Source organism: Dendrobates tinctorius, unplaced genomic scaffold (assembly GCF_039654945.1).
Source record: "Dendrobates tinctorius isolate UK_male_01 unplaced genomic scaffold, ASM3965494v1 ptg000215l, whole genome shotgun sequence".
Classification (NCBI taxonomy): domain Eukaryota; kingdom Metazoa; phylum Chordata; class Amphibia; order Anura; family Dendrobatidae; genus Dendrobates; species Dendrobates tinctorius.
Window position 1 is genome coordinate 3,214,492 of NW_027361882.1, and position 72,089 is coordinate 3,286,580.

Below are 72,089 nucleotides of genomic sequence, written 5' to 3' on the forward strand. Positions count from 1 at the left end.
GCCATCCACACAGCAGGGGAGCAGCTGGCATTACTGAACCCCACAGACACAGGAGCTAGTGTTTCTCTCTGTGCGGACGGCACTTCCAAGCAACAACTGGCTGTGTTGAAGCCCAGGATCAATCATGGAGCAGGCTGAGGCCTGATGGTTTGTGAATGTGGAGGCAGCAGGAGACTTTGTCGTCCACACAGCAGGGGAACAGCTGACATTACTGAACCCCACTAACACAGGAGCTAGTGTGTTTTTCTCTGTGCGGACAGCACTTCCGAGCGACAACTGGCTGTGTTGAAGCCCAGGATCAATCATGCAGCAGGCGGAGGCCAACTTGCAGCAAGTTTTATATAGGTTGTAAACTACTACTGATTGTAACCGTGCTCCATTATGGCCTCTGGCTCCACTGTCTCTAGTATTTCCCCTGGCCTCCAACCCCACCAGTTACTGCTATGAAGTGGCATCTGCACAATCCACACTTGTTCCTGAGTTACTGGGGCTCAGTCACGCCAGTTGATCCCCTGATGTGTGTCCGGCAAGGTCTCCTGCTCTGTCCACATTCCCACTACTAGTAATGGGAATCTGCATGGAATCATCGAAGGCACGCAAAGCAAGGCAGATGTCCTTCATAGAGGCCCACTCAGTGGTGCTGAAGTGTGACCGGCGCACAGTGCAACTTGTTTGCGCCTGATGCAGCTGGTACTCCATGACTGCTGCCTGCTGCTCACACAACCTCTCCAACATATGTAACGTTGAATTCCACCTGGTGGGTAGGTCACATATGATGCAATGTTCCGGAAGGCGTAATCGGCGCTGCAGAGCAGCAAGGCGCGATCTTGCCGTGCTGGAATGCCGCAAGTGAGCGCACTCTATGCGGACCTTGTGCAGCAGTGCATCAAGATCCGGATAGTCCCTCAGAAAGCTCTGCACAACCAAGTTCAGCACATGTGCCAGACATGGGATGTGAGTGAGGTTGCCTAGGCCAAGAGCTGCCACCAGATTTCGGCCATTGTCACACACTACCAAGCCCGGCTGGAGATTCGCTGGCACAAACCACACATCACTCTCCTGCTTGATGGCATTCCAGAGCTCCTGTGCTGTGTGGCTTTGATTCCCCAAAGAAATTAATTTGAGTACAGCCTGTTGACGTTTGGCCACGGCTGTGCTCATATCGGTCGTAACAGGCTCCTGCAGCTCTGTTTCAAAGGAACTTGAGTAGGAGGAGGAGTCAATGTGTAGAGACTGGATTCCTGCAATCCGTGGAGTTGGCAGAACACGTACAGAGCCACTCTCCAGATCTGTACCCGGCTCCACATCATTGACCCAATGGGCAGTGAGGGAAAGGTATCGTCCCTGTCCATGGTTACTGGTCCACGCATCGGTGGTCAGGTGGACCTTGCTACTAACGGCATTTAGTAGCGCATGTTTTATTTTGCCCTCAACATGTTTCTGCAGGGCAGGGACGGCTTGCCTGCTGAAATAAAAGCGGCTGTGCACGGTGTATTGTGGGACTGCCAATGCCTTGAAGTTCTGGAAGGTGTCAGTCTCCACCAGCCTGAATGAGAGCATTTCAAGGGCCAGTAGTTTGGCAATGCCAGCATTCAGGGCCTGTGCTCGGGGATGGTTTGCCGAGTATGGCCGCCTTTTATCCCAGGCCTGTGCTACCGATGGCTGTAGAGTGGCCTGGGAGTGTGAGGATGACAGGGAACGTGGTGCTGTGGGTGGAATGTCACTGGGTCTCTGGACAACAGTGCCAGAGGTTCTTCCTTGGCGATCCTGTGAGGAAGCCGAACCAGCTGTGTGTGAGCTGGAGGAAGAGGCCCCAACATGACCTGAAGAGGTGGTAGGTGGTGCTGTACGTTGGCCAACGTCTTCAGTGTGTCTGTGTAACTCCACCTCATGCTTGGTCCACACATGTTTCCACATATTAGTGGTATTGAGGTTGCTGACATTTTCCCCTCTTTTAACTTTCTGATTACACAGCTTGCATTTGACAAAGCAAATGTCATTTGCAACTGTGTCAAAAAAGGACCACGCACTGCAAGTTCTGGGAGCGCCCGTTTTGGCTTTTGAAAGAGGAATGCTCCTAACGGGTGCTGAAGTGGAGGCTACAGGCAACCAAGTCTGCCTCCTCCTCTCCCTCCTGTTTTGGCCGTTCGGGGAATCTCTTCCTCAGAGCTGCTCCCACCACCTTCCTGTTCCTCACGCCATGATGGGTCAAGGACCTCACCCTCTTCAAACACCTGCTTCTCCTGGGTTGTCTTGCCAGCACCGTACGCAGCAGAAAGTGGCACCTGAGTCTCGTCATCATCTGATGCGTACTGAGGTGTGCTGACCATAGGCACTGGCCCACCCGCCTCTTCAGATTCAGAGGGACAAAGCAGTTGCGCATCACTGCATACTCCCTCTTCTTCACATTCTTGAATGCTGCTTGGCTGGCCCCCTCTTTCCAAGCCAACAGATTCAGAGAACAGAAGTAGAGACTGTGATGGCTCCTGTCCAGGGCTCTCTGACTGCCTGGGCACTTTGGCAGGTGGTGAAGAGACAGATGGTTGCTCTTCAGTGCTCTGGCCCTGAGAGGATGTGGAAGTCATTGAAGTCGATGCGTTAGCTGCCATCCATCCGACAACGGCTTCAATTTGTTCCTCCCGCAGCAGTGGGGTACGGTGAGGTCCTACAAAGCTGCGCATAAAGGACTGTTGCCTGCTAAAATTGGGGGATGCTGACTCACTGGTGCCCGCAGCAAGCACAGAATCCCCACATCCTCTCCCAGCAGAATCCCCACGTCCGCTCCCTGCAGAATCCCCACGTCCTTTCCCTGCTGAAACTCCACGCCCACGTGCCTTACTCCCTGCCTTCTTCATCTTGGTAGACTGATAAAGATAGGCAGAAAAGTACAAAGGGGGGCCTTAGTGTGCTTATTCCTGAACAGCTGGTACCAGGTATAAAAAACACTAATTTTATGAAGTGTGTGTCTGGACTACACTTTAATAGGAGCTAATGTGGCCTACACAACTGTGAAATGGAGTGTTTGGTGAACTTTATTTTGTTTTTGTTTTTTTAAAAAAAACTAAAAGGATGTGACCAAAGGTTTGAAAGCGATAGTATCACTACCTTTTTGGAGCTATTACAATGCAGGAAGCTAACCAACAATGCAAAAGATGAAGCTCCAAAAAATAGGGTAATACTAATCTGGCTGCAGCGGAAGGGCACAAGCCAGAAAAAAGGCTCCTCTATCTACTCCTATATAGTGTTTGCAACCAACCAATGTAGATGGATACGGATGGATGCACACTAATAGGAGAATAAAAAATGAGCTGCAATAAAAGAAAAATATGAGTGAGGCAGTGACGCACGCTGAGCGGCCTACAACCAGACATAGCTGCAGGACACACTACTCAGTGTGAGCTGCACTCACACACAGTGAGAGACCTCTCAGACAGCCATGAACAGTGCAGATAAGTGGGCACTAGCACTGAAATGCTGCAGAGAGGCTCCGCTGTCTTCTCCTAGAGTGTTTGCAACCACCGTATATGGATACGGATGGATGCACACTAATAGAATAAAAAATGAGCTGCAATAAAAGAAAAATATGTGTGAGGCAGTGACGCACGCTGAGCGACCTACAACCAGACGTAGCTGAAGGACACACTGCTCAGCGTGAGCTGCACTCACACACAGAGACCTCTCAGACAGCCGTGAACAGTGCAGCAAACTGGGCACTAGTACTAAAAGGCTGCAGAGAGGCTCCGCTGTCTACTCCTATAGTGTTTGCAACCAGCATATATGGATACGGAGGGATGCACAGTGCACACTAATAGGAGAATGAAAAATGAGCAGCAAAAAATGAAAAATATGTATGAGGCAGTGACACGCTGAGCGTCCTACAACCAGACGTGGCTGCAGGACACACTACTCAGCGTGAGCTGCACTCACACAGACCTTGCAGACAGCTGTGAACACTGCTGCTAGGGAAAAGAAAGCTACACTTATTGAGAATGTAGCCTGGGTAAAGCACAATGTGATTTGTAAAATCACTCTCTAACTGTTAGGAATCTGAGTTCTGCCATACATATGCAGAAACCCAGTTCCTCACATTTATCTCCAGAGGCTAAGTCCTTTGTGCCAGCTTCTGAGCATGCTCACAGGACGAGCTCCTATTGGAATTCGGGAGTCAGGTGCTCAGGTCCTGCTCTGAATCCTATTGGCTCCTATTGGAGTTCTGGAGATTTCCGGCAGGTCCCGTACGCTATAAAAAGCGCGCATGGCTATTCCGCCATGCGCTAGTATAGTCATACTTGCGGCTGTATGTTTGTTGATGGATGCATGGACTGATGAATGACTCATTTGAAACCCCCATTCCTTGGTTATTACGAATGTGTGAGAGTTTGAGTTAGAGCCAGTACTAGCGCCAGCGCGCCTTTGCTCCAGCGCCTCAGCAGCTAGGGTCAGCTCGTGCCTGCTTGACAGCGGTGTTTCTTCAGCGGCTTAGTTATCGCCGCACTGCAGTTGCAGCACGAGGTGCGTTCACACGTGCAATGCCCTATTTTCCATACGTCCATGGTAGGTCTAGACAGAGTTGGTGCCGTCAGCTAGGGCCACTCCTGTGACCAGATACCGCGTCTGTGTCGCGGAGCTCCTGTGACATTTAAACAGGCTTAGCGTTATTGCACATGTGTTTATGCTTGCAGCTCTGTGAGTGTAACAGAGCTTGTGTATGCTTGCAGCTCTGTGTGTGCAACAGAGCTTGTGTATGCTTGCAGCTCTGTGTGTGCAACAGAGCTTGTGCATGCTTGCAGCTCTGTGAGTGCAACAGAGCTTGTTCAGTGCATCTGGGTGAAGTCTGAACCCTGTGCACTCTACCGCCAGATACCTTCTGCCACCACCTAGCAGCGGTCTTACCATCTACCGCACGGTGGACCCCAAGCGGTGAACGCACTTTCTTTATAATTTTATTTAGTGCGTTCCACCACTCCTAACACTAACTGTCCCTCACAGTCTTGAACAGCAGACTGTCCCTAACTGAATTCACAGCAGAGTGAACCCTAAATGGCGGCGGCGGTTTTTATAGTGCATCATGACATCATTTCAGCAGCCAATCACAGCCATGCCAGTAGTTAACATGCCTAACAGGATGTGCCCACACTTCTGAGGATTCCTCATTGGCTGAATCAAATCAAACTGGCTCCTAGCATTATGGGAACTTCCGATTCCGGTATTCGATATGATAAAAGTATCGAAACTCAGTATCGCAATTCCGATACAGCGAATATCGGGCGATACCCAATACTTGCGGTATCGGAATGCTCAACACTAGTCCTTGGGTGTTTCAGAGACTTGTGAATCATTTGGGATGCAGGCAGGGGCTCAGGTGATTTTAGTGTTTCTTCTGGGTCTGAATTAGTTTGGGATTTGGTTTAGTAGGGTTTTAGTTTTTATTACAATCTGGTCTTGAGTCTCAATTTATTTTGGCATTTTGGGTCTCTATTATTATTATTATTATTATTATTATTATTATTAATATTATTATTATTATTATTTTGAGGCCAATTTGGGCATAAATGAACAGTAGGAATTGATCTGGGGGTTCAATTATTTTGACATTTGGTCTGAGGTCTCAGTATATTGTGGAGTCTGGTCTGGGTTCTCAGTTTATTGCGGGGTCTGGTCCATGACCTAAGTTAATTGCGGGGTCTGGTCTGGGGTCTCAGTATATTGCAGGGTCTGGTCGGGTATAATTATAGAGTCTGGTCTTGGGTCTGTGTTAATTTAGGGGTCTGGTTTGGGGTCTCAATTAATCTTGGAGCCTGGTGTGAAATTTTACTTTGGGGTTTCAAATTATATTGGGAATCTGGTGTGAGATTATATTTTGGGGTCTGGTCTGGATTTATGTTGTAGTAGGGTCTGAGGTTTTATTTGAGGGAGTCGGGTCTGGGGTCTCAATTTATTTTAATGCTTTATGTGGGGTCTCTATTTATTATGAGGTCTTGTCTCAAGTTTCCATATATTTTGAGGTTGTTGGGATTCTCCTTTCATTTTATAATCTGGTCTGGGGGGGTCACACTTAATTTTGGGGGTTTGGTCTAATGTCTCAACTTACTTGGTCTTGTCTGGGGTCCCAGTTTATTGTAACATCTAGTCTCTGATTAATCTTTCTGTGCACAGTCAGCAGCAAGATGATGCTCTGTAGAAACCTCATATCAGGTGTACTATACAGTATGGTGACTGTATGGCGGCACATTTAGTGGTGTTTTATAGTGCGCGCCTCTGTCTGTGCCTGTGTCTGTATTTGTGTCTGTGCTTGTGTCTGTATATGTACCTGTGGCTATACCTATGTCTGTGCCTGTGTCTATGCTTGTGTCTGTATATGTACCTGTGTCTGTGTCTATGCCTGTGTCTGTACCTATGTCTGTGCCTGTCTCTGTACCTGTGTCTATGCCTGTGTTTGTGCCTGTGACTATATCTGTGCCTCTGAAGGGAAGTAGACTGACCTATGGACCTGTGTGAAGAGGAACAGTGAATGTAAAGATGTGCAGTAAATATACTTGACGTGAATTTGTATATATGTGTGGGGAAACAGCTAGAATTGGGAAGAGATGGTGAAGAACCAGGTTTTGGCCACTAGGGGGAGACAAAGAACAGCAGGAAAAGGAGATGATGTAGTACTGAAGTTTGGCCACTAGAGGGAGACAAAAGAAAGCAGGGAAAGAACTTAACAGCAGCTAATGCTTAAGAAACCACATAGTCATGGTGTGCGGAGTTACGGGGATTTCCAAGGAGGGGAGATAAAAGGAGGGAGAGTCCTGCGGGCAGGGCAGACACCCAGGAGGAGACAGAAGAGAGACAAGAGCCCAGGAGAGAACGGGAAAAGGAAGAGCTCAGGAGAAACAGAAGCGAGAGATGGAGACTCGCAGGGGGGTAGCCCTGAGAAGACAGCTGCAGGTCAGGGAGGTGCTGACCAGAGAGGGCCTGGGGTACCGGATGACTGGGCACCGAAGGAGCAGTAAGTGTCGCAGCGGGCAGACTTGGTCAGGGGAAACGCTGTGGCTGTGGGCCTAACGGCAGCCACGGTGGAAGAATCCAGGGTCTTCGCCAAACAGGAGCAGGAGGAGGTGACAGGTACCCAGACCTAGGAGCAGGAGCTGTTGTGGTTGCGGTGGATGTCAAGAGCACACCCATATTTGCTGTGGATGTCAAGAGGACACCCAATAAAGTTTTGGACCTAATTGAACGGATTCCTGTGTCTGCCTCCAGTCTGTTCCGCGGCCGACACCTACGCCTGTGTCTGTACCTATGCCTGTGTCTATGCCTGTGTTTGTACTGGTGCCTGTGTCTATGCCTGTGTCTATGCCTGTGTTTGTACTGGTGCCTGTGTGTATGCCTGTGTCTATGCCTGTGTTTGTACTGGTGCCTGTGTGTATGCCTGTGTCTATGCCTGTGTTTGTACTGGTGCCTGTGTCTATGTCTGTGTCTATGCCTGTGTTTGTACTGGTGCCTGTACCTATGCCTGTGTCTATGCCTGTGTTTGTACTGGTGCCTGTGTCTGTACCTATGCCTGTGTTTGTACTGGTGCCTGTGTCTGTACCTGTGCCTGTGTCTATGCCTGTGTTTGTACTGGTGCCTGTGTCTGTACCTGTGCCTGTGTCTATGCCTGTGTTTGTACTGGTGCCTGTGTGTATGTTGAAACTTCATGTACTTTTTGTCTTGCAGGGTGTGGATTACACGCATAGTGGAGTGACATGCCTGAGTGCGCCAGAGTGCCCCTTAACATGTATCTCATCATTCAGGGACCAGAGCCCGTTTTTTGTACTTTGTCATTGACCTTGAGGGATTGTTTTACTCTTTTTCCACTCGAGACATCAGCCGTTATATGAACGATATCCTCCAGAATTGAGGGATGAGAAATGGCGGCTCCACAATTAGTTCCTGGCTCGGATCTCACAAAAACAAGGGTGTTTGAAACGCCAATGAATAAATTTACATCCCAATCAGCGACGCTGAAGGCGACACGTGGAATAATCCGCAGATACAAATCTTTATTAATCAGAAAATAATTATAAGGCGGCACGGATCCCATTAGATGGAGAATTGATTGCATGTGCTAATCTGTCAGGGAGAGATGCAGCCTGAAACACACAGAGCAGAGCCTCGTCCTCCGCGCCGGTCGCATCGTGTAAAATCCGCTGATGACAGGTGACGAGATAGATCCGCAACGAGCAGGAAATTCTCTGGCCAGGAAGAAACTTCAGAGGGCGAAAAAGTTACCGTACATCAGGAGCCGGTGCCATAAACTGAGCAGCACGAAGCTTATAACAGTGCCGGAGCATTATAGGTGGACATGAGGAGGGGCGAGCCAGCCGGCTGATAACAGAGAGCAATAGAACATGATGGCATCATATACAAGGCTCAGCAGACTGATATGCAGTATAGATGATGTAATCTCTTACTGGATTTTTTATTATTTAATGTATTTGACACTTTTCATCCTTGCCGTGTGACAGCTGTGAGTTCCGACCTCTCTCCGCTCGTTTCGATGCTGTTCCTCCTTGTGTGTTTCTTATATGGAGGACGTCAGGTCCGGAGGAGACGACATGCATCACCCATGATAAAATCACCCCCAGCCCCGCTGCAATGTGGGTAAACAGCATCAAGACGTGAAAAAATCAAGTTGTCTGAGCGGCTGGTGACGCGGAGCCGCCGACTCTGACTCCGTCCTGGGCTCCCGGATTTAAGTAATAGAAGTCAGATAAGGCCAAAGGCAAAATTGATAATCTCCATTACCCGCAACAGTGATGGTGTCCGCGTTATAAATGAGTCAATACTGAACCCGTCTGCGGGCGTAATGCGGCCCATTGCTCAGGGAGGAGAGGCTGTAATCGCAGGCTGCACCGGGCTCACCTCTCATCATCAGCCGGCTGCACGGCGCCTTCTTATACCACCCTCATTACTTCCCCTGACAATGGCCTCAAGTTAGTTCTGAAGCTTTTATTATTAGCGGCTCGTTCCCGAGAGAACGGAGGAGGGGAGAAAAATGGAAGAGATCATCGGAGAGGTCAAGGCAACGACGGAGCGATGGGACTCATCTGTGGACTGGATGAATGGACAGGCGACAGATGAACGGGCGACGGATGGATGGAAAAATGGATGAATGGATGGATGGACGAATGACGGATGGAAGAATGGATGGATGGACAAGCGACTGATGTACAGAGGAATGGATGGATGGATGGATGGATGGATGGATGGATGGATGAATGGATGGATGGACAAGCGAAGGATGGCAGAATGGATGGATGGACGGAAGGATGGATGGACGGGTGACAGATAGACGGGTGACAGATGGATGGAAGGATGTATGGACGGGTGACGGATGGACGGGCGACGGATGGATGGATGGATGAATGGATAGAAGAATGGATGGCTGGATGGACAACAGATGGATGGAAGAATGGATGGATGGAGGGATGGATGCATGATGGACGGCTGGAAAAATGGAAGGATGGATGGATGGACAGATGGATGGACGGGTGACGGATGAATGGTTGGATGGAAAAATGGATGGATGAATCACACAGCCATGTATCTAGTCCTATCCTGTGTGATACTGACTGCTGAGCTGTGTATCTAATCCTCTCCTGTGTGATACTGACTGCTGGACCATGTATCTAATCCTCTCCTGTGCGATACTGACTGCTGAGACGTGTATCTAATCCTATCATGTGTAGTACTGACTGCTGAGCTGTATATCTAATCCTCTCCTGTGTGATACTGACTGCTGAGCTGTATATCTAATCCTCTCCTGTGTGATACTGACTGCTGAGCTGTGTATCTAATCCTGTCCTGTGTGATACTGACTGCTGAGCCGTGTATCTAATCCTATCCTGTGTGATACTGACTGCTGAGCCTTGTATCTAATCCTCTCCTGTGTGATACTGACTGCTGAGCCGTGTATTTAATCCTATCCTGTGGGATACTGACTGCAGAGCCGTGTATCTAATCCTCTCCTGTGTGATACTGACTGCTGAGCCATGTATCTAATCCTATCCTGTGTGATACTGACTGCTGAGCTGTGTATCTAAGCCTATCCTGTGTGATACTGACTGCTGAGCCGTGTATCTAATCCTCTCCTGTGTGATACTGACTGCTGAGCCGTGTATCTAATCCTCTCCTGTGTGATACTGACTGCTGAGCCGTGTATCTAATCCTCTCCTGTGTGATACTGACTGCTGAGCTGTGTATCTAATCCTCTCCTGTGTCATACTGTCTGCTGAGCCATGTATCTAATCCTATCCTGTGTGATACTGTCTGCTGAGCTGTGTATCTAAGCCTATCCTGTGTGATACTGACTACTGAGCCGTGTATCAAATCCTCTCCTGTGTGATACTGACTGCTGATCCGTGTATCTAATCCTCTCCTGTGTGATACTGACTGCTGAGCTGTGTATCTAAGCCTATCCTGTGTGATACTGACTGCTGGGCCGTGTATCTAATCCTATCCTGTGTTATACTGACTGCTGAGCTGTGTATCTAATCCTCTCCTGTGTGATACTGACTGGTGAGCCGTGTATCTAATCATATCCTGTGTGATACTGACTGCTGAGCCATGTATCTAATCCTATCCTGTGTGATACTGACTGCTGAGCTGTGTATCTAATCCTCTCCTGTGTGATACTGTCTGCTGAGCCATGTATCTAACCCTATCCTGTGTGATACTGTCTGCTGAGCTGTGTATCTAAGCCTATCCTGTGTTATACTGACTGCTGAGCCGTGTATCAAATCCTCTCCTGTGTGATACTGACTGCTGAGCCATGTATCTAATCCTCTCCTGTGTGATACTGACTGCTGAGCTGTGTATCTAAGCCTATACTGTGTGATACTGACTGCTGAGCCGTGTATCTAATCCTATCCTGTGTGATACTGACTGCTGAGCCGCGTATCTAATCCTCTCCTGTGTGATACTGACTGCTGAGCTGTGTATCTAATCCTCTCCTGTGTGATACTGACTGCTGAGCCGTGTATCTAATCCTATCCTGTGTGATACTGACTGCTCAGCCGTGTATCTAATCCTATCCTGTGTGATACTGACTGCTGAGCCGTGTATCTAATCCTATCCTGTGTGATACTGACTGCTGAGCCGTGTATCTAATCCTCTCCTGTGTGATACTGACTGCTGAGCCGTGTATCTAATCCTCTCCTGTGTGATACTGACTGCTGAGCTGTGTATCTAATCCTCTCCTGTGTAATACTGATTGCTGAGCCGTGTATCTAATCCTATCCTGTGTGATACTGACTGCTGAGCTGTGTATCTAGTCCTATCCTGTGTGATACTGACTACTGACCCGTGTATCTAATCCTATCCTGTGTGATTCTGACTGCAGAGCCGTGTATCTAATCCTATCCTGTGTGATACTGAGTGCTGACCCGTGTATCTAATCCTATCCTGTGTGATTCTGACTGCTGAGCCGTGTATCTAATCCTATCCTGTGTGATACTGACTGCTTAGCCGTGTATCTAATCCTCTCCTGTGTGATACTGACTGCTGAGCCGTGTATCTAATCCTATCCTGTGTGATACTGACTGCTGAGCCGTGTATCTAATCCTATCCTGTGTGATACTGATTGCTGAGCCGTGTATCTAATCCTATCCTGTGTGATACTGACTGCTGAGCCGTGTATCTAATCCTATCCTGTGTGATACTGACTGCTGAGCTGTGTATCTAATCCTATCCTGTGTGACACTGACTGCTGAGCCGTGTATCTAATCCTATCCTGTGTGACACTGACTGCTGAGCCGTGTATCTAATCCTATCCTGTGTGATACTGACTGCTGAGCTGTGTATCTAATCCTATCCTGTGTGATACTGACTGCTGAGCCTTGTATCTAATCCTCTCCTGTGTGATACTGACTGCTGAGCCGTGTATTTAATCCTATCCTGTGGGATACTGACTGCAGAGCCGTGTATCTAATCCTCTCCTGTGTGATACTGACTGCTGAGCCATGTATCTAATCCTATCCTGTGTGATACTGACTGCTGAGCTGTGTATCTAAGCCTATCCTGTGTGATACTGACTGCTGAGCCGTGTATCTAATCCTCTCCTGTGTGATACTGACTGCTGAGCCGTGTATCTAATCCTCTCCTGTGTGATACTGACTGCTGAGCCGTGTATCTAATCCTCTCCTGTGTGATACTGACTGCTGAGCTGTGTATCTAATCCTCTCCTGTGTCATACTGTCTGCTGAGCCATGTATCTAATCCTATCCTGTGTGATACTGCCTGCTGAGCTGTGTATCTAAGCCTATCCTGTGTGATACTGACTGCTGAGCCGTGTATCAAATCCTCTCCTGTGTGATACTGACTGCTGATCCGTGTATCTAATCCTCTCCTGTGTGATACTGACTGCTGAGCTGTGTATCTAAGCCTATCCTGTGTGATACTGACTGCTGGGCCTAGTACCTAATCCTATCCTGTGTTATACTGACTGCTGAGCTGTGTATCTAATCCTCTCCTGTGTGATACTGACTGGTGAGCCGTGTATCTAATCATATCCTGTGTGATACTGACTGCTGAGCCATGTATCTAATCCTATCCTGTGTGATACTGACTGCTGAGCTGTGTATCTAATCCTCTCCTGTGTGATACTGTCTGCTGAGCCATGTATCTAATCCTATCCTGTGTGATACTGTCTGCTGAGCTGTGTATCTAAGCCTATCCTGTGTGATACTGACTGCTGAGCCGTGTATCAAATCCTCTCCTGTGTGATACTGACTGCTGAGCCATGTATCTAATCCTCTCCTGTGTGATACTGACTGCTGAGCTGTGTATCTAAGCCTACACTGTGTGATACTGACTGCTGAGCCGTGTATCTAATCCTATCCTGTGTGATACTGACTGCTGAGCCGCGTATCTAATCCTCTCCTGTGTGATACTGACTGCTGAGCTGTGTATCTAATCCTCTCCTGTGTGATACTGACTGCTGAGCCGTGTATCTAATCCTATCCTGTGTGATACTGACTGCTGAGCCGTGTATCTAATCCTATCCTGTGTGATACTGAATGCTGAGCCGTGTATCTAATCCTATCCTGTGTGATACTGACTGCTGAGCCGTGTATCTAATCCTCTCCTGTGTGATACTGACTGCTGAGCTGTGTATCTAATCCTCTCCTGTGTGATACTGATTGCTGAGCCGTGTATCTAATCCTATCCTGTGTGATACTGACTGCTGAGTCGTGTATCTAGTCCTATCCTGTGTGATACTGACTACTGACCCGTGTATCTAATCCTATCCTGTGTGATTCTGACTGCAGAGCCGTGTATCTAATCCTATCCTGTGTGATACTGACTGCTGACCCGTGTATCTAATCCTATCCTGTGTGATTCTGACTGCTGAGCCGTGTATCTAATCCTATCCTGTGTGATACTGACTGCTTAGCCGTGTATCTAATCCTCTCCTGTGTGATACTGACTGCTGAGCCGTGTATCTAATCCTATCCTGTGTGATACTGACTGCTGAGCCGTGTATCTAATCCTATCCTGTGTGATACTGATTGCTGAGCCGTGTATCTAATCCTATCCTGTGTGATACTGACTGCTGAGCCGTGTATCTAATCCTATCCTGTGTGATACTGACTGCTGAGCTGTGTATCTAATCCTATCCTGTGTGACACTGACTGCTGAGCCGTGTATCTAATCCTATCCTGTGTGACACTGACTGCTGAGCCGTGTATCTAATCCTATCCTGTGTGATACTGACTGCTGAGTTGTGTATCTAATCCTATCCTGTGTGATACTGACTGCTGAGCCGTGTATCTAATCCTATCCTGTGTGATACTGACTGCTGAGCCGTGTATCTAATCCTCTTTTGTGTGATACTGTCTGCTGAGCCGTGTATCTAATCCTCTCCTGTGTGATACTGACTGCTTAGCCGTGTATCTAATCCTCTCCTGTGTGATACTGACTGCTTAGCCGTGTATCTAATCCTATCCTGTGTGACACTGACTGCTGAGCTGTGTATCTAATCCTCTCCTGTGTGATACTGACTGCTGAGCCGTGTATCTAATCCTCTCCTGTGTGACACTGACTGCTGAGCCGTGTATCTAATCCTATCCTGTGTGATACTGACTGCTGAGCCGTGTATCTAATCCTCTCCTGTGTGATACTGACTGCTGAGCTGTGCATCTAATCCTATCCTGTGTGATACTGACTGCTGAGCTGTGTATCTAATCCTCTCCTGTGTGATACTGACTGCTGAGCCGTGTATCTAATCCTATCCTGTGTGATACTGACTGCTGAGCCGTGTATCTAAGCCTATCCTGTGTGATACTGACTGCTGAGCCGTGTATCTAATCTTATCCTGTGTGATACTGACTGCTGAGCCGCGTATCTAATCCTATCCTGTGTGATACTGACTGCTTAGCCGTGTATCTAATCCTCTCCTGTGTGATACTGACTGCTGAGCCGTGTATCTAATCCTATCCTGTGTGATACTGACTGCTGAGCCGTGTATCTAATCCTATCCTGTGTGATACTGACTGCTGAGCCGTGTATCTAATCCTATCCTGTGTGATACTGACTGCTGAGCCGTGTATCTAATCCTCTCCTGTGTGATACTGACTGCTGTGCTGTGTATCTAATCCTATCCTGTGTGATACTGTCTGCTGAGCAGTGTATCAAATCCTCTCCTGTGTGATACTGACTGCCGAGCCGTGTATCTAATCCTATCCTGTGTGATACTGACTGCCGAGCTGTGTATCTAATCCTATCCTGTGTGATACTGACTGCCGGGCCGTGTATCTAATCCTATCCTGTGTGATACTGACTGCCGAGCCGTGTATCTAATCCTATCCTGTGTGATACTGACAGCCGAGCCGTGTATCTAATCCTATCCTGTGTGATACTGACTGCCGAGCCGTGTATCTAATCCCATCCTGTGTGATACTGACTGCTGAGCCGTGTATCTAATCCTATCCTGTGTGATACTGACTGCCGAGCCGTGTATCTAATCCCATCCTGTGTGATACTGACTGCTGAGCCGTGTATCTAATCCTATCCTGTGTGATACTGTCTGCTGAGCCGTGTATCTAATCCTATCCTGTGTGATACTGACTGCTGAGCCGTGTATCTAATCCTATCCTGTGTGATACTGTCTGCTGAGCCGTGTATCTAATCCTCTCCTGTGTGATACTGACTGCTGAGCCGTGTATCTAATCCTATCCTGTGTGATACTGATTGCTGAGCTGTGTATCTAATCCTATCCTGTGTGATACTGACTGCTGAGCCGTGTATCTAATCCTATCCTGTGTGATACTGACTGCTGAGCCGTGTATCTAATCCTTTCCTGTGTGATACTGACTGCTGAGCCGTGTATCTAAGCCTATTCTGTGTGATACTGACTGCTGAGCCGTGTATCTAATCCTATCCTGTGTGATACTGACTGCTGAGCCGTGTATCTAATCCTGTACTGTGTGATACTGACTGCTGAGCCGCGTATCTAATCCTATCCTGTGTGATACTGACTGCTGAGCCATGTATCTAATCCTCTCCTGTGTGATACTGACTGCTGAGCTGTGGATCTAATCCTATCCTGTGTGATACTGTCTGTTGAGCCGTGTATCTAATCCTCTCCTGTGTGATACTGACTGCCGAGCCGTGTATCTAATCCTATCCTGTGTGATACTGACTGCTGAGCCGTGTATCTAATCCTCTCCTGTGTGATACTGACTGCTGAGCCGTGTATCTAATCCTATCCTGTGTGATACTGACTGCTGAGCCGTGTATCTAATCCTATCCTGTGTGATACTGACTGCCGAGCCGTGTATCTAATCCTATCCTGTGTGATACTGACTGCTGAGCTCCTTTAAGGCCGCAGACCTCGGCTCCATCTCTTTTTCTTGTTGCTTACAGTTCACATTCACTGATCGCTGCTCTGGAGAAACCACAAAGGTCTAATCTGCGTCCGGACGTGACTACAAGCTCAAGGGTCACTCCGACAGCGGGAAGGTGAACGCTCCTTCATCTCCCACAATGCATTGCTGCCGGATTCTATGCAAATAACATGGAAATGCTCCGCAGCAATATCCAGCGGTGGTCGGAGCCGCAGATTCAGTGCAATTATCTCCCGATATTTCTCGCGCTGATTTCATATTTCCCTCAATAGTAAAACAATCAAATATTAATAATCTCCGTAACTTTACTTCTGACTTCAGGATGGACTATAAATAGGATCGAGCGATCCCAGATCTCCTGCCCAGATGATCCTCAGTGGTCTGGGGTGCAGGCTTCAAACCTGTAGCTGTCTAGGGACAGAGTGGTTCAATTCCACCCTCTGGGCGATCACATTTTTGGGCCGAGTCTTTCTTTACCCTGAAAGCTCCGGAGCCATTTATAGGGGTCTTCTCGCTGAGAGCCTTCATTGGGGCTGAGCGCTGTTCACACTGCCGCATGTCTGCAGCCAGGAGCAGTATAAGAGGTGGATGGAGACACCAAGAGCTTTATCTGGAGCCCCCTGTAAGGAAGTTCCCACAAGAGATCCTTCTGCATGAGACAGAAAACAATGTCGGACGATCTTTATGGGATTGGGGCGTCGGACCCTCGGTAATCAGTTCTTATGTGAGGGCCGAGAATCAGGCGACTCTTCCCGATGTCAGACGGATCGGTCCGGCCGCGGACGCTTTGATGGCGACTGTTATCAGCATCTGAGTCTACAGGACACAAATGCTGCTCGCTGTGCTGGAGCGCAGAGCCACCGATACCGGGGACGGGGGGGCGTCTGGCATCACGAGACATCACTGCATCACAGCGCCGGAGCCGACAGCTTATTACACAAGCTACATGAGGAGACGGAGGCAGCAGCATCTATGGCTAGAAGAAGGAAGGTTAAATCATAGTCACAGAAAGCGATTCTCTGCTGTAAGAGAAGTGAGATTATGGATTATTTAATGTAAGGGTGGAAACATTATGGATTCTCTACTGTAAGAGCAGTAAGGTTATGGATTCTCTTTTGTAAGAGCAGTGAGATTATGGATTATCTTCTTTAGGAGCAGTGAGATTATGGATTATTTACTGTAAGAGCAGTGAGACTGGTTTCTTTATTGTAAGAGAAGTGAGATTATGGATGGTTTACTACAAGAACAGTGAGATTATGGATTCTCTACTGTAAGAATCATAGAATCATAGAATTGTAGAGTTGGAAGGGACCTCCTGGGCCATCTGGTCCAACCCCCTGCTCAAAGCAGGATTCGCTATATCATCCCAGACAGATGTCTGTCCAGCCTCTGTTTGAAGACTTCCATTGAAGGAGAACTCACCACTTCTCGTGGCAGCCTGTTCCACTCATTGATCACTCTAACTGTCAAAAAGTTTTTTCTAATATCTAATCTGTGTCTCCTCCCATTCAGTTTCATCCCATTGCTTCTAGTCTAGAGCAGTGAGATTATGGATTCTTTACTGAAAGAACATTCATATGGATTATTTACTGTATAAGCAGTGAGATCTCATAGATTCTTTACTGTAAGAGCAGTGAGACTATGGATTCTTTACTGTAAGAGCAGTGAGACTATGGATTCTTTACTGTAAGAACAGTGAGCTTATGAAGCTATGCGACATGATGTTGCAATTGTTTATTCACTAGAAAAGTACCAGGACGCCTGGATGTCTCTTGGTAAATATAATAGTACAGATTATGGGCACTAGATTTTATGATGAGAATCTTAAAGTATATCCTCTTCCTTAGTGTTTTACTGATCTGTCCCTCCTTCATGCTTTACACTGCAGCTTTGCTTTTGCAGCTCTAAATCTGATCATTATGAGATTTGTACTTTTTTAACTCCGACATTTCCTGAACGCAGTTCACAGGTCACAAAGGTCTAATCTGCGTCCGGATCTGACTACAAGCTCAAGGGTCGCTCCGACAGCGGGAAGGTGGATGCTCCGTCATCTCCCACAATGCATTGCTGCCGGCTTCTATGCAAATTACATGGAAATGCTCCGCAGCAATATCCAGCGGTGGTCGGAGCCGCAGATTCAGTGCAATTATCTCCCGATATTTCTCACACTGATTTCATATTTCCCTCAATAGTAAAACAATCAAATATTAATAATCTCCGTAACTTTACTTCTGACTTCAGGATGGACTATAAATAGGATCGAGCGATCCCAGATCTCCTGCCCAGAGGATCCTCAGTGGTCTGGGGTGCAGGCTTCAAACCTGTAGCTGTCTAGGGACAGAGTGGTTCAATTCCACCCTCTGGGCGATCACATTTTTGGGCCGAGTCTTTCTTTACCCTGGAAGCTCCGGAGCCATTTATAGGGGTCTTCTCGCTGAGAGCCTTCATTGGGGCTGAGCGCTGTTCACACTGCCGCATGTCTGCAGCCAGGAGCAGTATAAGAGGTGGACGGAGACACCAAGAGCTTTATCTGGAGCCCCCTGTAAGGAAGTTCCCACAAGAGATCCTTCTGCATTAGACAGAAAACAATGTCGGACGATCTTCAGGACACAAATACTGCTCGCTGTGCTGGAGCGCAGTTCCACCGATACCGGGGAGCGTCCGGCATCACGAGGACATCACTGCATCACAACGCCAGAGCCGACAGCTCAATGCACAAGCTACATGAGGAGACGGAGGGATCATCATCTACGGCTAGAAGAAAGAAGGTTAAATCATAGTCACAGAAAGTGACTCTGTGCTGTAAGGGCACTGAGATTATGGATTCTCCACTGTATGAACATTTAGACTATGGATTATTTACTGTAAGGGTGGAAAAATTATGGATTCTCTACTGTAAGAGCAGTAAGGTTATGGATTCTCTTCTGTAAGAACAGTGAGATTATGGATTTTCTTCTTTAAAACCAGGGGAAGAGTCTTGAGGAGATCATTTGCATATTCCCAGTGCCTTCTGGGATAAGTGAAGAGTCTCCGCGAGCTCAACGATCACTGGGTTTTGGCCGTTGCAGCTGAAAAGAGGAAATCGGAGAAACCAGGGGAAGAGTCTTGAGGAGATCATTTGCATATTCCCAGTGCCTTCTGGGATAAGTGAAGAGTCTCCGCGAGCTCAACGATCACTGGGTTTTGGCCGTTGCAGCTGAAAAGAGGAAATCGGAGAAACCAGGGGAAGAGTCTTGAGGAGATCATTTGCATATTCCCAGTGCCTTCTGGGATAAGTGAAGAGTCTCCGCGAGCTCAACGATCACTGGGTTTTGGCCGTTGCAGCTGAAAAGAGGAAATCGGAGAAACCAGGGGAAGAGTCTTGAGGAGATCATTTGCATATTCCCAGTGCCTTCTGGGATAAGTGAAGAGTCTCCGCGAGCTCAACGATCACTGGGTTTTGGCCGTTGCAGCTGAAAAGAGGAAATCGGAGAAACCAGGGGAAGAGTCTTGAGGAGATCATTTGCATATTCCCAGTGCCTTCTGGGATAAGTGAAGAGTCTCCGCGAGCTCAACGATCACTGGGTTTTGGCCGTTGCAGCTGAAAAGAGGAAATCGGAGAAACCAGGGGAAGAGTCTTGAGGAGATCATTTGCATATTCCCAGTGCCTTCTGGGATAAGTGAAGAGTCTCCGCGAGCTCAACGATCACTGGGTTTTGGCCGTTGCAGCTGAAAAGAGGAAATCGGAGAAACCAGGGGAAGAGTCTTGAGGAGATCATTTGCATATTCCCAGTGCCTTCTGGGATAAGTGAAGAGTCTCCGCGAGCTCAACGATCACTGGGTTTTGGCCGTTGCAGCTGAAAAGAGGAAATCGGAGAAACCAGGGGAAGAGTCTTGAGGAGATCATTTGCATATTCCCAGTGCCTTCTGGGATAAGTGAAGAGTCTCCGCGAGCTCAACGATCACTGGGTTTTGGCCGTTGCAGCTGAAAAGAGGAAATCGGAGAAACCAGGGGAAGAGTCTTGAGGAGATCATTTGCATATTCCCAGTGCCTTCTGGGATAAGTGAAGAGTCTCCGCGAGCTCAACGATCACTGGGTTTTGGCCGTTGCAGCTGAAAAGAGGAAATCGGAGAAACCAGGGGAAGAGTCTTGAGGAGATCATTTGCATATTCCCAGTGCCTTCTGGGATAAGTGAAGAGTCTCCGCGAGCTCAACGATCACTGGGTTTTGGCCGTTGCAGCTGAAAAGAGGAAATCGGAGAAACCAGGGGAAGAGTCTTGAGGAGATCATTTGCATATTCCCAGTGCCTTCTGGGATAAGTGAAGAGTCTCCGCGAGCTCAACGATCACTGGGTTTTGGCCGTTGCAGCTGAAAAGAGGAAATCGGAGAAACCAGGGGAAGAGTCTTGAGGAGATCATTTGCATATTCCCAGTGCCTTCTGGGATAAGTGAAGAGTCTCCGCGAGCTCAACGATCACTGGGTTTTGGCCGTTGCAGCTGAAAAGAGGAAATCGGAGAAACCAGGGGAAGAGTCTTGAGGAGATCATTTGCATATTCCCAGTGCCTTCTGGGATAAGTGAAGAGTCTCCGCGAGCTCAACGATCACTGGGTTTTGGCCGTTGCAGCTGAAAAGAGGAAATCGGAGAAACCGCGCGCCTGTCGGCGCGCGAATTTTGGCTCATCTTTCATCTTTTTAAGAAATCTCAAGATGGAAGAGGCCAGGAGCCATTTGGTGAGCTGCATTTCTTGCTACATGTTCACAGATTTACCAGTGGAAAAGCCAAACTTCACATGCCACAAATGCAAGCTTGTGTCCCTGTTGGAGGAAAAGTTGCAAAATCTCGAAGAGAGGTTAGCTACGTTGAAGATCCATTAAGGAAGGTGAAGAGTTCTTGGACAGAGCAGAATTATCTCTTCATGTTACAGAAAGAGAAGAAATTCGAAGTGCACCTGAAGAAACAGAGGAATGGAGACATGTGACCCAGAGAGGCAGGAGGATCAGGAGGCAGTCAGCACCCATACTGCTCAGGAACCAGTACCAGGCTCTCACGCAGGAAAACGATGAAGAAATACATCAGGATAAGACTTTGCCAACAAGCAGCAACCTTGTACGCCTTCAGAGTCCTCCTGGATGGAGAAAGAAAAATGTTGTGAAGAAGAAACGGAGAGTGGTGGTCATGGGGGATTCCCTGTTGAGAGGAACAGAGGCCGCTATCTGCAGACCGGATATAACTTCAAGAGAAATGTGCTGTCTTCCAGGTGCAAAAATTAAAGATGTGTCTGACAGGATATCAGGACTCTTCAGACCTACAGATGACTACCCATTCCTGCTACTACATGTGGGGACAAATGACACCGCAAGAAACGACCTGGAAACCATCTGCAGAGACTTTGAAGACTTAGGCAAGAAAGTGAAAGAACTGGGAGCGCAGGTGGTCTTCTCTTCCATCCTCCCAGTGGATGGCCATGGAACAAGGAGGTGGAATAAGATTCTGCAGGTGAACAACTGGCTACGTCGATGGTGCCGTCAGCAACGATTTGGATTTCTGGATCACGGAGTGAACTACTTATACGATGGACTACTTGCTAGAGATGGGGTGCACCTTAGAAAGACTGGAAAGCAGGTATTTGGAAGTCGCCTTGCTACACTTGTAAGGAGAGCTTTAAACTAGAACAACATGGGAAGGGAAGCAAAAGACCAGAAAAAGCCACACACCTGACAAATGCTACTGAGAACTCTGCTATTAGAAGTGGAAAGGAAGAACTAAGACGAAAGAATCTAATTAAAAAAAATATTGGAGAAAGAGAAACCAATCACAAACTAAAATGTTTCTATACTAATGCACAAAGCATGGGCAACAAACAAGGAGAATTGGAACTACTAACACAGGAAAAGAAATATGATGTCATTGGAATCACTGAAACTTGGTGGGACAATACACATGATTGGAATACAAGACTAGAAGGATACAACTTATTTGCAAGAAACAGACTTGATAAACGAGGAGGGGGTGTCACATTGTATGTTAGAAATGCGTATATCTGCACAGAGATTGAAGCTTCAGAGACTGGGAGTTCTGTGGAAACTGTTTGGGTAAGAATACAAGGACAGAACAATGGAAAGGACACCATTGTAGGCATTTACTACAGGCCGCCTGTGCAAGCTGAAGATATGGATGAACTCTTTATGCATCAAATGGCTAAGTTCTCCAAAAAATATGACATAGTTGTCATGGGAGATTTCAACTATCCAGACATTTGTTGGGAATCTCTCTCAGGCAAAACTAACAGGTCAAGGAAATTCTTATCCTCTCTTGCTGACAACTTTATCTTCCAAAAGGTAAAGGAGAAAACAAGGGGAACTGCTACCTTGGATCTAATCCTTATAAACAGGGAGGAAATGGTTGAGGAGGTAAAAGTGGCTGGGACCCTAGGAGGTAGCGACCATGCTATTTTAGAATTTTGGATAACTAGAGGCGGAAGACCTGTGAAGACTCAGACGTCAAGGTTAGATTTCAGAAAGGCAGATTTTAAGGGATTCAGAAAGAGAATTGGAGGGATCCAATGGCTGGATATCCTTAAAGACAAAAATGTCCAGGAAGGATGGGAAATCTTGAAAAATGAAATTCTCAAAGCACAGTTGTTAACAATTCCGAAAAGAGGGAAGAATAGGAAGCATTTAAGGAAACCAGGATGGATGAACACAGAACTTAAGCACATGCTAAAAAGGAAGCAAAAAATGTTTATAAAATGGAAAGAAGGAGGCATATCTAAAGAAGAATATAATGCTGTCTGCAGAACCTGCAAGGCACAAATCAGATTATCTAAAGCTGAAAATGAATTGAGGCTTGCAAGAGATGTCAAAAGCAATAATAAAGGATTTTGGGGATATGTCAAAAGTAAAAGAAAAGTCAAAGATGCTATAGGATTTTTACAGGATGAAAATGATGAAATGGTAAGACAGGATGTTGAGAAGGCTGAACTTTTAAATTCCTATTTTGCATCTGTTTTCTCTCAGAAAGGAAATGTAACATCAACTGTTATTCACTGTCCTATTAAGGGAATAGAAGAATCCAGGATATCTATAAACAGAAAGATAGTGAGGAAACACTTAGCTAACCTAAATGTATTCAAGTCTCCAGGTCCAGATGAATTACACCCCAGAGTACTGAAGGAGATAGCAGAAGAAATTTTTGAACCCCTCTCCATAATCTTTGAAAATTCTTGGAGAACAGGAGAAGTGCCAGAAGACTGGAGAAGAGCAAATGTTGTTCCAATCTTCAAAAAGGGGAAGAAGGTGGACCCAGGCAACTATAGGCCGGTGAGTCTGACTTCTATACCAGGAAAGATCTTTGAACAAATTATTAAACAACATGTATGTCAATACCTGGATAAGAATGAAGTGATTAAACAGAGTCAGCATGGGCTTGTAACTAATAAGTCATGTCAGACTAATTTAATTTCCTTCTATGATGGTATTACTGATTGGGTGGATCAAGGAAATGCTGTAGATATAGTATATCTTGACTTCAGCAAAGCATTTGACAAAGTCTCTCATACAATCCTTATTGAAAAAATGATGGAAAGTATGGAATGGACAAGGCAACTGTTAGGTGGATTCATAACTGGCTTAGTGATCGGACCCAAAGAGTGGTCGTAAATGGCTGCACATCCAGTTGGAAGAATGTCTCAAGTGGGGTACCACAGGGCTCTGTCCTGGGCCCTGTATTGTTCAACATCTTTATCAACGATTTAGATGAAGGAATTGAGGGTAAACTGATTAAATTTGCTGATGACACAAAGCTAGGAGGGATAGCTAATACTAGAGAAGAGAGAGAGAAGATTCAAAAAGATTTAAATAAACTGGAGAAGTGGGCAGCAACTAACAGAATGGTTTTTAACAGGGAGAAATGCAAAGTACTACATCTGGGCAATAAAAATGAAAAAAGCATATATAGAATGGGAGGAATAGGGCTAAGTGACAGCACATGTGAAAAAGACTTGGGTATACTAATAGATCACAGACTGAATATGAGTCAACAGTGTGATGCAGCAGCAAAAAAGGCAAATGCAATTCTAGGATGTATTAACAGAAGCATACAGTCTAGATCACGTGAAGTAATTATTTCCCTCTACTCCTCTTTGGTCAGACCTCATCTGGAATATTGTGTCCAATTTTGGGCACCACATTTTAAAAAAGACATCAACAAACTGGAGCAAGTTCAGAAAAGAGCGACCAGAATGGTGACCGGTCTGCAAACCCTGTCTTATGAGGAAAGGTTGCAGGATTTGGGAATGTTTAGTTTGCAAAAGAGAAGACTGAGAGGAGACTTAATAGCTGTCTACAAATATCTAAAGGGCTGTCACATTGTAGAAGGATCAACTTTATTCTCATTTGCACAAGGAAAGACTAGAAGCAATGGGATGAAGCTGAATGGGAGGAGACACAGATTAGATATTAGAAAAAACTTTTTGACAGTTAGAGTGATCAATGAGTGGAACAGGCTGCCACGAGAAGTGGTGAGTTCTCCTTCAATGGAAGTCTTCAAACAGAGGCTGGACAGACATCTAACTGGGATGATTTAGCGAATCCTGCTTTGAGCAGGGGGTTGGACCAGATGGCCCAGGAGGTCCCTTCCAACTCTACGATTCTATGATTAAGAGCAGTGAGATTATGGATTATTTACTGTAAGAGCAGTGAGACTGGTTTCTTTATTGTAGGAGAAGTGAGATTATGGTTGGTTTACTACAAGAACAGTGAGATTATGGATTCTCTACTGTAAGAGCAGTAAGATTATGGATTCTTTACTGAAAGAACATTCATATGGATTATTTACTGTATAAGCAGTGAGATCTCATAGATTCTTTACTGTATGAGCAGTGAGACTATGGATTCTTTACTGTAAGAGCAGTGAGACTATGGATTCTTTCCTGTAAGAACAGTGAGCTTATGAAGCTCTGCGACATGTTGTAATTGTTTATTCACTAGACAAGAACCAGGATGCCTGGATGTCTCTGGGTAAATATAATAGTACAGATTATGGGCACTAGATTCTGTGAAGAGAATCTTAAAATGTATCCTCTTCCTTAGTGTTTTACTGATCTGTCCCTCCTTCATGCTTTACACTGCAGCTTTGCTTTTGCAGCTACAAATCTGATCATTATGAGATTTGCACTTTTTTAACTCCGACATTTCCTGAACGCAGTTCACAGGTCACAAAGGTCTAATCTGCGTCGGGACGTGACTACAAGCTCAAGGGTCACTCCGACAGCGGGAAGGTGGACGCTCCTTCATCTCCCACAAAGCATTGCTGCCGGCTTCTATGCAAATAACATGGAAATGCTCCGCAGCAATATCCAGCGGTGGTCGGAGCCGCAGATTCAGTGCAATTATCTCCCGATATTTCTCGCGCTGATTTCATATTTCCCTCAATAGTAAAACAATCAAATATTAATAATCTCCGTAACTTTACTTCTGACTTCAGGATGGACTATAAATAGGATCGAGCGATCCCAGATCTCCTGCCCAGATGATCCTCAGTGGTCTGGGGTGCAGGCTTCAAACCTGTAGCTGTCTAGGGACAGAGTGGTTCAATTCCACCCTCTGGGCGATCACATTTTTGGGCCGAGTCTTTCTTTACCCTGAAAGCTCCGGAGCCATTTATAGGGGTCTTCTCGCTGAGAGCCTTCATTGGGGCTGAGCGCTGTTCACACTGCCGCATGTCTGCAGCAGCCAGGAGCAGTATAAGAGGTGGACGGAGACACCAAGAGCTTTATCTGGAGCCCCCTGTAAGGAAGTTCCCACAAGAGATCCTTCTGCATGAGACAGAAAACAATGTCGGACGATCTTTATGGGATTGGGGCGTTGGACCCTCGGTAATCAGTTCTTATGTGAGGGCCGAGAATCAGGCGACTCTTCCCGATGTCAGACGGATCGGTCCGGCCGCGGACGCATTGATGGCGACTGTTATCAGCATCTGAGTCTACAGGACACAAATACTGCTCGCTGTGCTGGAGCGCAGAGCCACCGATACCGGGGACGGGGGGGCGTCTGGCATCACGAGGACATCACTGCATCACAGCGCCGGAGCCGACAGCTTATTACACAAGCTACATGAGGAGACGGAGACAGCAGCATCTATGGCTAGAAGAAGGAAGGTTAAATCATAGTCACAGAAAGCGATTCTCTGCTGTAAGAGAAGTGAGATTATGGATTATTTAATGTAAGGGTGGAAACATTATGGATTCTCTACTGTAAGAGCAGTAAGGTTATGGATTCTCTTTTGTAAGAGCAGTGAGATTATGGATTATCTTCTTTAGGAGCAGTGAGATTATGGATTATTTACTGTAAGAGCAGTGAGACTGGTTTCTTTATTGTAAGAGAAGTGAGATTATGGATGGTTTACTACAAGAACAGTGAGATTATGGATTCTCTACTGTAAGAATCATAGAATCATAGAATTGTAGAGTTGGAAGGGACCTCCTGGGCCATCTGGTCCAACCCCCTGCTCAAAGCAGGATTCGCTAAATCATCCCAGTCAGATGTCTGTCCAGCCTCTGTTTGAAGACTTCCATTGAAGGAGAACTCAACACTTCTCGTGGCAGCCTGTTCCACTCATTGATCACTCTAACTGTCAAAAAGTTTTTTCTAATATCTAATCTGTGTCTCCTCCCATTCAGTTTCATCCCATTGCTTCTAGTCTAGAGCAGTGAGATTATGGATTCTTTACTGAAAGAACATTCATATGGATTATTTACTGTATAAGCAGTGAGATCTCATAGATTCTTTACTGTAAGAGCAGTGAGACTATGGATTCTTTACTGTAAGAGCAGTGAGACTATGGATTCTTTACTGTAAGAGCAGTGAGCTTATGAAGCTATGCGACATGATGTTGCAATTGTTTATTCACTAGAAAAGTACCAGGACGCCTGGATGTCTCTTGGTAAATATAATAGTACAGATTATGGGCACTAGATTTTATGATGAGAATCTTAAAGTATATCCTCTTCCTTAGTGTTTTACTGATCTGTCCCTCCTTCATGCTTTACACTGCAGCTTTGCTTTTGCAGCTCTAAATCTGATCATTATGAGATTTGCACTTTTTTAACTCCGACATTTCCTGAACGCAGTTCACAGGTCACAAAGGTCTAATCTGCGTCCGGACGTGACTACAAGCTCAAGGGTCACTCCGACAGCGGGAAGGTGAACGCTCCTTCATCTCCCACAATGCATTGCTGCCGGCTTCTATGCAAATAACATGGAAATGCTCCGCAGCAATATCCAGCGGTGGTCGGAGCCGCAGATTCAGTGCAATTATCTCCCGATATTTCTCGCGCTGATTTCATATTTCCCTCAATAGTAAAACAATCAAATATTAATAATCTCCGTAACTTTACTTCTGACTTCAGGATGGACTATAAATAGGATCGAGCGATCCCAGATCTCCTGCCCAGAGGATCCTCAGTGGTCTGGGGTGCAGGCTTCAAACCTGTAGCTGTCTAGGGACAGAGTGGTTCAATTCCACCCTCTGGGCGATCACATTTTTGGGCAGAGTCTTTCTTTACCCTGAAAGCTCCGGAGCCATTTATAGGGGTCTTCTCGCTGAGAGCCTTCATTGGGGCTGAGCGCTGTTCACACTGCCGCATGTCTGCATCCAGGAGCAGTATAAGAGGTGGACGGAGACACCAAGAGCTTTATCTGGAGCCCCCTGTAAGGAAGTTCCCACAAGAGAGCCTTCTGCATTAGACAGAAAACAATGTCGGACGATCTTCAGGACATAAATACTGCTCGCTGTGCTGGAGCGCAGTTCCACCGATACCGGGGAGCGTCCGGCATCACGAGGACATCACTGCATCACAACGCCGGAGCCGACAGCTCAATGCACAAGCTACATGAGGAGACGGAGGCAGCATCATCTACGGCTAGAAGAAAGAAGGTTAAATCATAGTCACAGAAAGTGACTCCCTGCTGTAAGGGCACTGAGATTATGGATTCTCCACTGTATGAACATTTAGACTATGGATTATTTACTGTAAGGGTGGAAAAATTATGGATTCTCTACTGTAAGAGCAGTAAGGTTATGGATTCTCTTCTGTAAGAACAGTGAGATTATGGATTTTCTTCTTTAAGAGCAGTGAGATTATGGATTATTTACTGTAAGAGCAGTGAGACTGGTTTCTTTATTGTAGGAGAAGTGAGATTATGGTTGGTTTACTACAAGAACAGTGAGATTATGGATTCTCTACTGTAAGAGCAGTAAGATTATGGATTCTTTACTGAAAGAACATTCATATGGATTATTTACTGTATAAGCAGTGAGATCTCATAGATTCTTTACTGTATGAGCAGTGAGACTATGGATTCTTTACTGTAAGAGCAGTGAGACTATGGATTCTTTACTGTAAGAACAGTGAGCTTATGAAGCTCTGCGACATGATGTTGTAATTGTTTATTCACTAGACAAGAACCAGGACGCCTGGATGTCTCTGGGTAAATATAATAGTACAGATTATGGGCACTAGATTCTGTGAAGAGAATCTTAAAATGTATCCTCTTCCTTAGTGTTTTACTGATCTGTCCCTCCTTCATGCTTTACACTGCAGCTTTGCTTTTGCAGCTACAAATCTGATCATTATGAGATTTGCACTTTTTTAACTCCGACATTTCCTGAACGCAGTTCACAGGTCACAAAGGTCTAATCTGCGTCCGGACGTGACTACAAGCTCAAGGGTCACTTCTCCCACAATGCATTGCTGCCGGCTTCTATGCAAATAACATGGAAATGCTCCGCAGCAATATCCAGCGGTGGTCGGAGCCGCAGATTCAGTGCAATTATCTCCCGATATTTCTCGCGCTGATTTCATATTTCCCTCAATAGTAAAACAATCAAATATTAATAATCTCCGTAACTTTACTTCTGACTTCAGGATGGACTATAAATAGGATCGAGCGATCCCAGATCTCCTGCCCAGAGGATCCTCAGTGGTCTGGGGTGCAGGCTTCAAACCTGTAGCTGTCTAGGGACAGAGTGGTTCAATTCCACCCTCTGGGCGATCACATTTTTGGGCAGAGTCTTTCTTTACCCTGGAACCTCCGGAGCCATTTATAGGGGTCTTCTCGCTGAGAGCCTTCATTGGGGCTGAGCGCTGTTCACACTGCCGCATGTCTGCAGCCAGGAGCAGTATAAGAGGTGGATGGAGACACCAAGAGCTTTATCTGGAGCCCCCTGTAAGGAAGTTCCCACAAGAGATCCTTCTGCATTAGACAGAAAACAATGTCGGACGATCTTTATGGGATTGGGGCGTCGGACCCTCGGTAATCAGTTCTTATGTGAGGGCCGAGAATCAGGCGACTCTTCCAGATGTCAGACGGATCGGTCCGGCCTCTTCTTTAGTGTTTTACTGATCTGTCCCTCCTTCATGCTTTACACTGCAGCTTTGCTTTTGCAGCTACAAATCTGATCATTATGAGATTTGTACTTTTTTAACTCCGACATTTCCTGAACGCAGTTCACAGGTCACAAAGGTCTAATCTGCGTCCGGATCTGATTATAAGCTCAAGGGTCGCTCCGACAGCATGTGGGGAGAAGGACTCCCAGACAGTGACCGGGCAGGTACCCAGGGGACCGCCATCAGGGTTCCTGAGGGAACAATACTGGGAGGACAGTAATGGAGAGACTTGACTGAAGTTGTCAGGGAAACAGGGGGCGGGGCAAGGATAAAAGGAGCAGGGGGCGCGCTGAAGTGGCAGTTGGGAGAGAGTGTGACAGGAGGCAGGAAGCCGGCAACTTGAATGGACACCGACAGGAGCCTGTGAGGAGGATACTGCGCACCCACTGACAAGGCAGACGTGAGAGACTTTTACCGGAGGACGCCTCCCACCCCCGTTCGCAGAAAGCCATGCCCGCCGCCCCCCACCTTGGTGAGACAGATCCCTTACCTCAGGTCGCGGCTGTGACGACACGTAAAGCGGCCACAGAGGCCTGGACACTGCCCCCCGGCTTTCTCCCACCGCGGCGACCCTGTCATCACCGGCCTCAGGGGACACCACCTCGTCCTACACGACATTAGAGGCCCATTTCCCGGTTGTGGAGGGACTCTTATCAGAGGACAGCTGCTGGTCATTTGGGGATCTGCGTCATTACCGCACCCCACCGTCATTGTTTCTTCAGGGCCTGTCACGCCCCACCGTCATCGTTTCTGCAGGGCCTGTTGCGCCCCACTGTCATTTTTTTTTCAAGGCCTGTTGCGCCCCACCGGCATCGTTTCTTCAGGGCCTGTTGCGCCCCACCGTCATTGTTTTTTCAAGGCCTGTTGTGCCCCACTGTCATTGTTTCTTCAGGGCCTGTTGCGCCCCACCGTCATTGTTTTTTCAAGGCCTGTTGCGCCCCACCGGCATCGTTTCTCCAGGGCCTGTTGCGCCCCACCGGCATCGTTTCTCCAGGGCCTGTTGCGCCCCACCGGCATCGTTTCTTCAGGGTCTGTTGCGCCCCACCGGCATCGTTTCTCCAGGGCCTGTTGCACCCCACCGACATCGTTTCTCCAGGGCCTGTTGCGCCCCACCGGCATCGTTTCTTCAGGGCCTGTTGCGCCCCACCGACACCGTTTCTTCAGGGCCTGTTGCGCCCCACCGGCATCGTTTCTTCAAGGGCCTGTTGAGCCCAAATCTCCCCGGGATATCGAGGCGTCAAGACAGCCGCACCAACGATCTCTATGCAGCCGCATCTGCGATCCTGAGTGACGCAAGGATGGATAAGTGGACTATATCCATAATTACCATAGTTTGGCCACGTTCCGGCTTTCTACACCCGGACTAGCTGGGGTACTCCCAGTTTCCTTAAGAAAGTATTGTTTATTTTATTGAGTCCCTGCAAGGACAAATTTGTGTTTACCCCCGTCTGCCTGTTCAGCATAGCCCTAGTGGCTCCAATTTATAAAAGTTGATTATACAAGTTATATCCCTGTCTCGTGTCTCGTCACTGCATCCTGTGAACCTGCTGAACCCTACATTTGGCATAGTCGGCAGGATGCAGTCTCCAAGCGCAGACAGTGGTGCCCCCGATCAGGGCAGAGCTGTCAACTCTACAAATAATGAGGGTCCCCGCTCCAGCATTTCATTGGGAGCCATGCTGAACAACCTGTCTAGATTTTCCGGCTCCAATACTATGTTATGGAGCTGGACAGAGCGGATGCGGTGGCTCTTTCAGATGCACCCAATGACCCCTGATCTGGAAGCCGAGGTGGCACTCATGGCACTGTACGGGGAGGTGCGGAGGTCAGTGATGTTGAAACCTCCGGGGCACCACAACACTTTTGAAATAGTGTTGCAGATAATAGAACAGACCCATGGGGACCCTACTAATGTGGGAGAGTTAAGAACCCGTTTGTTTAGTCGGATGCAGGTAGAGGGGGAGACGATCACAAGTATATGAATGTCCTCCAGGAATTGCATACGGCTATAGAAAGAAAGGACGGGGTAGGGGTAGGACCTGTTGACATTACCCTACGTGACCTACCTGGTGACTGGTTTGTGAGATCCATTAGTCAAACAGGCACTGCGGGAGCAGATCAGAATGAATCCCCGAATAGACTTTTCAGAGGTGGGAAGTCAGGCACGTGCTCGAGAGCAGGAGCAGGGGATGGCGGTCCCCATGGGGAAAGTCCGAGGTGTGGAGGCGTCCGCGAATGTAGTCAAAGAGCCTCAGTGGGTGGAGGAGATGAAGCAGGAGCTGAAGAATATTAAGGGCGAGTTGGCCGAAGTAAAGAGAAGAACCGAGACCGGGACTGGACAACCTAGCTTTAACCCCGGCTCCTGTGGATTACGCTCCCCGCGGGGTGGTCAGCCTACACAGGCCCGGTGTTTTGAGTGTGGAGAACCAGGCCACTTTGCCCGAGAGTGTCCGCGGCATGGGAGATACCCAACCCGGCGGCCATTAAACTAAAGGGCTCCGGCTGGGGGGACACTGCTCGGAGCCGAAAACCACAACTAGGGGTGGTGGAAGTCCCGAAGATTTGGTAGCAAAGTGTCCGGTGGTTTGGGCGGAAGTGGAGGGCTGGGCCGTCCGGTGTCTGGTAGACACGGGGTCACAGGTAACCACCATGCCTGCAACGTACTTTCAACAAAACTTCACAGAGGCAGCAAGACCCCAGTGGGGGCCAATGATTAAGCTAATAGCCGCCAACAAATTGCCGGTCCCGGTTGCTGGGGTAGTGTGGGTGCAGATGACGTTGTGCAGCAAATCCCTTGGTCGCAGAGGGGTGGTGCTAACTCAAGGAGATGCTGATCAACGGCACCCCGTCACCCTAGGCATGAATATTTTACGAGAGTTCGGCCACTTACTACTAAAGGATCCCACACAGAAGATCCTGAAGCAGTGGGGTTCTCGCACAGCTCAGGAACAGGTATTCCAGCAGCTGGTGCGAGGTGCGCGGGTGCATCAGGACTGCCGGGAGGGCGAGGCTCTAGGCAAGGTCATCGCGTCAGCGGCTCCCCTGCTTGTGCTACCTCATGGACAGACAGTGGTGGCCCTGCCAATTCGAGCCCCGATACCTTTGGAGGGCGTGGAGGTGCAGGTGGAGCCGTGTCACTCAGAGCGCTTACCTCCTGGCATACTGGTGGCCCGTTCCCTGGCTACGGTGCAAAAAGGAACTGTCCTGGTACGCTGTGTTAACCTTGAAGACCGAGATACCGTTCTAAAAGCACGGACTGTACTGGCCAAAGTAGTAAGGCCGTTAGAAGAAGTGCTGCCAGCTCCTGCGGTTCAATTACAAGTACATCCCGAGGATCCTTGGGAAGTAACAATACTAACCTTGCAGGCCCACGAAGTCTCGGCACAAAAGAAGCGCCAAAATATTTTGGAGCAGATGCGGGCCGAGCTTTCTGGATTAACTGCAGCTCAACTATCACAGATTAAAACATTGCTTGGACAGTACCATGAAGTATTTGCTAGTCATGAGGACGATTTTGGGTGTACCACCGCCATTACTCATGAAATCCCCACAGCAGGAGCGGCCCCTATCCGGGAACGATATCGACAGATTCCGCCACAACTCTATCAAGAGGTGAAAATTTTGCTGGTTCAAATGTTGCGAAAAGGGGTGATACGGGAAAGTCAAAGCCCCTGGGCGGCCCCAATCATCTTGGTCCGGAAGAAAGATGGTACACTACGATTCTGTGTGGATTATCGCAAACTGAATGCTTGCACTATTAAAGACTCATACCCACTGCCCCGCATAGAAGAATCCCTGTCCGCCTTGGGGAAGGCAACATATTTTTCGACCCTGGACTTGGCCAGTGGGTACTGGCAGGTGCCCATGTCAGAAGAAGATAGAGCCAAGACGGCATTCATATTGCCCATGGGACTGTTTGAGTTTAATCGGATTCCATTTGGGCTGGCCAATGCCCCCCGGGACCTTTCAGCGATTGATGGAGCGATGTCTGGGAGATCTCAATTTTGAGGCCACGTTGATCTACCTGGATGACATCATTGTCTATGCTGCCACCTTCGAGGACCACCTGAAGCGGTTGGGACAGGTACTCAGCCGGCTGCAAAAGTACGGGTTGAAGGTGAAGCCTCAGAAATGCCACCTATTCCGCTCTCAGATTGAGTATCTGGGTCATGTCGTTTCGTCAGAGGGTGTGAGGCCATCCTGGGAGAAGGTTGCTGCTATCCAGGAATGGCCTACCCCCGAGACGGTAAAAGATGTGCAGGCTTCTCTGGGGTTAGCCGGATATTACCGTCACTTCGTAAAGAATTTTGCATGTCGAGCTCGAGCCCTGCATGACCTGCTGAAGGGGGCTACCGCTGGGGCCAATGGGCGAAAGATCCAGTGGCAACACCCTCAGGAGGAGGCCTTCCGAGACCTCAAGGCTGCTCTCTCAGATGCCCCAGTGTTAGCTTATGCGGATTTCTCTCAACCGTTCATCTTGCACACTGACCGGAGTCTTCACGGGCTGGGGGCTGTGTTGTCACAAGTTCAGGATGGCCGGGAGAGGGTGATCGCATATGAAAGTCGCTCACTCCATGACTCCGAGCGTAACCCTGACAATTACAGCTCCTTTAAGCTCGAGCTCTTCGCAGTGGTGTGGGCTATGACGGAGAGATTCACAGAGTACCTAGTGGGCTCTGAGGTGGTAGTGCGAACAGAAACCCGCTGGCTTATTGGGGGCTCTGGAACAGCGATGGGTGGTCCGGATGGCAAAGTACAATTATAAGATTATCTACAAAAGAGCGTCCGAGAATGTCCATGCAGACGCCCTCTCCAGGATTCGGCATACAATTCCAGGACAGAATCGAGACGAAGAATTAGAAGGAGAGGAAATACCGTTTGCTCTCACAACTGACAATAAAAAACTCTTCCTCTGAGACCCCAAGGGGCATACTGGAACAATCCCGGATAAGTGGATACAACAGCAACAAGAAGACGAAGAGGTTGGCCTTCTCAGGACGTGGGTTGCCGCTGGGCAATTACCCACTGACTCTCAACGGCACAATTTGACTCAAGACCTGTTGCTTATGCTGCGACAATGGGAGAGGTTGGTTATCCGAAAGGGATTATTGTATCGTAAAATAACATCACAAACAACCTCGATGACGGTTTGGCAGGAGGTTAAGCCAGGAGCTCAACTTCACGTACTGGCTCGGGAGGCTCACGAGAAGGGCCCATTTTGGAACAAAAAAACTTTGCAATGGCTGCAACAGAAAGCTTACCACCCGCGCTTGCCTGCCGTTGTCGACGAAATTTGCCGGACCTGCCGCTTGTGTGAATTGGCCAAACCACCCGCTCAGCGAGCCGCAACACAGACTATTGTGACCTCAGCGCCCCTTGAGCTCCTGATGGTGGATTATCTGACCATTGGGCCCACATTTCAGGGATGCGAAAACTGTTTCGTTATGGTAGATCATTTCACCAAGTTCGCTGTGGTCACCCCCACTCGGGATCAGACCGCGGAGTCAGCTGCCTCCGCCATTTCTAGAAACTTTATATAAGTATACGGTTGCCCTCAACAAATACATTCTGATCAGGGAGCTTGTTTTTTGGGAAAAGTAATGGAAGAACTACATCACCTTTATGGAATTGACAAATCCCGGACCACACCGTATCACCCGCAAGGGAATGGGGCTTGTGAACGATTTAATCGGACATTGATTCAGATGTTGCGCACTCTGGAGAGTGATAAGAAGGCCCGTTGGCCCGAATATGTTTCTGAATTAATTTGTGTCTATAACAATAGGGTACATCGAGTGACTGGCTATACCCCCTATTCCCTGTTGTTCGGACGAGAAGGTAAAGGGGTCACGGAGGTGGAGTTAGACCCCGAAGAGCCTCAGCCCTGGACTGGAGTGTCGTCTTGGGTCCGAAATCATTGCCACCGGCTGCAAACTCTTCACCGAATTGTACACACCAAGCTCCAAGACTGGGAGCACCCAGTGAAGAATGCGACCCCACCTCCTCACCTCCAAAGTGGAGACCGGGTGCTTGTACTAGATCAATGCCCCCAGAACAAACTGGAGCCGCGTTGGGAAGAAAGTCCTTCTTGGGTCTTACGCCGTATCCATCCAGACGGACCGGTGTACGAAGTACGACCTGAGGAGGATGAAACACTGCCCTCTCGTATTGTGCATCGTAATATGTTATGCCCATGAACTTCCTCTGACTCAAAGCAACCGGAGCCTACCCCATCGACATCCGAACCGTCTTCCGTATGTTGGGACCCGGACGACGACGAAGATTGTCTCCCAGGACACAGAGGCCCTCCACTCATTAATGGATCATCTGACATAATTAGCCCTCCCGCACTAATCAGCCCACTGATAGCCACCACCCTAGACGACTCTACCCCAGTTGAACTTAGACGCTCTGAGCGGTCAACAGCCAGCAAACCCCCTGAACGATATGAGCAAGATCAATTCATATGGCAACAAACATTGAAACCCCTACAGACTGATCTCAAAAGACTAAGGCCCTCGCCCGAGGACTGGCGAGCTTACAGGGTGGGGGAGTGTGGGGAGGAGGACTCCCAGACAGTGACTGGGCAGGTACCCAGGGGACCGCCATCAGGGTTCCTGAGGGAACAATACTGGGAGGACAGTAAAGGGAGAGACTTGACTGAAGTTGTCAGGGAAACAGGGGGCGGGGCAAGGATAAAAGGAGCAGGGGGCGCGCTGAAGTGGCAGTTGGGAGAGAGTGTGACAGGAGGCAGGAAGTCGGACGACTTGGAGGGACACCGACAGGAGCCTGTGAGGAGGATACTGCGAACTCACCGACAAAGGAGACGTGAGAGACTTTTACCGGAGGCCGCTTCCCGCCCCCGTTCGCAGAAAGCCACGCCCGCCGCCCCCCGCCTTGGTGAGACAGATCCCTTACCTCAGGTCACGGCTGTGACGACACGTAAAGCGGCCACAGAGGCCTGGACACTGCCCCCCGGCTTTCTCCCACCGCGGCGACCCTGTCATCACCGGCCTCAGGGGACACCACCTCGTCCTAGACGACATTAGAGGCCCATTTCCCGGCTGTGGAGGGACTCCTATCAGAGAACAGCTACTGGTCAGTTGGGAACTGCGTCATTACCGCGCCCCACCGGCATCGTTTCTTCAGGGCCTGTTGCGCCCCACCGGCATCGTTTCTTCAGGGCCTGTTGCGCCCCACCGGCATCGTTTCTTCAGGGCCTGTTGCGCCCCACCGGCATCGTTTCTTCAGGGCCTGTTGCGCCCCACTGGCATCGTTTCTTCAAGGGCCTGTCGAGCCCAAATCTCCCCGGGATATCGAGGCGTTAAGACAGCTGCACCAACGATCTCTAAGCGGCCGCATCTGCAATCCCGAGTGACACAAGGATGGATAAGTGGACTATATCCATAATTACCATAGTTTGGCCACGTTTCGGCTTTCTACACCCGGACTAGCCGGGGTACTCCCAGTTTCCTTAAGATTGTTTATTTTATTGAGTCCCTGCGAGGAAAGACTTGTTTTTACCCACGTCTGCCTGTTCAGCATAGCCCTAGTGGCTCCAATTTATAAAAGTTGATTATACGAGTTATATCCCTGTCTCGTGTCTCGTCACTGCATCCTGAGAATCTGCTGGTCACTACAAGCGGGAAGGTGGACGCTCCTTCATCTCCCACAATGCATTGCTGCCGCCTTCTATGCAAATAACATGGAAATGCTCTGCAGCAGTATCCAGCGGTGGTCGGAGCCGCAGATTCAGTGCAATTATCTCCCGATATTTCTCACGCTGATTTCATATTTCCCTCAATAGTAAAACAATCAAATATTAATAATCTCCGTAACTTTACTTCTGACTTCAGGATGGACTATAAATAGGATCGAGCGATCCCAGATCTCCTGCCCAGAGGATCCTCAGTGGTCTGGGGTGCAGGCTTCAAACCTGTAGCTGTCTAGGGACAGAGTGGTTCAATTCCACCCTCTGGGCGATCACATTTTTGGGCAGAGTCTTTCCTTACCCTGGAAGCTCCGGAGCCATTTATAGGGGTCTTCTCGCTGAGAGCCTTTTTTGGGGCTGAGCGCTGTTCACACTGCCGCATGTCTGCAGCCAGGAGCAGTATAAGGCTATGTGCACACGTAACTTTTTGAGCTGCGGATTTTTCCTCACGGATTTGGAAAAATACGCAGCTCAAAAAGACCTGTGGATTAGCCTGCGGTTTAGCCCTGCGGTTTCACACCTCTACAATGGAGAAGGTGTGAAACCGCAGCGGATTCCGCACAAAGACTTGACATGCTGCGGATTTGAACCCACAGCAAATCTGTGCGGAAAAATCTGCAGCATGTGCACAGCGTTTTCCAGTTTACCATTGAAAACAATGGTACTGTACAACGCAGCTAAAGTTGCTGCAGAGCCTGAAACGCTGCGGATCTGCAGCAGGATCAGCATCGTGTGCACATGGCTTAAGAGGTGGACAGAGACACCAAGAGCCAGGCTCGGACTGGCCCACAGGGTAACAGGGGAATCCCCCGGTGGGCCCCTGTGCAGATCTTGACCCCCAACCCCACTCTATGGGCAGAACTTGTCATAATTCACATGATTCACTTTATACAGAAAAAAGCAGCATCTCGTCATTCATTAACCATATGACCCAGTTTATTATTATATAGAGATATCGGTACATTTGTGAACGAGGGGAGTGTAATATTTGTATGCAGGTGAAAAGTGGCCCCCAAAGTCAATGTTACTGGTGGGCCCTTAGCGCCTCCGTCCGACACTGCCAAGAGCTTTATCTGGAGCCCCCTGTAAGGAGGTTATGTTACTGGCTACCTCTAAAACAGTGCACCCCCCCCGGCATTACACCTGCAGGGCGGCGCTGTCCTTGGAAGAAGGCAGGCCTGCAAATAATTGAACATTTCGATATTTTCAATTTCAATCTTCATCAGGCAGATTCCCATATTGTGCGGATGGTTCAGTTCTTATACTTAGCGGCTCCATGTTCAGTAGAATTGTCTATTGACATAAAAAAAATCTTGAAACCTGTCTTTTCTCCGTTTTCTCCCTCCTCCATGCTTTCCACTGCAGCTTAGTTTGCTTAGAGGAAGGAGTCTGAACATCTTGAGATTATATTCTTTCACCCTGACAATCTCTAACTTTAATTTATACCTTGAATTTGTTTTTGGTGGTAAAAGATTGTCTGTACCCCTAAGACCCCTGTACAGCTGCATAAGTTGCACCACTGGTATCTGTGACCCATCTAGTCCTGATCTCAGCTAAGAAGGGTACGACTGCGTTCAGTCTGGACAATGCTCTGTGAGCTGAACACGCAGCTGCTGCACAGATTGTATCAGTCTGGAGACGATGAGCTCACAGAGCATTGATACAATTATATCTAATCTGGACAACGCTCTGTGAGCTAAACACAGCAGCTGCTGCACACATTGTATCAGTCTGGAGATGATGAGCTCGCAAAGCATTGATACAAGTGTATCTAGTCTGGACAATGCTCTGTGAGCTGAACACATCAGCTGCAGCACACATAGTATCAGTCTGGAGATGATGAGCTCACAGAGCATTGATACAAGTGTATCTAGTCTGGACAATGCTCTGTGAGCTGAACACATCAGCTGCAGCACACATTGTATCAGTCTGGAGATGATGAGCTCACAGAGCATTGATACAAGTGTATCTAGTCTGGACAATGCTCTGTGAGCTGAACACGTCAGCTGCTGCACAGATTGTATCAGTCTGGAGACGATGAGCTCACAGAGCATTGATACAAGTGTATCTAGTCTGGACAATGCTCTGTGAGCTGAACACATCAGCTGCAGCACACATTGTATCAGTCTGGAGATGATGAGCTCACAGAGCATTGATACAAGTGTATCTAGTCTGGACAATGCTCTGTGAGCTGAACACATCAGCTGCAGCACACATTGTATCAGTCTGGAGATGATGAGCTCACAGAGCATTGATACAAGTGTATCTAGTCTGGACAATGCTCTGTGAGCTGAACACATCAGCTGCAGCACACATTGTATCAGTCTGGAGATGAGCTCACAGAGCATTGATACAAGTGTATCTAGTCTGGACAATGCTCTGTGAGCTGAACACGTCAGCTGCGGCACACATTGTATCAGTCTGGAGATGATGAGCTTGCAGAGCATTGATACAAGTGTATCTAGTCTGGACAATGCTCTGTGAGCTGAACACATCAGCTGCTGCACACATTGTATCAGTCTGGAGATGATGAGCTCACAGAGCATTGATACAAGTGTATCTAGTCTGGACAATGCTCTGTGAGCTGAACACATCAGCTGCAGCACACATTGTATCAGTCTGGAGATGATGAGCTCACAGAGCATTGATACAAGTGTATCTAGTCTGGACAATGCTCTGTGAGCTGAACACGTCAGCTGCTGCACAGATTGTATCAGTCTGGAGACGATGAGATCACAGAGCATTGATACAAGTGTATCTAGTCTGGACAATGCTCTGTGAGCTAAACACAGCAGCTGCTGCACACATTGTATCAGTCTGGAGACGATGAGCTCACAGACCATTGATAAAAGTGTATCTAGTCTGGACAATGCTCTGTGAGCTGAACACATCAGCTGCGGCACACGTATCAGTCTGGAGACGATGAGCTCACAGAGCATTGATACAAGTGTATCTAGTCTGGACAATGCTCTGTGAGCTGAACACATCAGCTGCAGCACACATTGTATCAATCTGGAGATGATGAGCTCACAGAGCATTGATACAAGTGTATCTAGTCTCGACAATGCTCTGTGAGCTGAACACGTCAGCTGCTGCACACATTGTATCAGTCTGGAGATGATGAGCTCACAGAGCATTGATACAAGTGTATCTAGTCTGGAAAATGCTCTGTGAGCTGAACACATCAGCTGCTGCACACATTGTATCAGTCTGGAGATGATGAGCTCACAGAGCATTGATACAAGTGTATCTAGTCTGGACAATTCTCTGTGAGCTGAACACATCAGCTGCGGCACACATTGTATCAGTCTGGAGATGATGAGCTCACAGAGCATTGATACAAGTGTATCTAGTCTGGACAATGCTCTGTGAGCTGAACACGTCAGCTGCTGCACACTTTGTATCAGTCTGGAGATGATGAGCTCACAGAGCATTGATACAAGTGTATCTAGTCTGGACAATGCTCTGTGAGCTGAATACATCAGCTGCTGCACACATTGTATCAGTCTGGAGATGATGAGCTCACAGAGCATTGATACAAGTGTATCTAGTCTGGACAATGCTCTGTGAGCTGAACACATCAGCTGCAGCACACATTGTATCAGTCTGGAGATGATGAGCTTGCAGAGCATTGATACAAGTGTATCTAGTCTGGACAATGCTCTGTGAGCTGAACACGTCAGCTGCTGCACACATTGTATCAGTCTGGAGATGATGAGCTCACAGAGCATTGATACAAGTGGATCTAGTCTGGGCAATGCTCTGTGAGCTGAACAATCAGCTGCTGCACACATTGTATCAGTCTGGAGATGAGCTCACAGAGCATTGATACAAGTGTATCTAGTCTGGACAATGCTCTGTGAGCTGAACACATCAGCTGCTGCACACATTGTATCAGTCTGGAGATGATGAGCTCACAGAGCATTGATACAAGTGTATCTAGTCTGGACAATGCTCTGAGCTGAACACATCAGCTGCTGCACGCATTGTATCAGTCTAGAGGAGGATGAGCTCACAGAGCATTGATACAAGTGTATCTAGTCTGGACAATGCTCTGTGAGCTGAACACATCAGCTGCTGCACACATTGTATCAGTCTAGAGGACGATGAGCTCACAGAGCATTGATACAAGTGTATCTACTCTGGACAATGCTCTGTGAGCTGAACACATCAGCTGCTGCACACATTGTATCAGTCTAGAGGACGATGAGCTCACAGAGCATTGATACAAGTGTATCTACTCTGGACAATGCTCTGTGAGCTGAACACATCAGCTGCTGCACACATTGTATCAGTCTGGAGATGATGAGCTCACAGAGCATTGATACAAGTGGATCTAGTCTGGACAATGCTCTGTGAGCTGAACACGTCAGCTGCTGCACACATTGTATCAGTCTGGAGATGATGAGCTCACAGAGCATTGATACAAGTAGATCTAGTCTGGGCAATGCTCTGTGAGCTGAACACATCAGCTGCTGCACACATTGTATCAGTCTGGAGATGAGCTCACAGAGCATTGATACAAGTGTATCTAGTCTGGACAATGCTCTGTGAGCTGAACACGTCAGCTGCTGCACACATTGTATCAGTCTGGAGATGATGAGCTCACAGAGCATTGATACAAGTGTATCTAGTCTTGACAATGCTCTGTGAGCTGAACACATCAGCTGCTGCACACATTGTATCAGTCTGGAGATGAGCTCACAGAGCATTGATACAAGTGTATCTAGTCTGGACAATGCTCTGTGAGCTGAACACATCAGCTGCTGCACACAATGTATCAGTCTGGAGATGATGAGCTCACAGAGCATTGATACAAGTGTATCTAGTCTGGACAATGCTCTGTGAGCTGAACACATCAGCTGCGGCACACATTGTATCAGTCTGGAGATGATGAGCTTGCAGAGCATTGATACAAGTGTATCTAGTCTGGACAATGCTCTGTGAGCTGAACACGTCAGCTGCTGCACATATTGTATCAGTCTGGAGATGATGAGCTCACAGAGCATTGATACAAGTGGATCTAGTCTGGGCAATGCTCTGTGAGCTGAACAATCAGCTGCTGCACACATTGTATCAGTCTGGAGATGAGCTCACAGAGCATTGATACAAGTGTATCTAGTCTGGACAATGCTCTGTGAACTGAACACATCAGCTGCTGCACACATTGTATCAGTCTGGAGATGATGAACTCACAGAGCATTGATACAAGTGTATCTAGTCTGGACAATGCTCTGTGAGCTGAACACGTCAGCTGCTGCACATATTGTATCAGTCTGGAGATGATGAGCTCACAGAGCATTGATACAAGTGGATCTAGTCTGGGCAATGCTCTGTGAGCTGAACAATCAGCTGCTGCACACATTGTATCAGTCTGGAGATGAGCTCACAGAGCATTGATACAAGTGTATCTAGTCTGGACAATGCTCTGAGCTGAACACATCAGCTGCTGCACGCATTGTATCAGTCTAGAGGAGGATGAGCTCACAGAGCATTGATACAAGTGTATCTAGTCTGGACAATGCTCTGTGAGCTGAACACATCAGCTGCTGCACACATTGTATCAGTCTAGAGGACGATGAGCTCACAGAGCATTGATACAAGTGTATCTACTCTGGACAATGCTCTGTGAGCTGAACACATCAGCTGCTGCACACATTGTATCAGTCTGGAGATGATGAACTCACAGAGCATTGATACAAGTGTATCTAGTCTTGACAATGCTCTGTGAGCTGAACACGTCAGCTGCTGCACACTTTGTATCAGTCTGGAGATGATGAACTCACAGAGCATTGATACAAGTGTATCTAGTCTTGACAATGCTCTGTGAGCTGAACACATCAGCTGCTGCACACATTGTATCAGTCTGGAGATGAGCTCACAGAGCATTGATACAAGTGTATCTAGTCTTGACAATGCTCTGTGAGCTGAACACGTCAGCTGCTGCACACATTGTATCAGTCTGGAGATGAGCTCACAGAGCATTGATACAAGTGTATCTAGTCTTGACAATGCTCTGTGAGCTGAACACGTCAGCTGCTGCACATTTTGTATCAGTCTGGACATGATGAGCTCACAGAGCATTGATACAAGTGTATCTAGTCTGGAAAATGCTCTGTGAGCTGAACACGTCAGCTGCTGCACACATTGTATCATTCTGGAGATGATGAGCTCACAGAGCATGGATACAATTATATCTAATCTGGACAATGCTCTGTGAGCTGAACACATCAGCTGCAGCACACATTGTATCAGTCTAGAGGAAGATGAGCTCACAGAGCATTGATACAGTTGTATCCACTTACTAGCTGGCAGTAGATTGTCCATGTATAGGATAATTGCCACAGAATGGAATCAGGACTGTTCCTATTCACTGACAGCAAACAGCTGAATCTCTCCACCATTCTGGAAGCCGGTGGAACTCTTTTCGGACCTCGCTGCCTTGTTTGGGGGGTGGTCAGGCGGTGGCCCCCATCTTACTGCCTGAATACTCTGGCGGGTGGAGGTGATCCGGTAACTGATCGCTGAGCTGCTCTGACTCATTCCATTTATCTCCATTCTACTAGACGCTGGATCTTGTAAGAAATTAGGAAAAGCTTCTCAGGCCGCCGACGCGAAGGAAATGAATATTTCACCATTATGCTAAAGTCAATAGCCGTCTGTATTTATTCATCGCCTGCAGGAGAAGTCGCTGCGCCGCAGCTAGAAGCGATGATCAGGGGTAACTGTCTGCATCAGGGGGATCCGCCGGAGGGGTGCGGATCTCATGTCACATTGTGCCCGTCTGCAGCGTCATCCCGGGACAGACAAGCTGTATGGGGTAAGGTCCCCAGCAGCACAGAGTATTTCAGGAGAGGAATGTGTGGAGGTCGCAGACTGAGAAAGGAGCAGCATTCCCTGCAGCACAGAGGATTACAGGAGGGGGAGGCGCTACACCGGTGGGAGATCAAAGCCTGATAGTTCCATGGTAGAAGGAGCTAGGTTTCCAGTAAGAGGGGAGGGTGCGACACTGGTGCAGGAAATCGCACCGCGTCAAGGTGACCCTATTCGGGACTTGTATAAAACCTGACCATGTGTCAAATATCGTGAATGTGAATAAAGGCCGAGCAGGACTGTGACCTGACTAATGGACACCCATGAGTGGGGAGCTATACAAGAGAAAAGGCAGGATGCCCCCAAGATGGCACCGAGTGACCCGTGTGAACACACACCTACACCATGCAGGCGCCCGCCTCCAGCTTATATTCTCTTCACAAGTTCTTATATCCATCTGAAAAAAAAGTGATTTCCTCTGGATCCATTTTGTTTTTTTTAACAATGAAGTCTACAGATAACAGATCCCTGAAATAACATCGCCTTTCTCCCAGGATCCGTTATTCGCTCCAGGACATGAGACCGTCCCATCGTCGTCATCCACCTGTATCTGATCCAGTAAGAAAACAGCGGATCTTTTTCACATGGAAGATAACGGACGGCTGGGTAAGGCCTCTTTCACACTTCCGTTTTTGACAATCAGTCAAGATCCGCCGATTTTGAAAAAAAACGGATCCGCCATTTTTCTTTGTGGATCCGTTTTTTTCCCCATTGACTTCCATTATCGGCGGATCTTGACGGATTGCCGTCTGTTGCATCCGTTTTTGTGCGGATCCGCCAAAATGTTTCTGTCCGTCAACATCCTCAAAGATTTCCAAACGGAGCTTGCAACGTTTTTTTGGCCGGCGGATCCTCCAGACACTGATTTAACCCGAAATTCTGTCTGGGTGCCGGACAAAAAAAAAAAAATTCTCTCTCTCTCTCTCTCTCAGCTGCGATTCCTTTAACATTCTTCATTTGGCGGATCCGTCAAAAAAAACGGACGGGTGGCATCCGTTGTCATCAGTACTAAAACGGATCCGCTATCCATCCTTTTGACGAATTTTAACTGACACAAAAAACTGAAGTGTGAAAGAGGCGTAATGGATCCGTGCTCCAGGGATGTCAGTGTTAAAAAACGGATCCAGTTGTAATCAGATGATCTCTGCAGCAGTTCTCTGTCCCCGGACTGCTGCCGGATCTGTTATGATTACTGCACATGTGAACAGAGCCCTAGACTGTAATGTCCAGGCCAGAGAACAGCGAGCGGCTTATTGAGGCCGATATTGCTGAGCCGAGATCGCTGGTTTCTCCTGGTTACAATGTGATTGTCCAGAATTATGAGGTCACAGGATAAAAGCCCCCCTTTAGGAACAGGGACCCCCAACAGCACAGAGGAGCTCACGGAAGGTGTGGGCAGGTCTTAAGGGTAGACACAGGCTAAGAACTACAAAGTAGAAAGAGCAGGTTCTCCAGCAGCGCAGAGTATTTCAGGAGGGGGATCAGATACTGAGAGGCGCAGTGGAAAGAACATGATCTCCAGCAGTGCAGAGTATTTCAGGAGAGGGATCAGATACTGAGAGGAGCAGTGGAAAGAACATGATCTCCAGCAGCGCAGAGTATTTCAGGAGAGGGGATCAGATACTGAGAGGCGCAGTGGAAAGAACATGATCTCCAGCAGCGCAGAGTATTTCAGGAGAGGGATCAGATACTGAGAGGAGCAGTGGAAAGAACATGATCTCCAGCAGCGCAGAGTATTTCAGGAGGGGGATCAGATACTGAGAGGCGCAGTGGTAAGAACATGATCTCCAGCAGCGCAGAGTATTTCAGGAGGGGGATCAGATACTGAGAGGTGCAGTGGAAAGAACATGATCTCCAGCAGCGCAGAGTATTTCAGGAGAGGGGATCAGATATTGAGAGGCGCAGTGGAAAGAACATGATCTCCAGCAGCGCAGAGTATTTCAGGAGGGGGATCAGATACTGAGAGGCGCAGTGGTAAGAACATGATCTCCAGCAGCGCAGAGTATTTCAGGAGGGGGATCAGATACTGAGAGGTGCAGTGGTAAGAACATGATCTCCAGCAGCGCAGAGTATTTCAGGAGGGGGATCAGATATTGAGAGGCGCAGTGGAAAGAACATGATCTCCAGCAGCGCAGAGTATTTCAGGAGAGGGATCAGAAACTGAGAGGCGCAGTGGAAAGAACATGATCTCCAGCAGCGCAGAGTATTTCAGGAGGGGGATCAGATATTGAGAGGCGCAGTGGAAAGAACATGATCTCCAGCAGCGCAGAGTATTTCAGGAGGGGGATCAGATACTGAGAGGCGCAGTGGTAAGAACATGATCTCCAGCAGCGCAGAGTATTTCAGGAGGGGGATCAGATACTGAGAGGCGCAGTGGTAAGAACATGATCTCCAGCAGCGCAGAGTATTTCAGGAGAGGGATCAGAAACTGAGAGGCGCAGTGGAAAGAACATGATCTCCAGCAGCGCAGAGTATTTCAGGAGGGGGATCAGATATTGAGAGGCGCAGTGGAAAGAACATGATCTCCAGCAGCGCAGAGTATTTCAGGAGGGGGATCAGATACTGAGAGGCGCAGTGGTAAAAACATGATCTCCAGCAGCGCAGAGTATTTCAGGAGGGGGATCAGATACTGAGAGGCGCAGTGGTAAGAACATGATCTCCAGCAGCGCAGAGTATTTCAGGAGAGGGATCAGATACTGAGAGGCGCAGTGGTAAGAACATGATCTCCAGCAGCGCAGAGTATTTCAGGAGGGGGATCAGATACTGAGAGGCGCAGTGGAAAGAACATGATCTCCAGCAGCGCAGAGTATTTCAGGAGGGGGATCAGATACTGAGAGGCGCAGTGGTAAGAACATGATCTCCAGCAGCGCAGAGTATTTCAGGAGGGGGATCAGATACTGAGAGGCGCAGTGGTAAGAACATGATCTCCAGCAGCGCAGAGTATTTCAGGAGAGGGATCAGAAACTGAGAGGCGCAGTGGTAAGAACATGATCTCCAGCAGCGCAGAGTATTTCAGGAGGGGGATCAGATATTGAGAGGCGCAGTGGAAAGAACATGATCTCCAGCAGCGCAGAGTATTTCAGGAGGGGGATCAGATACTGAGAGGCGCAGTGGAAAGAACATGATCTCCAGCAGTGCAGAGTATTTCAGGAGAGGGATCAGATACTGAGAGGCGCAGTGGAAAGAACATGATCTCCAGCAGCGCAGAGTATTTCAGGAGGGGGATCAGATACTGAGAGGCGCAGTGGTAAGAACATGATCTCCAGCAGCGCAGAGTATTTCAGGAGGGGGATCAGATACTGAGAGGCGCAGTGGAAAGAACATGATCTCCAGCAGTGCAGAGTATTTCAGGAGAGGGATCAGATACTGAGAGGCGCAGTGGTAAGAACATGATCTCCAGCAGCGCAGAGTATTTCAGGAGAGGGGATCAGATACTGAGAGGTGCAGTGGAAAGAACATAATCTCCAGCAGCGCAGAGTATTTCAGGAGAGGGATCAGAAACTGAGAGGCGCAGTGGAAAGAACATAATCTCCAGCAGCGCAGAGTATTTCAGGAGAGGGGATCAGATACTGAGAGGTGCAGTGGAAAGAACATAATCTCCAGCAGCGCAGAGTATTTCAGGAGAGGGCATCAGATACTGAGAGGCGCAGTGGTAAGAACATGATCTGCAGCAGCGCAGAGTATTTCAGGAGGGGGATCAGATACTGAGAGGCGCAGTGGTAAGAACATGATCTGCAGCAGCGCAGAGTATTTCAGGAGAGGGATCAGAAACTGAGAGGCGCAGTGGAAAGAACATGATCTGCAGCAGTGCAGAGTATTTCAGGAGAGGGGATCAGATACTGAGAGGCGCAGTGGTAAGAACATGATCTGCAGCAGCGCAGAGTATTTCAGGAGAGGGGATCAGATACTGAGAGGCGCAGTGGTAAGAACATGTTCTGCAGCAGCGCAGAGTATTTCAGGAGAGGGATCAGAAACTGAGAGGCGCAGTGGAAAGAACATGATCTGCAGCAGTGCAGAGTATTTCAGGAGAGGGGATCAGATACTGAGAGGCGCAGTGGTAAGAACATGATCTGCAGCAGCGCAGAGTATTTCAGGAGAGGGGATCAGATACTGAGAGGCGCAGTGGAAAGAACATGATCTGCAGCAGCGCAGAGTATTTCAGGAGAGGGGATCAGATACTGAGAGGCGCAGTGGTAAGAACATGATCTGCAGCAGCGCAGAGTATTTCAGGAGAGGGGATCAGATACTGAGAGGCGCAGTGGTAAGAACTAGAGATGAGCGACTTTGCCTTTTTTAGGGTCGAGTTGGGTTTCATGAAACCCGACTTCCTCAAAAGATGGGTCGAACGTAGGGATGGGTGAATCTACTCGTTAGGACTCGTTACTCTGCGAGTAGTAGGGGACTCGCAGGTGTCGGTACTCTGCGAGTTTCCAAGCGATTACTCGCACAGTAACGAGTCCAATGCAAATGCTAGCGTTTTCCAAGAGATCTGTAGCATCGCTTGGAGAACTGATTGACAGGTTGGTCACACTCATCAAACATAGTGTTTGACAAGTGTGACCAACTTTTTACTACTGAGGCCGCCTATGCAGCATCAGTAGTAAAAGATAAAATGTAAAAAAAAATAAAAAATATTGTTATTCTTACCCTCTGACGTCCCGCGCAGCCTTCCTGCCTCTCCACGCATCCGTTCCCAGTAGTCCTTTGCGAAAATGCCCGCGATGACGTCCGTTCTCGCGGGATCGCGATGTCTCGCGGTCATTCGCGATGACATCGCGCGAATGACCGCGAGACTTCGCGATCCCGCGAGAACGGACGCCATCGCGGGCATTTTCGCAAAGGACTACTGGGAACGGATGCGTGGAGAGGCGGGAAGGCTGCGCGGGATGTCGGAGGGTAAGAATAACAATATTTTTTATTTTTAAATTCTATTTTTTACAGGGATCTGGTGCCCAAAGCCCGGAGGACAGTCTCCTCTCCTCCGGACCGTGGGTACCATCCGCAATTGTTCTGCTTACTTTCCGCATGGTGTGCACAGCCACATGCGGGAAGTAAGCGGAACAAAAAAATGGCAGCACAGGAATCGCTGCAATACTCGCATCCCCATTCATTAACATTGGACTCGCTAGACTCGCAACGAGTAGCGAGTTTCCGAGTCGGACTCGTTAGAGTCTAGCGATTCCGAGTATTTCAGGATTCGCCCATCCCTAGTCGAACGAAATCGGACGATTATTGTGAAAAGTCGAAGGCCGACTGAAACACGAAACCCAATGTAAGTCAATGGGGAAGAAAAGTCGGCAGGGAGTGGAGCACAGTAAACACAACTACTGTGCCCATTTGAATGCCAAAAACATCAATTCTGATTACTTAAGCTTGTCAACCTTAATTTACTTTATAATACTAGTTACGCATTGAAAGCTGGGGATTATTTGGCTAAAGTTGTGGGGGGATAGGGCTGGCTCCAGGTTTTCGTGGGCCAAGGGCCAAAGAGCGCCCCTTTAACACATACCACAACTAGTGTTGAGCATTCCGATACCGCAAGTATCGGGTATCGGCCGATACTTGCTGTATCGGAATTACGATACCGACTTCCGATATTTTTTCAATATCGGAAGTCGGCATCGGAATCGGAAGTTCAAAGTTGATTGACAGCCTGACGTCATCATGATGCGCGGTGTGTGCGCATCATGATGCGCCGTCATTTCGGGCCTTCCGGGGGTCTCTGCCGGCCTGCCGGGGGGCTGTGTGGACTGCCCGGGGTCTGTACCGGCCTGCTGGGGGGCTGTGCCGGCCTGCCGGTGGTCTGTGCACCCTGTGGGGGTCTGTACCGGCCTGCCGGGGGGCTGTGCCGGCCTGCCGGGGGGCTGTGCTGATGTCCAGGGGTCTGTGCAAGCATCGTCCGATGGGACTACAAGTCCCATCTGGCGATGCCTGCTACCATGACAGTGATTGACACATTAGCCAATGATGGGACAGTAGTAGTCCCATCATCCGGCTAATGTGTTAAATGTTAAAAAAAAAAAAAAAAATACTACATACATACTACATGCATGCTACATACATACTGCATGCTACATACATACTACATACATACCACATACATACTACATACATACCACATACATACCACATATATACTACATACATACTACATACATACTACATACATAACACATATATACTACATGCATGCTACATACATACTACATGCTACATATATACTACATACATACTACATACATACATACTACATATATACTACATGCATGCTACATACATACTACATGCTACATACATACTACATATATACTACATGCATACTACATACATACTACATGCATGCTACATACATACTACATGCTACATACATACCACATACATACTACATACATACTACATGCTACATACATACTACATACATACCACATATATACCACATACATACTACATACATAACACATATATACTACATGCATGCTACATACATACTACATGCTACATATATACTACATACATACTACATACATACATACTACATATATACTACATGCATGCTACATACATACTACATGCTACATACATACTACATATATACTACATGCATACTACATACATACTACATACATGCTACATACATACCACATACATACTACATACATACTACATACATACTACATGCATGCTACATACATACTACATATATACTACATGCATGCTACATACATACATTTCCCACGCAGCAATGGCATAAAGTGAGACTAGGGACTTTTTTTTTTTAAGTGGCGGAGGAATACAGTGCGGAAGGATACCTACCTTCCGTCATTGGATTCCTGCAGCCCGTAGAGAACGGCAGCAACAGCTGATGCTGCAGTTCTCTACCCAAGATCGTCGTGGGACACACTCGTGGACTGCTTCGGATCGTGGGTGAGTATTTTTGTGGTTTGTTATGTTAATATTTATTCCGTAAAAGACAATGGCTTCGGGGAACAATGTGACAAGTATTGGTAAGTATGTTACTCTATGTTATATGTACTGTATGTCTCTGTATGTATTGTATGAATGTATTGTATGTAGTATGTATGTAGTATATATGTGGTATGTATGTAGCATGTAGTATGTATGTAGTATGTATGTAGTATGTATGTAGCATGCAGTATGTATGTAGCATGCATGTAGTATATATGTAGTATGTATGTAGCATGTAGTATGTATGTAGTATGTATGTGGTATGTATGTAGCATGTAGTATGTATGTAGCATGCATGTAGTATGTATGTAGTATGTATGTAGTATATATGTAGTATGTATGTAGCATGTATGTAGTATGCATGTAGCATATATGTAGTATGTATGTAGCATGTAGTATATATGTAGTATATATGTAGCATGTAGTATGTATGTAGTATGTATGTGGTATGTATGTAGCATGTAGTATGTATGTAGCATGCAGTATGTATGTAGTATATATGTAGTATGTATGTAGCATGTAGTATATATGTAGTATGCATGTTGCATGCATGTAGTACATATGTAGTATGTATGTTGCATGTAGTATATATGTAGTATGTATGTTGCATGTAGTATGTATGTAGTATGCATGTTGCATGCATGTAGTATATATGTAGTATGTATGTAGCATGTATGTAGCATGTAATTTTTTTTTTTTTTTTTTTTACATTCAACACATTAGCCGGATGATGGGACTACTACTGTCCCATCATTGGCTAATGTGTCAATCACTGTCATGGTAGCAGGCATCGCCCGATGGGACTTGTAGTCCCATCGGACGATGCCTGCACAGACCCCCGAAGCCTGCACAGCCCCCCGGCAGGCCGGCACAGCCCCCCGGCAGGCCGGCACAGCCCACCGGAGCCTGCACAGCCCCCCTGCAGGCCGGCACAGCCCCCCGGAGCCTGCACAGCCCCCCGGCAGGCCGGCACAGACCACCGGAGCCTGCACAGACCCCCTGGCAGGCCGGCACAGCCCCCCGAAAGGCCCGTACAGACCCCAGAGAGGCTGTACAAGGGAAAAACAGGATTTTTCTTATTCCGATACCGGAAGTCCCATAGACTTGAATGGGACTTCCGGTATCGGAATCGGCAATACCGATACTTTTTTTTAAGATCGGCCGATCCATTCCGATCCGATACTTTGAAGTATCGGACGGTATCGCTCAACTCTAACCACAACTCATCATGCTCCAATACGGCAGAGAAATAGCAGTATAGTACAATGAAAAATACTTCACTTCTTACATCTCATGACTGATATCCATTTTAAATTCTCCAATACCTCCAAAAACGGACAGTATATTACTCCATACAGTATTATGGCCACCGCATAGTGCACTATACAGAGTAATGAGGCCCATATATTTCTCCATACAGAATCATTATTCCCATATAATGTTTGAAACAGTATATGATGAGCTCCACATAATGCTATAGTATATGTTGGTCCCCATGGATGAAGCTCCACTGTCTTATGGGCCCAAATAATGCTCCATATATAATGGGCCCCATTTCTAATGCTCTAGTGTATAATGGGCCCTGTAAATGCTGCTCCAGTGTCTGATGTCCACCTTTGGAATGTTCCAGTGTATGGTGGGCCCCATCTATCATTCTCCAGAGTATAGTGCTCCCCAAAAATTGCTGTCCCAACATTGAAAACAATTAAATAAGTCTCCTCGCTAGGGAATCCCTATACTAGTCTGGGCGTACAGACGTGATGTCATTGTGCTCTCTGACCAGAATATCACTGTCAGGAAACGCGGAAGACGTCATGGCGGTGGAGCAGGGAGAGGTAAGTATTTCAACTTTGGAAGTGCTGTGATCCAGAGCAAGCAGGGGCGGCCCACTCATTGGCGACGGCAGTGGCACAGGGCCCCTCATAGTACGGCGGTGTGTGGCGGTGTGTCTGACGGCGGGTGGGGGTGGGCCTCCCACCGGCAGAGACACCTCCCCCTCCCACCAGCAGAGACACTTTTGCGTACTATGAGGGGCCCTGTGCCAGTGCATCGCCCATGAGTATGCCCCCCACCTGCTCAAGGAACCTGCACTTTCATCTGCACCTTCCTCTTTGTCACCGTGTAAGGTGGTATAGTATGCGGGAAGGGGAACCTGAGTTTCATCAGGGTCAGATTCTGGCTGTGTAGAGTGCGAGGGGAATGTAGTGGTCTGGGTCAATGTACCAGCAGAATCATCGAGCAGTGGCTGGGCATCAGTGCACTTGTGGCGTCCCCAGGAGTACGGTCACCACAGTGGTACTACCTTCCTCCTAGGGAGTGTGATGTCATGCTTGGGAGCAACAAAGGATCTCTCTAGCAGTTAAACCAACACACAACACATTTCCCACTCCAGGCCAGCAGGGAGACCTCTGAACATGACTGCTGAGGAGCTGCTCTCTGTGGTCGGGAGGAGGTAAGTTAGTGCACTCTGTGCAGGGAAGGGGAAGTGTGTGGACATGAGAAGGGGAGCTGGAGGATGAGCAGAGTTAAGGCTCACTCCTAGCTGGAGCGCATGGTCCGGATTCCGGTCTTCGAGTTTGTAGGGACACTAACGTTCCTGCAGCAGAAACCGGAGGAAGTAGCAGCTGTAAATGCTCTGTTCCCAACTAATGTTCGGAGGCCCCAGCATCGACGTGTGTGAGCCAGAAGGAAAAGGCTATGGCTGCCTGCCATACGAGAAAGTTCCAAAAGAGAGTCAACAGGGGGAACTTCATTGAACTCAGCACTGCGAGTACCTCAGATAAGCGCTAGAACGGAGGCCACACTACCTATCTGCAGAGAGAGAATTCCAAATTGGCTTCCAGGCTGCCAACTCCTTCTCCATCTGTACTCTGGTTCCTGGACAGCACTTACCAAGTACAGGTAAAGGAACTGCACGACTGTGTCTGTCATCTTTCACCTGCGCCTGGTGCACGGCTCTGCTACATCCTGCACTGCACACCATCTACCAACTCTTTCATCTGCCCTGCGACTACGGCCCTACCTGTGCAGGGCTTCTTCATCTTAGCTGCACCACAACATCTGTCCCAGAGAAGCGACACTGCAGCGCTGGTCAAGCTAATCAGAAACCACAGGTGGCGTCACGTATCATTCACCTATAAACGTAATTCACCCCTTTGCATTGACTCCCAGCGCCACGGAACGGGTAACCACCACCGTGACATATCCCTGTGAGACACCGGCCCGGTACCGATTAACCCCACTGCCCTGGCTGGCCACCCACACTCCATGTCAGATTCATCTTGGACTTGGGAATTCACGATTTGACTTGATAACCCAGGCATGGTATGATAGAAAGAGCTACATGGACTAATGTGAACTGTGGCCTGCTGCATCATTCACTTTTGGTGGGGGTGAAGAACACAAGGAAAGGCGTTCTTCCTGACAAGGAGCCAGCACTTGACCACTCAGTGCTTGCATTTTTTGAAACTTCAGAAGAGGAGGGCATATTTGCTGGAGTCTGTTTCGGCAATGTAAGCCCAAACCAGTTCCTCATGCTCCGCCTTTAAAAGCGGTTAACCTAATCCCAGAAAAGGTAGTCTTCCAGGCATTCCAGAGCCAGACCATGACGCAGGCTCAACACCTCCAGCCTTAGCTGCTATTGTGCTTTTGCCACTACCAGCAGATGCACCACCACCATCAGCACCAGCTGGCCCCCCCACGCCCACGTCCGCGGCCTCTTCCACCAAACTTCAAAATTTTGCAGAAAATAGACCCAAAATAACATCACATATATGGCACTGTATCAGAAGTGTACAGCTCTATTTAGTCAAAGGAGAATTGTCAATCTCCATATATATTCCATCAGTCACGCAGAGACGCTCACAGGCTCAGTATGGATTAGACAAGAATATAAAAATTAGACAAAGTGTACAGTATCATCAGATAGCAGGTATATACACTCACTGGCCACTTTATTAGGTACACCATGCTAGTAAGGGGTTGGACCCCCTTTTGCCTTCAGAACTGCCTCAATTCTTCGTGGCAGAGATTCAACAAGGTGCTGGAAACATTCCTCAGAGATTTTGGACCATATTGACATGATGGCATCACACAGTTGGCGCAGATTTGTCGGCTGCACATCCCTGATGCGAATCTCCCATTCCACCACATCCCAAAGATGCTCTATTGGATTGAGATCTGGTGACTGAGGAGGCCATTTGAGTACAGTAAACTCATTGTCATGTTCAAGAAACCAATCTGAGATGATTCGAGCTTTATGACATGGCGCATTATCCTGCTGAAAGTAGCCATCAGTTGTTGGGTACATTGTGGTCATAAAGGGATGGACATGGTCAGCAACAATACTCAGGTAGGCTGTGGCGTTGCAACGATGCTCAATTGGTACCAAGGGGCCCAAAGAGTGCCCAGAAAAAATTCCCCACACCATGACACCACCACCACCAGCCTGAACCGTTGATACAAGGCAGGATGGATCCATGCTTTCATGTTGTTTACGCCAAATTCTGACCCTACCATCCGAATGTCGCAGCAGAAATCGAGACTCATCAGACCAGGCAACGTTTTTCCAATCTTCTACTGTCCAATTTCGATGAGCTTGTGCAAATTGTAGCCTCAGTTTCCTGTTCTTAGCTGAGAGGAGTGGTACCCAGTGTGGTCTTCTGCTGCTGTAGCCCATCTGCCTCAAAGTTCGACGCACTGTGCGTTCAGAGATGCTCTTCTGCCTACCTTGGTTGTAACGGGTGGCAATTTGAGTCACTGTTGCCTTTCTATCAGCTCGAACCAGTCTGCCCATTCTCCTCTGACCTCTGGCATCAACATGGCATTTCCGGCCACAGAACTGCCGCTCACAGGATTTTTTTTCTTTTTCGGACCATTCTCTGTAAACCCTAGAGATGGTTGTGCGTGAAAATCCCAGTAGATCAGCAGTTTCTGAAATTCTCAAACCAGCCCTTCTGGCACCAACAATCATGCCACGTTCAAAGGCACTCAAATCACCTTTCTTCCCCATACTGATGCTCGGTTTGAACTGCAGGAGATTGTCTTGACCATGTCTACATGCCTAAATGCACTGAGTTGCCGCCATGTGATTGGCTGATTAGAAATTAAGTCTTAACACACAGTTGGACAGGTGTACCTAATAAAGTGGCCAGTGAGTGTATAGTATAGTTTAAACATTCTAAATCTCCGTAGATATTTGAGGAGGCACACACAGACACTCTCAGGCTCAGTATTGGTTTACAACACAATCTAAAAAGCCGTAAAACGGTAATGGATCTCAAGAGTACAGCTGTACACAGTGTAGGGGTCATTGTTGTCAATCTCAGTATTTATTTCCACAGTCAGAAAATAACTCTCACTTGGTCAGTTTGGATTAGACCAGAATATAACAAGCAGTAAATGGGTAACGTATCCCAAGGGTAGAGCTGTATACAGTGTTGGGGTAATTTTTAAATGTACATCTAAATTGCAGAAATAACCCATAGACACTCACACGCTCAGGATGGATCACACCACAATATAACAAGAAGATCCGCAAGAAATAATCACACATGTGGGACAATGTTACAGGTGTCAATGATACACTTAGAGTGTTGGTTGGAGGAGGACTTCCTGGCAGAAAGGGTACAGTATCACCAGATACCAGGTATATATTGCATACTTTAAACATTAACAATGTACGTCTATATATCAGGAGTAGTGTTGAGCCACCCCGCTAGTGTTTTTGTTCGTCGCACAGGAGGCAAGTTTGTCGAATGTTCGACGAACGTTCGAAGAACACCGTCAAACCCCATTGAAAACAATGGCAGGCAAACACAAACACATACAAGCACATAGAAAACAATTACAAAACACCTTTAAAGGTGTCCCAAAGCAGACAAAATGCTCAGAAGACAAAAATAACATATGGAAAATGGCAACTACATTTAGAAAAGAGGTGGAGGAGTAAAAGGAGGAGGTGGAGGAGACACAGATATAGGCTTGTCATGCCCTTATGAAGTCAAGAAAGGCTGGAATAAAAATGTAAAATACAAACCAAAAAAAAAAAAATTCTGAAATCGAACACGATCATATACCGTCGGACTGCCCACCAATAAATTATGGCAACTGCCGATGGGGTGGCGTTATTCCCACGAACCTCCAAACTGCGTCCATGAAGGCACAGTTCAACAAATTTGTAGTGGCAGTCCCAGTGAAGGATTTGACAGCCCAGACTACACAGCGGAGGAGCAGGGAGAGGTAAACATTGCAAATGCTGTGGCCCTGCCCAAGCAAGGGGGGCCCACTCATGGGCGTCGGTACTGGCACTGGGCCCCTCATAGTATGGCGGTGTGTCTGACGGCGGGTGTGCACCACCACCGTCAGAGACACTTGATTGCACTATGAGGTACCCTGTGCCAGTGCCCGCGCCCAAGAGTCGGCCTACCCACCTGTCCAGGGCAATGGCTCTCGCACGGTTGCATGCGCTAGGTGGTGACCCCGGCCATGGGGGGAGGAGGCAGCCCAGTTAGGGAGGTTTACAAAATGGCATATGTTGATGTGGGACATTCAGCTGCTGCTAAAGGCGAAATTGGTCAAGTCCGAGGAAGAGGAGGACCAAAGCAAGCCATTTTTCTGGCAACCTATGTGTCATCAGGGTAAGGTATGACAAAATCCTTGGAAACCCATGCATGGTTCATTTTAATGCAGGTTAGATCATCCACATTTTGGGTCGACAGACGGGTCCTTTTTTCTGTCAGGATTGATCCAGCTGCACTGAAGACTCTTTCCGATATCACACTTGCAGCTGGGCAAGCGAGCTCCTGTAAGGCATATTGGGCCAATTCAGGCCAGGTGTCCAGTTTAACTGCCCAATAGTCAAATGGGAATGACCTGTGTGGGAGAACATCGATATGGGACGAGAAGTAGTTTGTAACCATAGTTAACAACTGCTGTCTCCTGTCACTTTCAATCGATGCAGTATTACCAGTCGTGTGAGCGGGACTTGAAAAATCAGTCCACAACATTGTCATGAAACCCCTGTCTCCAACGCCACTTCTGCTGTGTGCACCACGAACACCTCTGCCAAGCTGCCCCCGGCCCCTACGGCTCGTGTGAGAACCATCACCGCTGCTGTGTGCTGGGAATGCCTCAACCAACCGGTTTACCAGAGTTGCTTGTTTATTAGCCAATATTAGGTCAAGGTTCTCCTGTGGCATGATGTTTTGTAATTTGCCTTTATAGCGTGGATCCAGGATGCTGGCCAACCAGTAGTCGTCATCGTTCATCATTTTGGCAAAGCGGGGGTCCCTTTTTAAGATCTGCAAGGCATAATCTGACGTGGGCCAATGTTACCAGTGTCAATGATGCACTGCGAGTGCTGGGTGGAGGAGCACTTTCTGGCAAATCCACATCCCTCCAGTCACGCACAAACCCTGTACCAGACCTTGCCACGCCAACATTTTCTCTTGCCCCACGAGAAGCATCCTCCTCCCCTAAATAATCATCCCCATCATCATCCTCCTCCTCCTCTTCCTCTTCTTCCTCCACCTCGTCCAGGAGAGGTCGCGGAGCAGACAATGGCTGACTGTCATCAAGGCTTCCCTCCTCCTCTTCCTCCTCATCAACCTCGGCTGCAGACGCCTGCTCCTTAATGTGCATCAAAGTTTGCATGAGCAGACGCATAAGTGGGATGCTCATGCTTATGATGGCATCGTCTGCGCTTACCAGCCATGTGCATTCCTCAAAACACTGAAGGACTTTACAGAAGTCTTTCAGCTTCGACCACTGCACACCTGTCAACTCCATGTCTGCCCTCATAGTGCCTGCCCGTGTATCCTCCCACAAATGCATTACAGCCTGCCTCTGTTTGCACAGCCGCTCAACCATGTGCAGGGTGGAGTTGCAACGTCGATAATTAGGCGTTGCTTGGGAAGGTGGAGCAATCGCTGCAGCTTCTGCATATGACTGGAGTGTACCGGCGACCGGCGGATGTGCGAGCACAGTCTTCGCTCCTTCTGGAGCATGCCTGTTAACTCCGGATAATTATTGAGGAAGCACTGCACCACCAGGTTCAAGGTGTGAGCCAAGGAAGGTATGTGTCTGAGTTTTGAAAGGGCTATGGCTGCCACAAAATTCCGGCCGTTATCACTAACTACCTTGCCTGCCTCAAGATGTAGACTGCCCAGCCATGACTCAGTTTGCCGCTGAAAGTAGTCGGCCAGCACCTCGGCGGTGTGTCTGTCGCCCAAACACATCATCTGCAACACAGCCTGCTGACGCTTTCCACTAGCTGATCGATAGGGGGACACCTCGTGTGCAACACTTGCAGCTGCGGATGGAGTGCTCGTGCGACTGCGCTCTGTGGACGAGCCTTCGCTTCTGGAGGAGGAGGAGGGTCAGATGCCTACAGCCAACTGTTTCCTATACCGTGGGCTAGGCAGCACTGTCCCACCACCGCTGTCCCCTGTGGACCCTGCATCCACCACATTAACCCAGTGCACAGTGAAGGACCACGCATCAGTTGTGAGGTGCACCTTTCCACTCACTGATTGCTTGAGTGCATGGACAATGCGGTCTTTCACATGAAGGTGGAGGGCTGGGATGGCTTTGCGAGAAAAGAAGTGGTGACTGGGTAGGTCATAGCGTGGTACTGCGCAGGCCATGAGTTCGCGGAAAGCTGCGCTTTCAACCAAGCGATAGGACATCATCTCTAACGAGATTAGTTTGGCAATGTGGGCATTCAAACCCAGTGTATGCGGATGAGAGGATGAGTACTTTTTTGTCCTACTCATAGTCTCTGGTAGGGTGAGCTGGACTTGAGAGCTGCATATGGTGGAACTAGCGGTGGACATGGCGGACTGAGAGAGGGTTGATGATGGTGATGGAGTTGGTGTTCTTTCTGATGGCCTAGATTCAGTATTTCATTGATATAACATTGTGATTCCCTGACTGCTTTGGCCTTGCGACGACACCTCAACATTTGCTGCTGGTGGTGTGCTAACCGGTGGGCTTACAGTGGGGGAAACAATGTAGCGTTGCTGACTACCTTCTTTGGGAGCAGTTGCACATGTGGAACGTGAGGTTTGGTAGTCCGTCCATGCTTGCAAGTGCATGGTGGTTAAATGTCTAAGCATGCAACTGGTATTCAAATTTCTCAGATTTTTCCCTCAGCTAAAGGTCTTTGCGCACTTCTTACAGATAACCTTGGCCTGATCATGAGGATTTTGTTCAAAAAAGTGCCACACTGCACTCTTCCTACTATGGAAGACATTTGCACACTGTGCTATTTTGACCGTCTGGCCAAGCTGTCCTGCAACTCTTTTGGTTTTTGTAACCCGTTTTTGGACTGTTCCGGGCCTGGCAGATAACAGCTGTTGCGATGTCGATGCCCGCTGCAGATGATCCTCCTCCTCTTCTGAGCTATTGACAGCGGCAACCTCTGCCCCCAATGGATGCCAATCTGGGTCAACAACTGGGTCATCCATCACCTCCTCTTCAATGTCATGTGCACCTTCCTCTGTGTCACCGTGTATGGTGGTATAGTATGCCGGAAGGGGCACCTGAGTTTCATCAGGGTCAGATTCTGGCTCTGTACACTGCGAGGACAATGTAGTGCTTTGAGTGAATGTACCAGCAGATAAATCTATCAGTGGCTGTGCATCAGTGCACTCCATGTCAGATTCATCTTGGCCTGGGGAATTCACGATTTGACTTGATAACCCAGGCATGGTATGAGAAAAGAGCTCCATGGAGTAATCTGTAGTGTGGCCTGCCGCATCCTTCACTTTTGGTAGGGGTGAAGGACACAAGGAAAGGTGTTGTTCCTGACCAGGAGCCTCCACTGACGACGCAGTGCTTCTATTTTTTGAAACTTCAGAAGAGGAGGCGATAGAGCTGGAGGCTGTGTCAGCAATGTAATGTAAAACTTGTTCCTGAAGCTCCGGCTTTAAAAGCGGTTTACCTACTCCCAGAAAAGGGAGCCTACGAGGCCTTGTGGAGCCAGACAATGACGCAGGCTCACCACCTCCTGCTTTACGTGCTATTGTGCTTTTGCCACTACCAGCAGAAGTACCACCACCAACACCACCATCAGGAACAGCTGGAAACCCCCGCCCACTTCCACAGCCTCTTCCACCATACTTCTTCATTTTTTTGAAAAATGTACCCAAAATAACAACAGCTATATGGTACTGTAAAACAAGGTAGAGGGTCTATATAGTATTGGTGAGAATTTGAAGCTCACTGTAGATTGGAGGACACTGAACTATTGTCTCAGGCCAGTAGAGATTACACCGCAATGTGACAGGCAGAAATTGGCTGGTGTATGAGAAGGCAGAAGCTGTATATAGTATTGGTGAGAATTTGAAGCTCACTGTAGATTGCAGGACGCTGAACTATTGTCTCAGGCCCAGTAGAAATTATACTGCAACGTGACAGGCAGAAATTGGCTGGTGTATGAGAAGGCAGAAGCTGTATATGGGTCACCCTCCCAGGGCTGTGGGGTACTCGGTACCGGGCCGGTGTCAGGGGGATGTGCTGCATTGGCGGTGACCCGGTCCGTAGCCCTGGGCACCCAATAAAATGGTGGTTTATGTTATAGTTTATAGGAATAGTTCGTGACGACACCCGTGGTGTTTGGCAAGTATGGTGTTAGGCCAACGCTGCATACAGATCCGCTGGGACTGATGGTGTGGTGCAGCAAAGATGGTGTAGCTCCCCACAGGTGGAGCTGTAGTCTCAGGGCAGTGTAGATGTAGCTGGCATGGGGATGTAGCAGTGCCGGAAGTGTAGGGAACAGACAAGACACAGCGGTTGCAATTTCTGTACCTTTACTTGATAACTGCAGTCCAGGGTCCTGATTACAGATGGTATCGGAGCAGGTTAGCCTGGAAGCAATTCAGGGGTTCTCTCTCGAAGACGGGCTGTGCAGTCTCCTTCCTAGTGCCTTATGGTGTGAAGCACTCCAGTACTTAGTTACTCTGAAGTTCCTCCTGTCAGATGTTCTCAAGAACCTTACTTGTACGGCAGACAGCTATAGTCTCTCTCGGGGACTCCTCGCTCTGGAGTCCTGGCTCTCTATCCAAGCTGCTGTTGTGCCCTCAAGTCTTAGATGGGAGCAGGGCATTTACAGCCTCCTACTCCTCTGGTATCTGTGGCAGGACCGTTAGTATCCGTACCACCGTGGAGACCAGGCTCCAGTTCTTGCGCTCTCAAGCTGAGGGAGCTCGCCTTCTGCAGCTCAACCTCCAGCTTCTCTCTCCATGTCTGCACACTTCACCCTCTGCAGACTAACTGACCACTCCTTCCTCTTGGCCCTCAGAGGGCTCTCCTCCCCTTAATCCAGGTTCAGAGTTCCCCCTGGTGGTCTGGAGTGGAACTGTGTTGCATGTAGGATTGACTGTGAGAGAGACCCATCATTGCCTCCAAGCCTGGCATTACCCTCCCCTGGAGGAAGGTAAAGCTAGTGTGGCGACCATACTCCTGGGGGCGCCACATATATAGTATTGGTGAGAATTTGAAACTCACTGTAGATTGGAGGAAGCTGAACTATTGTCTCAGGCCCAGGACAGATTACACAGCAATGTGACAGGCAGAAATTGGCTGGTGTATGAGAAGGCAGAAGCTGTATATAGTATTGGTGAGAATTTGAAACTCACTGTAGATTGGAGGACGCTGAACTATTGTCTCAGGCCCAGGACAGATTACACAGCAATGTGACAGGCAGAAATTGGCTGGTGTATGAGAAGGCAGAAGCTGTATATAGTATTGGTGAGAATTTGAAACTCACTGTAGATTGGAGGACGCTGAACTATTGTCTCAGGCCCAGTAGAGATTACACCGCAATGTGACAGGCAGAAATTGGCTGGTGTATGAGAAGGCAGAAGCTGTATATAGTATTGGTGAAAATTTGAATCTCAATGTAGATTGGAGGACACTGAACTATTGTTCCAGGCCCAGTAGAGATTATACCGCAATGTGACAGGCAGAAATTGGCTGGTGTATGAGAAGGCGGAAGCTGTATATAGTATTGGTGAGAATTTGAAGCTCACTGTAGATTGGAGGACGCTGAACTATTGTCTCAGGCCCAGGACAGATTACACAGCAATGTAACAGGCAGAAATTGGCTGTTGTATGACAAACTACAAGGTGTATATAGAATTGGTCAGAATTGGATTCTCCCTAGAGTGTAGGTCTGTAAGAACGGACAAACTCCTCGGCTTTTTCTTACAGAGTCACACACAGATAGCTTCAATTTAGTCGCTGAACTAGTATCAAGTGCAGTTGAGATTACACTGCAATGTCACAGGCAGAAATTGGCTGGTGTATGACAAACTACAAGGTGTATATAGAATTGGGCAGAATTGGAATCTCCCTAGAGTGTAGGTCTGTAAGAACAGACAAACTCCTCGGCTTTTTCTTACAGAGTCACACACAGATAGCTTCAATTTGGCCGCTGAACTAGTATCAAGCACAGCTGAGATTATACTGCAATGTCACAGGCAGAAATTGGCTGGTGTATGGCAAACTACAAAGTGTATATATGTCACGCTCGCGCCTTGGCTGAATGGCGCGAGCTGGGGGTTTGTGGCCCCACTGTGTCACAAACCAGACTACCCTGGAAGGGGCGTGACTACGGCAGCTACCTCGGTCTTCACTGGAGCCTCTGATGGTGAGGTCAGGCTTGTGCGGCAGGTAGCTGTCGGGTGCCACTCCAGGGTGGTGTCTGGCTGTGGCTGCTGATCCCACTCGGGGACAAGTCATTTGGACAGGTGCTATAGACAGGCAGACAGGTAGACACGACAGGCACGGCTGAGACACTGGGCAAGCAGGCGTGGCTTGGAGACACTGGGCAAGCAGGCGTTGCTTGGAGACACTGGGCAAGCAGGCACGGCTTGGAGACACTGGGCAAGCAGGCACGGCTTGGAGACACTGGGCAAGCAGGCACGGCTTGGAGACACTGGGCAAGCAGGCACGGCTTGAGACACAGAGCAGCTAGGTGACGGCTTGAGACACAGGGCAAGCAGGAGTGGTATATGAGGGAAGAGGTTTGGACCTGTTCACACAGGAGGTGCAGGTATGGATATAGGCAGGAAGGAGTGGAATATGAAGGGACAGGTTTGGACCTGTTCACACAGGAGGTGCAGGTATGGATACAGGCAGGAAGGAGTGGAATAGGCAGAGCGGCTAGGGAGCCAAGCAGGCAGAGCGGCTAGGGAGCCAAGCAGGCAGAGCGGCTAGGGAGCAGATGCACAGACAGAGCTGCAAGGGTGCAGATGCACAGACAGAGCTGCAGGGGTGCAGATGCACAGAATCCTGCTTTGAGCAGGGGGTTGGACCAGATGGCCCAGGAGGTCCCTTCCAACTCTACGATTCTATGATTCTATGATTCTATGATTTAAGGGTGCACATGCACAGACAGAGCTGCAAGGGTGCACATGCACAGACAGAGCTGCAAGGGTGCACATGTACAGACTGAGCTGCAAGGGTGCACATGCACAGACAGAGCTGCAAGGGTGCACATGCACAGACAGAGCTGCAAGGGTGCACATGCACAGACAGGGAGGACACAAGGAAAGACACAGCAGGGAAGGAAGCCACAGACAAGGAGAAAGGGAGACTAAGGTAGGACAGAGTACAGACAAAGTACTGGGACCAAGACTCAAGGGCCAGGATATTCAGCCTCCTGGCAGGCAGACAGGGTACAAAGAAAGACAAGAAGTATTCCTCCAGAGAAGGAGGAAATACACAGGACAGGGCCTGGCTTCCTCAGCAGCAAGATACTAACTGAGATTAGACATTGTACAGGCAATGTTCCAGTGGGTGTGGCGGAACCAAATAGTCAAGGACTCTAGGCGATGGGTCAGGGACAGATTAGACAGGTGCACCCTGACTGCATAAGAACCAGAGAGTTCTGGCGCCGCCCCCCTATACACTCAAAGCCAGGAAACATACAGGAGAGCAGAGGCACAGAGCACAGGCCTGGCAACAGGCAGAATTCACAGCATGACCCAGAGCAGTGAGTAAGTTGATATGTGGGGGATGGGAGGCCATGCAATGACGCCAGCAAGGTTGTTACAATATAGAATTGGGCAGAATTGGAATCTCCCTAGAGTGTAGGTCTGTAAGAACGGAACAACTCCTCGGCTTTTTCTTACAGAGTCACACACAGATAGCTTCAATTTGGCCGTGATAACAGCCGGTACACAGTACTGAGAGAGAAGAGTACACCGCTGTATGGTGTGTGAAAAAATGAACGCTCAGTACCTCACCAGGACAAAACAATAACATTTGGATTGCTTTGAAAAAAGCAGTTTGCTCAGCAGTGTGAAAACAGCAATGCAGCTATCAGGGAGCCTTAAAAGGCAGCCTAATAACCAACAGAGCTGATACACCACTATATAGCCTCCCCTTGCACTGCACACACAGTGACTGGTGTGTTGTACAGGCAAAATCGCTAGCAGCAGAATCAGTTTTTTTTGTCTTCTTCCCTGCCTAACGCTCTCCCTACAGAATCAGCAGCAGCTCTCCCTATTCTGAAATCAGCATAAGTAAGATGGCGGTCGGCGTGCACGCCCTTTTATACCCCCTGTGACGCCCCACAAAGCAAGCTAATCACTTGCATGCCCTTCTCCAAGATGGTGGTGACCGCTGCCTATGTCATCACGTTGCCCACAGTGTCCGTTCTTCCTGATTTGCTGCAAAAAGGGCGCTAAAGCATCTTTTGAAACGTGACTTGGCGCTAAAGTCGCCGACCTTGTGGCCGACCTCACGCTAAGTTCAGGTTTTGTTTCATGAAACCCGACTTTGGCGAAAGTCGGCGACTTTTGAATTTTTTCGACCCGTTTCGCTCAACTCTAGAAAGAACATGATCTCCAGCAGCGCAGAGTATTTCAGGAGATGACCCTAAACCCTTCCTATGTTGTGCTGACAGCTGGACCTCCTCTCGGAGAGCGATCCGTGGCTCGGTCACCTGAGGTCGGGCCTCGTCCTTGGATTCGTCTCCATTCTAATGAATTCCTTGTGAATTTCTCGCGGTCGGTGCGCGGTGATTAGCGGCTGATTACCTGCCTGATTGAAGTGGAGGCTGACGCCGCGTTATGTTGTGCTGTGATAATACGGAGATTAGAGCCGATCTTCTTGTCACCATTGTATCTCTGACAAGATTGTATCCAACTAATGATACATCAGTGTAAAACGAATTATGTGCCGACTGTAAAAATGGGTCTGATGTAAATAATGCAGAACATCAGTAGGGAAAGATCTGCAACGTTCGGACACACTTTATAGTTAACTTTTCCACATTTTCAAAACCCCTGTTTGCTGTCAGTGAATGAGAACACTCTTGTTAACATCAGGGGAAAGTGGGGCCCTGGGCAAAAGTGTAAAGTGGGGCCCCTAATGCTCTCATACTCCACATCGCAGAAACATTTCGGCTGTAGTTACAGGTGCAGTGTTCAGGCCGTTAAACGAGCGTGATCGACGGTATTGAAGTTGTTAGAGTTCCCGAGTTTCTTTACACCGGCTGAGGAAGAATGAAGGGGACAGATAGTCCTCAATACAGTATAATGCAGGTCCCATATAGCACATACTGTATAGTATAATGCAGCCCCATGGTCCTTCATAGAGTATACTGCAGCCACACACACACTTATAGTATAATGCAGCCACACACACACTTACAGTGTAATGCAGCCCGCCGCCACACACACACACAGTACAGTGATGCTCCCCATCTACACACAGTACAGTGATGCTCCCCTGCCACACACACAGTACAGCTCCCCCCACACCCACTATAATGCAGCCCCCCTCCACACCCACTATAATGCAGCCCCCCTCCACGCACATTATAGTGCAGTTCCCCTCCACACACATTATAGTGCAGTTCCCCTCCACGCACAGTATAGTGCACCTCCCCCAACATACAGCGCAGTGCAGTTCCCCCCAATGCACAATACAGTGCAGAAACCACACACACACACCTCCAATCTCATCGGCTCCACTGCTGGTACCACATGGAGTGTGATGAAGTGACATCATCGCATGCAAGCGATGGGGGGGTGCCAGGCTCCTCCAGGGGCCCCAGAGCAGCCGTGTGGTGTGCCGCTATTATAGGGTTGCTACTGGCTCTGTGGGGGGTCCTAGGCAGCTGCCTTGTCCGCCTGCCTTAACGCCGGCCCTGGTTAACATCCCTAGGCCATCATCTTGTGCATGGCTCATCACCATCTTGTGCATGGCACGTCATCGTGTGCACGGATCGAAATCGTGTGCACGGCACGTCATCGTGTGCATGGCGCTTCATTGTGTGCACAGCGCGTCATTGTGTCCAAGGCACGTCATCGTGTGCATGGGTTGTCATCACGTGCACGGCTCATCATTGTGTGCACAGCGCATCATCTTATGTACGGCGCGTGTTCGTGTACACGGCGCGCCATCATGTGCACGGCTCCTCATCATGTGCACGGCTCCTCATCATGTGCACGGCTCCTCATCATGTGCACGACTCGTCATCTTGTGCACGGCTCCTCATCATGTGCACGGCTCCTCATCAGGTGCACGGCTCCTCATCAGGTGCACGGCTCCTCATCAGGTGCACGGCTCCTCATCATGTGCACGGCTCCTCATCAGGTGCACGGCTCCTCATCAGGTGCACGGCTCCTCATCATGTGCACGGCTCCTCATCATGTGCAAGGCTCGTTATCCTGTGCAAGGCTCGTTATCCTGTGTATGGCTCCTGATTATGTGCTCAGCTCGTCATCATGTGCACGGTTCCTCATCCTGTGCACGGCTCGTCATCATGTGCACGGCTCCTAATCATGTGCACGGCTCGTCATAATGTTCATGGCTCCTAATCCTGTGCACGGCTCCTGATTATGTGCATGGCTCCTCATCCTGTGCACAGCTCGTCATGCTGTGCACGGCTCCTCATCCTGTGCACAGCTTGTCATCATGTGCATGGCTGCTGATCATGTGCATGGCTCCTCATCATGTGCATGGCTTGTCATCATGTGCACCACTCATTATCATGTGCATGGCTCGTCATCATGTGCATGGCTCCTCATCATGTGCATGGCTCATCATCATGTGCACCACTCATTATCATGTGCATGGCTCCTCATCCTGTGCACAGCTCGTCATCATGTGCATGGCTCCTCATCCTGTGCACGGGTCGTTATCATGTGCACGACTCCTCATCCTGTGCACAGCTCGTCATCATGTGCATGGCTGCTGATCATGTGTATGGCTCCTCATCCTGTGCACAGCTCGTCATCATGTGCATGGCTGCTGATCATGTGTATGGCTCCTCATCATGTGCATGGCTCATCATCCTGTGCACCGCTCGTTATCATGTGCACGGCTCATCATCATGTGCACCGCTCGGTATCATGTGCACGGCTCATCATCATGTGCACCCACTCGGTATCATGTGCACGGCTCATCATCATGTGCACCGCTCGGTATCATGTGCACGGCTCATCATCATGTGCACCCACTCGGTATCATGTGCACGGCTCATCATCATGTGCACCGCTCAGTATCATGTGCACGGCTCATCATCATGTGCACCGCTCGGTATCATGTGCACGGCTCATCATCATGTGCACCACTCGGTATCATGTGCACGGCTCATCATCATGTGCACGGCTCATCATCATGTGCACCCACTCGGTATCATGTGCACGGCTCATCATCATGTGCACCACTCGGTATCATGTGCACGGCTCATCATCATGTGCATCTCTCGGTATCGTGCACGGCTCATCATCATGTGCACCCACTCGGTATCATGTGCACGGCTCATCATCATGTGCACCACTCGGTATCATGTGCACGGCTCATCATCATGTGCACCCACTCGGTATCATGTGCACGGCTCATCATCATGTGCACGGCTCATCATCATGTGCACCCACTCGGTATCATGTGCACGGCTCATCATCATGTGCACCACTCGGTATCATGTGCACGGCTCATCATCATGTGCACCACTCGGTATCATGTGCACGGCTCATCATCATGTGCACCACTCGGTATCATGTGCACGGCTCATCATCATGTGCACCACTCGGTATCATGTGCATGGCTCATCATGTGCACCGCTCGGTATCAGGTGCACGGCTCATCATCATGTGCACCGCTCGGTATCATGTGCACGGCTCATCATCATGTGCACCACTCGGTATCATGTGCACGGCTCATCATCATGTGCACCACTCGGTATCATGTGCACGGCTCATCATCATGTGCACCGCTCGGTATCATGTGCACGGCTCATCATCATGTGCACCGCTCGGTATCATGTGCACGGCTCATCATCATGTGCACCGCTCGGTATCATGTGCACGGCTCATCATCATGTGCACCACTCGGTATCATGTGCACGGCTCATCATCATGTGCACCCACTCGGTATCATGTGCACGGCTCATCATCATGTGCACCGCTCGGTATCATGTGCACGGCTCATCATCATGTGCACCCACTCGGTATCATGTGCACGGCTCATCATCATGTGCACCGCTCGGTATCATGTGCACGGCTCATCATCATGTGCACCGCTCGGTATCATGTGCACGGCTCATCATCATGTGCACCCACTCGGTATCATGTGCACGGCTCATCATCATGTGCACCACTCGGTATCATGTGCACGGCTCATCATCATCTGCACCACTCGGTATCATGTGCATGGCTCATCATCATGTGCACCACTCGGTATCATGTGCACGGCTCATCATCATGTGCACCCTCGGTATCATGTGCACGGCTCATCATCATGTGCACGGCTCGTCGCACGGCTCATCATCGTGTGCACCGCTCGGTATCATGTGCACGGCTCATCATCATGTGCACCACTCAGTATCATGTGCACGGCTCATCATCATGTGCACCGCTCGGTATCATGTGCACGGCTCATCATCATATGCACGGCTCGTCGCACGGCTCATCATCGTGTGCACCGCTCGGTATCATGTGCACGGCTCATCATCATATGCACCCACTCGGTATCATGTGCACGGCTCATCATCATGTGCACCGCTCGGTATCATGTGCACGGCTCATCATCATATGCACCCACTCGGTATCATGTGCACGGCTCATCATCATGTGCACCGCTCGGTATCATGTGCACGGCTCATCATCATATGCACCCACTCGGTATCATGTGCACGGCTCATCATCATGTGCACCGCTCGGTATCATGTGCACGGCTCATCATCATGTGCACGGCTGGTCGCACGGCTCATCATCGTGTGCACCGCTCGGTATCATGTGCATGGCTCATCATCGTGTGCACCACTCAGTATCATGTGCACGGCTCATCATCATGTGCACCACTCAGTATCATGTGCACGGCTCATCATCGTGTGCACCACTCAGTATCATGTGCACGGCTCATCATCATGTGCACCGCTCGGTATCATTTGCACGGCTCATCATCATGTGCACCGCTCGGTATCATGTGCACGGCTCATCATCATGTGCACCACTCGGTATCATGTGCACCGCTCATCATCATGTGCACCACTCAGTATCATGTGCACCACTCAGTATCATGTGCACGGCTCATCATCATGTGCACCACTCGGTATCATGTGCACCGCTCATCATCATGTGCACCACTCAGTATCATGTGCACGGCTCATCATCGTGTGCACCACTCGGTATCATGTGCACGGCTCATCATCATGTGCACCGCTCGGTATCATGTGCACGGCTCATCATCATGTGCACCACTCGGTATCATGTGCACGGCTCATCATCATGTGCACCACTCAGTATCATGTGCACGGCTCATCATCATGTGCACCGCTCATCATCATGTGCACCACTCAGTATCATGTGCACGGTTCATCATCGTGTGCACCACTCGGTATCATGTGCACGGCTCATCATCGTGTGCACCGCTCGGTATCATGTGCTGTGCACGGCTCATCATCATGTGCACGGCTCGTCGCACGGCTCATCATCGTGTGCACCGCTCGGTATCATGTGCACGGCTCATCATCATGTGCACGGCTCGTCGCACGGCTCATCATCATGTGCACCGCTCGGTATCATGCTCCAAGTTGTGAAGTGGATCTGATTGTATCCATTGTAGACAATGCGCTATGAGCTAAACAGCGTCCACACTGATGCATTGTCGCACTGACACTTGTGCAGCTGCTGATGTTGTCCACACTATCATTTGGGCCGGACACTTCTTTGTTCCTATCTTTCTGCCTTTTGTTTCTAAATTTTGAGAACAATCCACAATAATAACCACGTAAAGTCCACAAACCATAAATTTATAAAGGAATTTTTACCTCCTGATAAAGCAATCTATCAAGACCATGGACCCTGGTGAGAAGACAGAAGTGGTACATTACCATTTCTGTTTACTCCTTTTCCTTGCTCAGGAACAGATGCGGTGTCCATGCCAATGTTTCTGTAGGCCTTGGTGATCACATGATCATCACCAGTTCACTGTCAGCATTTCAGAAAAGCCAATGACTTTTCCCCTGTAAGTAGGGTTCTTATGAATGCCCAAATTGTAGTGGGCAAAAATGAGCAATAAAGAAAAATATGTTTTTGAAAGATCTGTTATGATGACAAAACGTATAAAAAACTATATTACATCCGAAAATAAAATATATGTGTGTGTATATATATTTGCTGAAGAGCCCGGTGTTGCGTAGTTACAAATTATAATTCCGGGTATATTCCCTGCTCTCATCTCTAATCCCGGGTACAAGGACAGAACAATGGAAAGGACACCATTGTAGGCATTTACTACAGGCCGCCTGTGCAAGCGGAAGCTATGGATGAACTCTTTATGCATCAAATGGCCAAGTTCTCCAAAAAATATGACATAGTTGTCATGGGAGATTTCAACTGTCCAGACATTTGTTGGGAATCTCTCTCAGGCAAAACTAACAGGTCAAGGAAATTCTTATCCTCTCTTGCTGACAACTTTATCTTCCAAAAGGTAAGGGAGAAAACAAGGGGAACTGCTACCTTGGATCTAATCCTTATAAACAGGGAGGAAATGGTTGAGGAGGTAAAAGTGGCTGGGACCCTAGGAGGTAGCGACCATGCTATTTTAGAATTTTGGATTACTAGAGGTGGAAGACCTGTGAAGACTCCGACGTCAAGGTTCGATTTCAGAAAGGCAGATTTTAAGAGATTCAGAAAGAGAATTGGAGGGATCCAATGGCTGGATATCCTTAAAGACAAAAATGTCCAGGAAGGATGGGAAATCTTGAAAAATGAAAT

The 72,089-nt window shown here is 48.4% G+C and overlaps 6 non-coding genes across 6 annotated transcripts; all 6 read left to right on the forward strand.

The window, feature by feature from the left end:
• Positions 1 to 16,232: 16,232 nt before the first annotated feature.
• TRNASTOP-UCA (transfer RNA opal suppressor (anticodon UCA)) lies at positions 16,233 to 16,319 on the forward strand. The gene has a single exon. It is a non-coding gene; the product is annotated as a tRNA-Sec (tRNA).
• A 1,833-nt stretch (positions 16,320 to 18,152) lies between these two features.
• TRNASTOP-UCA (transfer RNA opal suppressor (anticodon UCA)) lies at positions 18,153 to 18,239 on the forward strand. The gene has a single exon. It is a non-coding gene; the product is annotated as a tRNA-Sec (tRNA).
• Positions 18,240 to 25,375: 7,136 nt separating this feature from the next.
• On the forward strand, positions 25,376 to 25,462 carry TRNASTOP-UCA (transfer RNA opal suppressor (anticodon UCA)). Its single transcript has one exon. It is a non-coding gene; the product is annotated as a tRNA-Sec (tRNA).
• A 1,837-nt stretch (positions 25,463 to 27,299) lies between these two features.
• Positions 27,300 to 27,386, forward strand: TRNASTOP-UCA (transfer RNA opal suppressor (anticodon UCA)). Its single transcript has one exon. It is a non-coding gene; the product is annotated as a tRNA-Sec (tRNA).
• A 1,431-nt stretch (positions 27,387 to 28,817) lies between these two features.
• TRNASTOP-UCA (transfer RNA opal suppressor (anticodon UCA)) lies at positions 28,818 to 28,904 on the forward strand. Its single transcript has one exon. It is a non-coding gene; the product is annotated as a tRNA-Sec (tRNA).
• Positions 28,905 to 37,195: 8,291 nt separating this feature from the next.
• TRNASTOP-UCA (transfer RNA opal suppressor (anticodon UCA)) lies at positions 37,196 to 37,282 on the forward strand. Its single transcript has one exon. It is a non-coding gene; the product is annotated as a tRNA-Sec (tRNA).
• Positions 37,283 to 72,089: the final 34,807 nt, after the last annotated feature.